The sequence below is a fragment of the Gigantopelta aegis genome, chromosome 4 (genome assembly GCF_016097555.1).
Source record: "Gigantopelta aegis isolate Gae_Host chromosome 4, Gae_host_genome, whole genome shotgun sequence".
NCBI lineage: Eukaryota > Metazoa > Mollusca > Gastropoda > Neomphalida > Peltospiridae > Gigantopelta > Gigantopelta aegis.
In genome coordinates, this window is record NC_054702.1 from 48,427,309 (window position 1) to 48,499,397 (window position 72,089).

General features: G+C 35.7%; 1 protein-coding gene and 1 long non-coding RNA gene across 2 annotated transcripts in view; one reads left to right on the top strand and one right to left on the bottom strand.

Moving 5' to 3' along the window:
• LOC121370647 overlaps positions 1-1,306 on the bottom strand; it is a 21,114-nt gene extending 19,808 nt beyond the window's left edge. The window contains exons 1-2 of the long non-coding RNA XR_005957710.1: positions 1,230-1,306; positions 406-492 (exon numbers count right to left, since the gene is read on the bottom strand). This is a non-coding gene — a long non-coding RNA (uncharacterized LOC121370647). The remainder of the gene's footprint in view (positions 1-405; positions 493-1,229) is intronic.
• A 1,135-nt stretch (positions 1,307-2,441) lies between these two features.
• Positions 2,442-48,465, top strand: LOC121370648 (tRNA (guanine(37)-N1)-methyltransferase-like). The gene is made up of 4 exons (XM_041496026.1): positions 2,442-3,329; positions 6,426-6,614; positions 41,862-42,491; positions 47,006-48,465. Exons 1-4 carry the CDS (start codon positions 2,561-2,563, stop codon positions 47,035-47,037), a joined length of 1,620 nt encoding a protein of 539 aa, XP_041351960.1. The 5' UTR covers positions 2,442-2,560; the 3' UTR covers positions 47,038-48,465.
• Positions 48,466-72,089: the final 23,624 nt, after the last annotated feature.

Consider the following 72,089-nt stretch of genomic DNA (forward strand, 5'->3'; position numbering starts at 1 on the left):
TTTGGCATTGTAAAATCAGAATTTTAGCCGAAGTTAGAGAAATGTATTTTAAAAACTGGGAAGGTTGACAGATTTTTTTATATATTCTAATTATACACTTAGTGTGAAACATAGAAATCTATAGCAGTGGTTTCCATAGACTTTAGTATTGATGGAAACATGGGTCACTTTTGATATGCTCAGTATTGTAAAATTGAAATTTTAGCCCAAGTTAAAACAACTTATTTAAAATACTGGGAAGGTTGACAGGGATTTGTTAATATATTCTAGTTATTCACTTACTGTGATAGTTACAAACCAATAGCAGTGGTCACCATCAACGTTATTATAAATGGAAACATCTGGGTCACTTTTCGAATGTTCGGTTTTGTAAAATCAGAATTTTAGTGATATTTGAAATATTACCAGTAGAGGTACAACACTATCGTCACAGTTTCTTTAAGTTGTGGCCATTCTTCGGGAAAGTTCTGTGGTCCGTTATAATCTGGAAATCTGAAATTACAAGTGATTATTCTTAATTTTAACTCAATAAACATATTTATTAAAGGGACATACCCTAGTCTCAACCCGGGAACATAAACACTAAGTTCAGTTAATCTACAAACCTGTAACACATTTGGATGAAGTTACAATTGAGTGAAACATGAGTCTGTGACTTTGAAATGGTGAAATACCCTCTGAAAAAGCACTAAAACTCGACTCCGTAACTGTTACTTCTCAGACGTACGTGTGTTTTTAAAAATATGACAAATGCATTTTGTGATATTAAAAACACCAGAATGACCAAAGACACTTCGAATGTACGGAAACTGATCATCTAAACCATAAAATCTAAGTAAAGTATGATTTCAGTTATCAAAAACGGCTACAATAGTCAAAAATATACCCAAGTGTTTAAAAACTAGGGTATGTCCCTTTAATAAAGTTATGTACCAAAAATAAATTTTTGTGCTTTGTAATAATAAAACTTGGGACGAATTTTTTTATTACATAATAATAATTAAGTAAATCCAGGAGTAAAGTTTCTTTAAAAATAGAAAGAATACTGCTGTCACAGATTGTATTAATTATTGATTTCTCGTTTCTTAGAAATATTTAGACATTATTTTTGTTCAAAGAATTGCTTTTAAAATAATAAATTAAAGAATAATTGGCATGATAATAACACTAAATTAAATTATAATAGGTCTGATTATGAAGTACAATGTAATAAATTATGGATATGTAACCCAAATGATGGATGGTCTCCTTTTTTCATTACTGCACATCGTCTGGTCCTCTGGTGAAAGGCCCGGCTACAATCTGAAAAAAAAAAAAAAAATTCCTCGTCGCAGTGGGTCTGAACATTTTGAAAAACTAAAAAAAAAAAGGACATATGATTACAACAAAAAATAAACAAATATGTCTACATGTTAAAATAAAAAAGCAAAACAATGTATATATATAAAAGATAATATAATATATCAAAATATTATGAAAATTTGTAATTAATATGAGCAAATGAACAAGTGAGAGCTTTGAGAATCAATTTGAATCCGTTCGGTAGCAAAGTCTACGAAGGAAAGGGTACTACGGTAGTCTATGCGGCGAAATTCATTACGATACTGGGTAGAAAATAACAGACTCAACCAATCGAATCGCTGATCGGCAGTCAATGCGGATGACTGCAAAAAGTTAGTGACTGCTGGCTGCTAATTATCTTAGTGGCTGGTTAAACATTCACATGAATGTGTTAGTTTTTAACGTAGAGACTGTAATGCTACTAATTTAATGCACCTAAGATTGCAAGACAAAACTGTAATGCATCTACTATGTGTAATACTATATTAATAATAAAAAAATTAATTGTCATTAGTACTCTGCTAGAAGATACAGGAAGTACTGAAAAGAATATACCAATCGATATATGTGAACACCAACAAAGACTATTTTGTCTGCATGAAATGACTGCTAACTTTGTTCAACACTTGGGGGCTTGCCAAAGGTCTCACTACACAGATCACTTCCGGGTGAGACGGTCCACTATAGTTCCTAATTGTGACAAATGTTATGGTTCACATATTCACTTCTAGGAAATGGTGAAGAATTAAAACAATATGTATGTTTAATGGTAAGCCTTCTGGCTGTATTTTGCCCATGTTATTTTGTAATATTGGGCATCGACCTTTTGGGACATGGGTATATAGCACAAGTGACAGCCGTAGTGAATCGGTTAATGAACCACCTGTTCGGACCGGTACTACAGCCAGATGCGGTCATATAGCAAAAAACTGAGACGGAAATGTTCTCAATTTTGGAGTGAAAATAAATGCTAATATAATGTATGTTCGCAATGGTGTATGTTGTTAGTGCCAACGAGAACCCGTTTTATGGGCAATCTTCGCTTGAAGTTGGGCAGTTTAACATGGGTTTCAATGGCAGATGACATCTGTGGAATCTTTATAAAGGGAAATAACTCTCGTTAGTCTAGTGTTCTTTCCTACTCTTTGTGGAAAAATATCATCATTAGTCTATTACGGAAGTGGATTGTTTTAACGTGTTAATTATTTGTTATTTTGTAATGATCCTTCGTTTGATTTTTCAACAGCCTGTTTTAGGAATAGGATTATATACATTAAATGGTGTAAAACGTTTCTTTCAGAACAAATGTCATGTAAATGTAGAGTTCGGCAGATGTCCCCCAAATCAGTTTAGAATTGCGCCACTGAAGAGGCTGGTGAAATGTAGAATCGACATCGATGGTGGCAAAGCTGAAATTAATTTAAGAGCATTTTTTAATTTGGTCAGGTTTTTCAGTAGATATATACAATTACTACCACATTTAGTGAAATCAGTTATGTCGGGGAAGTGCGAGACGGCAGATGTGTGCCCACCAGAAGCTGTTAGGGGAATGACGAAGTTGGATCAGAATGCCTTCGGAAAGACTGTTCTCATACCAGCACTAAGAATTCCAGTAAAATCTATAAAAGATATCTCAAGGCATATGAAATCTTATTTTTTAAAAATGCCTAAAGTTAAGCCAGTTGCAGTACTGTCCGAATGTGATCCAGATAAAGCTTCCAGCCGGCTGCTTCTCTTGAGTCCAGCAAAGTGTTCTTGTATTGGTGACCTTCCAGAACAAGTCAAAAGCATGTTGATCAAGCATGGTGTGGAGATGGAGAAATTAGCATATTTTACACTTGATCTGAAATATGAGAACTGGAGCATCCCTGATGTATTAAGGGCTGTTTTGCCAGACGATGCAGAAAATGTATCCGGTTTCAGTGTAATTGGTCACATTGCTCACCTAAATCTGAAGCCACAGGTTGAAGACTACAAGTTCTTGATCGGTAGGTCCCATTCACATATATATATATATATATAATATATATATATATATATATATATATATATATATATATATATATATATATATAATATATATATATATATATATATAATATATTATTATATATATATATATATATATATTATATATATATATATAATATATATATATATATATATATAAGGTCTGGCCAAAAGTACTTGTCCGCATGGACGAGTAAAATTTACAATTTAGTCGTCCGCCGAGCAACTGAAATTTCTGAACACAAACTGCCTCTTTACCCTTTTTGTAATTCCGTAGTTTGCAGCAAGCATTGTCCACCAAAACTTAGCCAAGGCCGCGAAGCAGTTAACAGACTTCAATTGGTTGTGCAAGTAAGAAAATTATAACTGACCCCCACCACCCTCTCTCTTTTGTTCTTTCTCCATCCTCTATGTACAGTGTGTGCATGTCAGGCCCCTGTATTTCACTTAAACAATAGTTTTCGGTACTGTGTCGCAGGGTTCGACAAATCCGCTAGACCGACGCCCGTGGCTAGTGCTTTTTAAGTTCGGGCTAGTGAGAAATGCAAAACCACTAGCCCGCAGGGCTAGTTGTTTCCACCCCCCTCCTTATTGCTCGATTGTGTTTTTTTCTTTCTTTTTCTCCCGGCTGAAATTTCGTTTAATAAATTTAATTGTGACGTTTGTCATCGAATAATATCAACAACACAATCAGTATATAATAATAATCCACTTGAACTATGTCTGCAAACTGCAGTAACATGCTATCTCTACATCGCCACAGTTACAGCATGCATTGTTTACTTTTCTCTTTCAAGTTTCTGGCACAGGAAATAAGTCTAATGACATGCATGTTTTGATTGGTTGGACACATCATGTGGTAGTTCATCTCGCACATATGTTTTAGGCTAAGAACTTGGAAATCACCAATCGCGACGACAGGTTAATCTCAATCAAGTAAACCCCAGTCATGCTTTGAATTTCAGTGTTTGTTTTATTTACCTATTGTTTTCTAATTTAACACTTTGCTGACATGTGGTTATCAGCAATCAGGAAAACAATTTACTATAATGGTAACTACACATGCAATGACTCTGCTTGGCCTATTACGTGTAGCGGTCTGGATAATGCGTCACAGCTACCGATACAAGATGATACCTTTTTTGTTCATCAATTAACAACAGATTAGATGTCGCCGTTATATTCGTTTGATATCGGTCTGACACAGGATAATGCCCTGTATTTGAGCAATTGGCATCACCGTTCCTGGCAACATAACTATTGTCCGAACCAAATTGTTAACAACTACGAAAAATTACTCTCCTACCTTTAATTGCCGTTAGGTTTCCTCCAAAGTCTGTCCAGATAGAAATCTTGAAAAAACCATTACATAGACACAGATTCCACATACCAGATGATAACTATGTCACCTATATCGACTTCACTGAGAGCGCATAGGGAAAAAAGCATGTAATTTCGTATCAGCTGCTATTTTGACTTTTTATGGAATATTCTTGAAGAGGGCTGAAAGGATAGGTCTTAATCTAACAACGTCATAACATGTTATGATATAAAAGCAAACGCGATGACGTCATATTATTATTATTAATTTTTTTTAAATGATACCACTAGATATCATTGATTTCATATTAATTGTGTCACATACTTTGGAGGCTTTCACCCCTCTTGAAGAGCATTCCATAAAAAAGCAACATGGCAGACGGCAGAAAACTGCATGTATTTTTCCCTATGCAATCTCAGCAAAGACGATATCGGCGACATCGTTGCAGTCTTGAGTGGGGAATCTGTATATTTGTAGTGGTTTTTTTGCGATTTGTGTCTGGACAAACTTTGGAGGAAATCTAACGGCAATTAAAGGTAGGAGAGTAATTTTTCGTAGTTCTTAACAATTTGGTTCGGACAATAGTAGGGCCCTAAATGTATAACCCACTACCGAATACACTGAACCATATATTACCGTGTGTCACACTGTCGTACCCTCATTTAAGTTTAATGATTATGATCGTGGGTTTAGAAGTTACAACATGATTTAAGCGTTTGTTTTATTTTACTGTTATACTCGTAAATGTGTAATATTACAAAAATTATATAAAAATCCAGTTATATTTGATCAGGAATTTGGGCTAGTGGTTTTCACAAACCCACTAGCCCTGTGGCTAGTGACTTTTCAAAATATCTGTCATACTCTGCGTGTCGATAAAATCACGAAACCGAACTTTCATTTCACATGATTATTATATCATATAGTTTGCAAACGTTAGCGAAATATTTGCTGGCTGAACTTGGGCAGTATTTGAAGTAGGCCCACATCTTTGAATAAACGCCCCTCCTGTTTGAAGACTTAAGAAATTAGGCCTTTATTTGTAAAGCATGATATTTCATTTCAGTTCCGTGAAGTAAATTGCCAAAAATGTTGAAGGATCGAGAAAAAGCTCTTTAGAACATTACGATATGGCATGTGACTAAAATGGCTAAGTAGACTCTTTGTAAAGTTAGTTTTCGCTTTATCTATGTGAGCTTGCGCAACACATGTGTGACATAAAACAAGGTCAGGGAATTCCCACCGCACAGTCGTTTTTTCCACCAGTTTAGTAGCGATTCGTATTACAAACTTAGCATTTGTTTCCCAACTAAATTGATGTATTAAATGTACATGCAATTAACATTTAATTGACTAAATGTTAAAGAACAGTGAGTATGCACTCGTGTAGGAAAATTTGTAACAGGATCTAAGCAGTCCCTGACTGAGTCTGTGTGTCGGACTCTCATCGAGGGCACCAAACACCAGAATTTCTAAGGAAAACATAGGGTATACTCCCCCCTAAAAATGTTGACGTTGCTTCCCAAAATTACGTCTTTACACTTGTTATTAAACGTGTGCTTCATATGATTATTATTAACTTGGTTATGTTGAATCATATGGCTAATAAATGTGGATATGTATTTAAAAGTCACACAGAATGCCTATCAAAAGTGATTAATAGTGAGGAATTTGGTTACGTATACAGAGTACATGTTTGAATATAGCATGTTATCCTGGACATGCAGTCAGTGTAGTGACAAATGTTTTGCAGGTGAGGTGATACTAGACAAGACTCCAGGTATTCGTACAGTTGTCAACAAACTGAACATCATCGACAACACCTTCCGCAACTTCCAGATGGAGCTGCTAGCAGGGGAAGACAACTACATAACACAGGCCAGAGAAAATGGATGTGTATTCAAATTTGATTTCTCCAAAGTGTATTGGAATCCCAGACTTGGTAATTAAAAACATCTAATATAGAGTTTAAGATGGTCCTAAAATGTCTTTGCTAAACAGAATGAATCAAACTAAAAGCTTGATTTGAATTATGTTAATTTTTAGGTCACTTGAGTTTAATAAGTGACCTATTACAATATGGTTTTTACCTTCATCGTCAGTTGTGCATACATTTTTAACATTTTCGTCTGCTTCTCCAACACTACTTGACCAATTTCAACAAAATTTTGTGGTAAGCTTTATTGGCACATGGAAAATCAAATTTGTGAATTTGGTCATTCTTAAAATCCTATGGGCCAATTTTAAACAAATCTTGTTCTCTGCTTCCAGAAATGCTATAACCAAATAGTCTTCATATATGGTTTGTTTAATTTGTTTATGTCATTAAAGGCCACATACATGTACCTCTCCTTTTGACAGACCTGGTTTTTAAACACTACAATGTATTTTTCACTATTAGAACCATTTTTGATCATTGAATTCAACTTAAGTTAGACATTACTTGCATTTTATTGTTTAGATTATCTGTTTCCAAATATCCAGAGTGTTTCTAGTCATCCTGGTGTTTTTGGATTAATTAGCCAAACTTAGTATCCATTTTCATGGGTTAACACTAGGGTCTGTGACTTTAATATTGTTGTGTATGTGCATTTGCATGTATGTTTGCGTGTTGGGAATTGATGAGAATTATTAAGACTATATTTTATATATATATATATATACTGAACAAAATAAGAAACTTCCGCTAACTTTGCTTGAACATACCTTGATGAAAACAAACCGGGGGAATAATTGTTATATATGCGTTTAAAGAGTGTTTCATGATGCATCGTTTGGTGCAAAAATCATGGCCATAGGTTAACAGAAACTGGGAGAAATTTTGACCAAGTTTGGTAGGGGTTAAAAAAAACCCCACCCACTTTAATTGACCACTGCAGTGCATCGCAGGCGCATAGAATTGACTAAAGTGTTGATTTCTGCCTGTGGAATATTGTTCCATTCCTGAATGAGTGCTTGGCGAAGTTCGTTGACGTTACCGGGTGGGTTGGGACGACGCCTCAATCGTCTGTCCAGATTATCCCAGACATGCTCGATGGGGTTAAGATCAGGACTTTTAGCGGGCCAGTCATCAATGAAATCAATGTTATTTGTCCTAAGAAAATTTACAGTGTCTCTAGTTGTATGAGAGGTGGCATTATCATGCTGAAAAATCGAGATGTTGGCGTTGTTATGGAACAGAGGAATGACGTGATGAGCGAGAATGTCATCGCGGTCACGTTGAGCATTTAAATTGCCATCAATGACGACTAGTGGTGAACAATAACCATGGGCAATGGCTGCAGACCATGACACAACCCCCACCCCCAAAACGATCTCGTTCAAGAACACAGCAGTCAGCATAGCGTTCATTTCTCCTACGGTAGACGCGCACCCTGCCATCACCACGTAAAGAAAATCTGGATTCATCCGAAAAAAGAACGGTATTCCAGCGTCACCGTATCCAACGAGTGTGTACACGTGCCCAATTAAGACAATTTAGACGATGACGTTGTGTTAAAACGCACCCGACGTAAGGACGTCGTGCATGTAAACCGTTCTTCTGCAGACGATTACGAACAGTTTGCCCACTGATTCGGTTATTATGAAGCCCAGGTGTGTTAGCAGCAGTAGCAGTGGCAGTTTGGAATCGATTGCGCAAATGCGTGTTCATGATATAGCAGTCTTGACCACGCATTGTAACACGCGGACGTCCACGACGTGGCAAGTTGTTGGTGCTTCCTGTCGTTCGAAATCTTACACGAAGATTTCGTATCGCTCGACTAGAACTCTCAACATGCCTTGCAGCGTCTTCTGTCGACATGCCAGCATGAAGCATGCCAATCGCCCGTTCGTATAAATTACTAAAAATGCTACAATGTAAAAAACGTTATTTTTTTTTACAAATTTTTAAGTGTTTTCATTCACTTGACAACAATGTCAGTAAGACAAGTAAAACAAATTGACTGAATACTACATGTCGAACCATGCATGCATGTGCAAATTGAATTTCATATTGTCGACGATTAACAGTGCAAAAATAATTGATAAAATTCATGAATCCTGATAATACAGCTCACGACTAATACTACCTATATAATTTCATTACACAATGAATTCTTTAACACAACAAATACTATATGTACAAATCGGAAGTTTCTTTTTTTGTTCAGTGTATATATATGCATCTATCTGGAATAGACCCTAAATGTTTCACTGATTTTTATCTTTCATACCTGTTTAGTATCTGTTTTATATTCTTTACAATGTTATGACCTGACAAGTATAGTCCATGAGCCAGACCTGGAATTTTTAGGTTTAACTACCAAATCGAGGGACTATGATTTTTAGTTATACGCCTGATGTCTAAACTGTATGAAAATATGTGATGGCCATTTCAGAAGTGTGAGAAGCCCAGCTAAATATGAAAATAGCAGTAATTTTGTTTATACGTTTCCATTTATCAGACATTAGCCTCTTCAAAAATGACTGTGGTTAGCCAAAATCAGTTGATTGAATATTCTACAGGGTTGAAAATTAACATGAATACCATGGTAGCCAGCAGGGCCAGTTGGAAGAAAAATCTTACTGACCCTTCTCAAATTCAACTAGCCCTCCAATTTAACAGCACAGCGAAAATCAAAACTAGAATTTTCTTTGTTGAATAATAACCATGTATTATAATTGCCATGTATAGAGTCAGTTTGCATCAAAAGGAAAATGATGAATTGGCATGCAACTTCATAATGAATAAAGTTCAAATTCATATTTTAAAAAAACATTAAGTTTTAAACCCATACCAACCCAAATAACATTTTTTGAAAAAGAAATCCATTATATATAGAATATTAAACGAGCTTGCCTGTCGTATCATTTTTATGAAATGAGTTTACAGTTTTGGTATCTGACGAGCGTTGCATTGTCTCTGAAGTAATCTAGAATGCAGTACAAAGAGACTAAAGCCGTAAAAGATAGAAATGCCAGTGTTTTGGTATCTGACGAGCGTTGCATTGTCTCTGAAGTAATCTAGAATGCAGTACAAAGAGACTAAAGCCGTAAAAGATAGAAATGCCCGTGTTTTGGTATCTTATGAGTGTTGCATTGTCTCTGAAGTAATCTAGAATGCAGTACAAAGAGACTAAAGCCGTAAAAGATAGAAATGCCCGTGTTTTGGTATCTTATGAGTGTTGCATTGTCTCTGAAGTAATCTAGAATGCAGTACAAAGAGACTAAAGCCGTAAAAGGTTGAAATGCCCGTGTTTTGGTAAATTAGTCTGGGAGTAGCATGCAGTCCTCTTTATGGCGATGCAAGATGGATGAACTTTTCAGTAAAGGATTTTTTCAGGAGTGGCTGTCCTCCTATAGACAAGGCGCTACAGGCCTTGACCCTAACGTTTTTCAGCGGTAGCCAACCAGGCTACCAGGTTATAAAATCTGGTAGCCCCCAGTAAACGTGGGTATAGCCCCCATAATTTTAAGACATGTACTTTATAAAACATGAGAGAAAGTATTAAAATCATTTATTTTTTTTTATTTAAACATATTTTAGGGTTTTTTTAAATCATGAGAAATATACCGTGAAATACACACCTGTACATTGCAGAGTAACTGCATGTGTAAAACAAATATATGAAGAGTTCAGGCGCAAATGCTATATAAACCATTTTCTTTCTAGTTTTTAGTTAAAGCCATTATTGTATGTCAGTAAGGGCTAATCGTAGGCCCACTGATTGGCTGCAAAACGAGATTGATCCTTATGAAATTGTATTGGGTAAATCCCGTTTTTTTTTTTATCAAAACACAATATATGCCGATTAAAAAAATCACTTTTACTGAAAATGAAAAATGGATATGTTGCGTTTTGCGCCTAAACTCTTCATATAGTAGTCTGGTGGACTACCAGGTTTAGACATCTGGTAGCCTGAGCAAACATTTGGTAGCCAAAACACCCTGGGCTAGCACTAAGGTCAAGCTCTGCACTAAATAAAGATTGATAGAATCATCCACTATTTTTTTCAAATACCTATTCGACTATGCATTGTGCAGAGATATTTGCACTAAACTTCAAAAAAGGTTATTTCACAAGTTATGGGTTTACAATTTAATAAATTAATATGTTTTAATATGAATTTTATATTGATATGCCAATTAATTAACTTTTGGAATAATTCTTGTAGTAATGGAATTTTCATTGTTTGTGTGAGTTAAAACTACCAGATAAATTTTGATTTTGTCCCAGACTAAAATACTAGTAAGCTAATTAAATATGATTAATTTGTACCATAACATTTAATAATGTCAAAAAGGTCTGTTAGATAATTATGACGTGTCCATTCCAATAAGCTGACATTTAAAAAAAACAAACAAAAAAAACAATTCAAGTGTCTGCAATACGTTTTGAGCTATTTTTGTTTACAGCCCCACACAAAAATCGTAGAAGCTGAGACTGAGTTTGGTTAGTCTGGCGTTATCAAAATATAGAACATGTTTTATATCGTCTGTAGTTCGCGCAAGCAGAGGCGCTTTTGTCACATTGGTAATTCGATTCCGTTTCAGTGCATTTCATTTTTAGCTGGTACCATACTCCCCAGATCCTAAAATAGATGGTCGTCCAACGGACTACTTTTGTAAAATTCTTAGTCGCCTGTAGCCAATAAAGGTTGCCACGGACGACTGGGCGACTGCTAATTTTCAACCCTGATTCTAGGTATATTTTATAGCATTGTTGACAACTTGTTATATACAGCTTTTTTTTTACAACAAAGGGCACCATTCACTTCCACATGGGTCCAAAAATAAGTAAACAGTAACCTTTTTAAAACTCTGTGGTAAAATCATAAATTTTAACAAAATCATTCAGCTTTGAATATAACTATCAAAGGTTTGAAACAAAACAAATAACATTTCCAACATTTAAAAAATACAGTTTTTAAATGTTTGAGATGATTTAATAGTTTCCATTTTATCAGCTACAAATCTACTATTCATGGCCAGATGTGACATCTGGTAGCGTCCATAACCGGTACCGGTATCAAGCTTGCTACTTGTATTATGTTTCAGTGTAACTTAATTCGTTTACTATATATAACTTGTTAATTAAAAGTACATTTTTGAAAAGATTTGGTAAAAAAAGTTTTTTTTTCTCCTCAGATTTCACCGTAACTCTAAAAACAAATGTAATAAAATGGTAATTTGCAAAAATATATCATATTCACAGAGATAGTATCTAACACTCGCTCCCTCGCCCCAGGTGAGTAAAAATCCCTTCGGGCGAGTACAATTTAAATGGCGCTAGTCCCCTGGGCGAGTAATACTGGGCAGTTGTGACCCAGATTCATGATGCTGACAGTCAAACTATTTTGCCAATGAAAGTTGTTATACATACAACCTGTAGATGTGTTTCATCAAAATAAACTGCCATTAGAGCTTGGTGGTATTGAAATCTGAGGTCCGGTATCAATATCAGTATTTTTGGGGTGATTTACCTTGGTATCGGTACGGTATTCGGTCTTGACACGATACCGATATTGAGCGCTATTTTCGGTATACTCGGCTTTAAATGCATGCCTGTGTTATGGCTCACCTGCTAATTTCATCTAAATACAATTAAATTCCATACACAAGGCTCTCGTCTGATTTATATCAACCCATTTTGTGTTTGTCAGATACTAGTATATTATTAGTGCTTTCCGGGAAATATTTTCAATACTGAAATTTGGTATTTTGAAATTTGCTTGGTACGGTAAATCGGTATTGACATAATACCGATACCGAATGGTATATATGGTATACCGCCAAGCTCTAATTGCCATGACAGATTAACAAAGTCAAAAGTATCGTATACTCAATAAAACCCATAAAATGATAATATCACAGTGCACTAGGGGTGAAATGTGCGATTTCATAAAGGACCACTCATAATGAAGGTGAATAAATTTGACCACAAAGAACATGTTTCAGTAGCGTGTATGTCCACCATGTGCAAGTATGCAAGCATGGACCCGACGTCGGACAGAGTTTGTTAAGCGCCTAATGACGACATCAGGTACTGTACCAACTGATCCCTGTTCATTGGAGGGTTAGGATGACGTCGAATTCGCTGGCCAAGATGATCCCACAAATGTTCTATCGGTGACAGGTCAGGTGAACGAGCTGGCCATGGCAAAACATTGACGTTGTTTGCGGTGAAGAACTGTTGCACCACACGAGCTGTGTGAGGTCTGGCATTGTCCTGTTGAAACGAGTCTAGGATGGTGTTGCAAGAACGGTAACAGGACGGGACGTAAAATCTGGTTGATGTGCGTTAAGATTTCAGTCAATGACAATAAGGTCTGTCCGCTGTTGGCACAGATACCACCCCAAACCATCACAGTTCCACCACCAAACAGTTTCAGTCTCCTGAACACAGCACGGAGCTGTTCTCTCTCCTGCACGTCGGTATATCTGATTCCTGCCATCAGCTATGAATAACTGGAACCTGCTCTCATCAGAAAAGAGTACACGTTGCCAGTGCTGATGTTGCCAACGTTGAAACTAACGTGCCCAACATAAACGTCGAAGTCAATGTTGCCTCGTCAGTGTCATCCCTCTGAATGGTCGATAGGCCCTGATACCATGCTGTCGTAGTCGACGACGTACAGTGTGACGACTGATGACATGTCCAAGGCCAGTCACTGCAGATGACGTCACAGTGAGGAATCTGTTACGTAAGTGTAAGATGCGGAGATGGCGGTCCTTGTTGGCTGTTGTGACGCGGGGTCTTCCACTTCGTGGTCTGTCTGCAGTCCTGTCAGTCACCCTGTAACGCTGTATTAACCTGGTGATCGTCAATTTTGTGCAATTCAGGATTCTTGCCACATGGGCATAACTCGCACCCACCTGCACCATACCAATAGCTCTCTCTCTTTCTTCAGCAGTTAGCCTTGCCATGTTCTCTGGAGTTTTACTGTTGATTGAGGCATATTCTAAGCAATGGCACCCTTTTTTATACCCTTATGTGCACAAGTATCATGTTTCTCGTGCAGTATAAATTTGATGAATAAACTCATTTTGCACGTGCGGCATCGCCCAAATGCAGCAATGTGCGACTATTCGTCATTGACTGCATTATAACGAACAATACTGGAACCTATCTAACCTTCCATGAACGTGTATTGTGTTTATTTATAATAAAAATAATTGGTATACTTTCTTTTGATAGTCAGTTTATGTAGGGCAGAAGGTGGATTCAGAAAGTAGAGTTAAAGCCCTTGGCTTTTCTTTTAAAAGCAATTCGCTTATCCACTTCATTTCAGATTGCATGTAATTTTGTGACTCAGGTGACTGCAACAAATTGTAGAATTGTTTTTTACAGTCGACATAGTTTCAGCTTGAAAAAAGTTAAGTGTTTTTGATTAGGATTCAAAGAAGACCAAATAAATTGTTCAAGCACATTCCCTTCAGAACACTGGTTTTCAACTTTAACTCTCAGCTGAAGGCCTGGAAATAATTGTTTGGCAGTGCTTGTCGAAATGACCTATCATAAATGAAAATGTACCCATCACCAAATGTTAAAATAATGTTACTGTTGTCCTTTATTAGTCATGTACTGTTACAATATACATGTACGTACAAGTTTACATGATGCAGTGAATCTCTAAACAGTAGCCTAAACCACTGGCCCAAATAGTTTTTAGGGGTTTAATTGAGCTAAAAGTCTTTGTTGTATTCTGTTCACTATTAAATATGGAAAAAGTAATTTATAAGCACTTGGCTTGGTAGGTGGGGTGTGTTTTCATCATCAAACAAGTTGATGGATAGGCCAAAACAATCATTTAAAGGATGCGTTGGTCGTTGAGCCATTTGCAACACATAGGGCTTCCTCTGTTAATAGACATGGGAAAATCTTTTCCACGGAAAACACGAAGGCGTTCTAGTAACAGCACATGCATGATATGGTAAAAAACACACAAAAAACACCGACCTCCCTTTAAATATTCATTTTAAAACATACTACATTGCACTGCTTCAACACAGAAATACTTACTCTTAATATTAATTAAGTTTGTGATTACCAAAGCTTGGCAAATGACACATTTGTACCATGCAACGTCTATGACTAGATGCATGTTTAGGCCCATAAGAACGATATCTGGAGTTGGGGATGGACACAACCTCTATGGTTGGGAGACGAGCCATATTTTTATTTTTATTTATATAGAACAAGCCATATTTTTATTTTTATTTATATCGAACAGGCCAGTTAATTTCAGTCTTGTTCTGATAACAAATCAACAATAAACCACGTGATCGAGCTTATCCCGCCTTTTCACGGAGTTGTTGATCGATCATAATTTTGTTTTGTAATACACATTTTTTTAATAACTATTTCATAAAATTCACTGCAGAGATATATGTAAATATAACTTAAATAATAAATGATAACTAATGTTTTCAATCTTAGATTAACCCGTCTAATAGGTTTTTGTTTTATCACGTTACCGATGATGTAATCAGTAATTCACAAAAATCAAAGGAAAACTGACTTTCACATTTGTGGTAAACAGACAACTACTTTGTTTTAAACTTAAACAACAAAACAATAAACTTTTTTTTCTTTCTTTTTTAACTACAAACGGTATCAAATATAATTTGTCGATCAAATAATTTTTTTATGTCAGCCGAGACGTTCCGAGTGGGGAATTTGGAACACAACACAACTCCAAGGTATTCCGAATATTCACGAGCTAAGACTATTATGTTATCGAGACCATGTTTATTTAACTCTCAAACCACAATATTTGTATAACAGTTTGCGATGAGACACCGCCTATTTCTGTGTTTTTTTAAAGTACAATTATTGCTAAAAATTATGATACTGCTTTGTAAAAAAAAAAAATTACTTGTCCACTGGATAACCACTAAGGTAACTTGTGCTTGTCCGAGTAAATTTTTACTTGTCGGGACAAACGGACAAGTGCTTATTTTGAACACTGTTCTATCTTCAATGCAGTGGTAAAGCGCTTGCTTGATGCACGGTCGATTTGGGATCGATTCCCAGCCAGTGTACCGTGCAACCCTTGCAATTGCTCGCAGCAATGCCGTGGAGATTGCCACAGAGTTTTTCATTCTCTGCAGCATTTTGTTTGCCATGGACTATATTGGATTTTTTTTTTAAGATGCATTTTTTCCAAATTGTTAAAAATAAAATATACTTTGTGAACTGAAAACAGATTAAAAACAATAACTGCACCGTTATTACTAAATATCTGAATCATTAAACGAATATCAACTAGGTCATTGAACTCTTGTTTACTGTTCATAGTACGTGCATTTAAGGGACCACTGGATTGCAGGGGAGTGACAGCTTATACATTGTTAACCGTGGCTGTGGTGCATTACAGGTGTTTAATTTTTAGTAAAATGTTTTAATGCACTCCTACAAGTCGCTTGATGTGTCATGTTCAGCCTGATGATGAGATATTTGTAAATATACATACATATATTTAGAGAGATTGTTCCAATAGTTTAATAAAAATGTCTGTGTCATTTATATTTGCAAAATATGCTACCCTTTTCACGTGCAGAATGGCCTAATCCAAAAAAACGAAACAAACTTGACCGATTTACTTCGGCTTGAAAGGGAGGCATTTGGTCTTGGTGACAGATTTCCTAACAGATTTTAATTCTATATCACATTAAATATATTTTGACAATTTGATGTAATATAATTAAAATATAAAGATTGAACTGGCACGTAACTGCAGACTGACTACCCTGTATATGATAAATTGTCGTCCCCTTACAACCCCATTGTTCTTGAATGTGCACGAGTCATTTGTGTGTTAACTGTTATGTCACTATTAATCAACGAATACTGCCACTGGTGTAAATAAATGTTACAACATATTGGCAAACAACACTAATAACAAACTAATCATTCAAATTTACTTACAGTCCAGAGTTGCAAAATTGTTAACAGAAAAATTGCCATGGAAAATGCTGTGGGCACTATTTATTTGCCGTGGACATTTTCTTAATTACATGAGTTACCACGACTAATACATCAAAGGCCATGGTATGTGCTATCCTGTCTATGGGATGGTGCATATAAAAGATCCTTTGATGCTAATTGAAAAAGAGTAGCCCATGAAGTGGCGACAGCAGGTTTCCTCCCTCAATATCTGTGTGGTCCTTAACCATATGTCAGACACCATATAACTGTAAATAAAATGTGATGAGTGTGTCATTAAATAAACCATTTCTTTCTTTCCTATCTTCAGTGTTATGTCTCATTGTGAACTTAATTGGTTATGCAAGTTAAAAATTAGCTAAACACTCAACACAATTCAGATATATTTTCAGCATGAGGAATGTCCTGCTAGTCATAATTTTGTTATTTTCAGGGGTGAATATTAGATGAAATAACAATGACCAATTCATCAAAATTTATAATAATGCTTTTTGAAAGGTTATGGACACTACATTTACAGACACTACAAATCCACGTTCAGTGTGTATTATTTTCAAATCCTTGAGCTACTTCTCATTTCTATTACTTTGTAGAGTTTTTCGGTACATCTGACTTTTAAACCTCAGTTTGATGTAGAATTCTTTTGATCATGTCAAAAATTATTAGATGGTTACGGACACTACAGATTGTTTGTGACAAACCTACACATATAAGTTGCCTTAATTTTGTGAAAGTTTTATAACATTAAAAAAATATTACACTTTTTATTCCTAAATCATAAATACTAATTATTTGTGAGAAAATTCAGTGCAACATGATTTAATTTCACTTAATTTTTAAAGACTTAACAGGGTTTCTGCCAGAGGGTAAAACAGATAAAATGCTATCCCCCAAAAATATTATTTGGGTATGGCACCATGCCTAAATTGTTTGCAGATTTAATGTTTTTTTAGTTGTCTTTTTGACAAAATTAATGGTTCTTTATCATTACTGTATGATTAATGTTGACTTTAAATTATTATAAAACTATTCTTTCATATGTGCAGCAGGATGACCCTTTCAGGAAGGAATATATACAAAGCAAAGTTATATATTATATATATATATAACTATATCACTCTGTTGCATTGGATTGATCACTTTGTCTCCTCTAGCGCCATACCCAAAAATTTCTTTTTGGCAGAATCTCTGCTTATAATGTCCATATAGCATGAGATATAGACTGTCTTTGAAAAATGCACAACAAAGTAGTACATTTATATAAATTGCAATAACTTTTGAACCTGATGACCAAGTTTGATAAAATAACTCACATTTTAAAGAGAATTGAATTGTCTGCAAACCACTGTCATTTTAACATAAAACATTTTTACAATATGATGATTTGAGTGAAAATTAAAATGAAAATCAATAATGACAAAAAGTACCCTAATTTGATCCACTTTCTATTAAAATGAGAGCTGAAATACTCTAGTTAGCTATGACACATATGCATCAACACAAACCAAACAGTCGAGTGTTTGGCCACAATATGTTATCATACTGAATCACAGACCTCTAAAATTTCACTTCTGACCTCAATCGTCTTTCAGACCGGCCTCGGTGGCATCGTGGCAGGCCATCGGTCTACAGGCTGGTAGGTACTGGGTTCGGATCCCAGTCGAGGCATGGGATTTTTAATCCAGATACCGACTCCAAACCCTGAGTGAGTGCTCTGCAAGGCTCAGTGGGTAGGTGTAAACCACTTGCACCAACCAGTGATCCATAACTGGTTCAACAAAGGCTATGGTTTGTGCTATCCTGTCTGTGGGAAGCGCAAATAAAAGATCCCTTGCTGCCTGTCGTAAAAAGAGTAGCCTATGTGGCGACAGCGGGTTTCCTCTAAAACACAGTGTCAGAATGACCATATGTTTGACGTCCAATAGCCGATGATAAGATAAAAAATCAATGTGCTCTAGCGGCGTCGTTAAATAAAACAAACTTTACTTTATATCAAGAAAGACGATAGAAAACCGAAACAAAGCTTGCTTTTACCTGTTATGTAACAGCGGTATTTTTCTTTTTAACTCAAAGAAAATGTTTTTGATTATTCATCGTCTTTCAAGATCTTTGGTGGTCATAAAACCTATTGTAATACTGAAGTATCCATTGTAATGTTTGTCAAATCAATTCACTGTTATCATATAACCATTCCCCACAACTAATATACCTTACAATTTTGGCAATTGTAAATTCTTATTAGAGTTCCCCAACTTTTTTTGAAGAGTATATAATAGTGAATTATTTAAGTTATTATTATTTTTATTTTTTTGCTTGTACTGTAAGTAAAAAAATAAAAAAAATAAAAAAGAGCGCAAAGTAGTTTGCTTACATTGTAGGTCTGGAACTGCAGATGATTTTATTCCGATAAAAACTTACAGAAATTAGTGATGTTGAATCGTTTTAATATGATGGAAATTGGGCGCCATTTTATAATTCTTGAAGTTAACACATGTTTACCTTTTTCAATTTTGATGACTGGGACAAAACATACTTAAAATGTTTATTCTCTTGGTGGAATTGAGTGCTGTGATTGGCCAAAATACTTTATGGGCCATTGGGATTACAAACAATGTGCAGAAACATTTATACATGTACCATGGCTAGCAAATTGGGAAACGGTGCACCGAACCTTGGGCCTAAAACTCTGATTTTCGGTAACATCAAATAATTGTCCCATCCCTACATGTAGTTCAGACATCAGGCTAACTGAAAACCATAGTGGCTTTTAGTCCCATTTTTGGTAGACAAATTATGCCTGGCTCATGGACTACTAGGAAGAACACCAACTTAAACACAATTGATTTAACACCAATGTACCTAACAGTTAGTCCTTGCAATTTTTTTTAATACACTTCCATATCCACTTTGAAAACAATATACACATATTAACACATACATGTACATGTACGGAAAATGAAAACGCATCACTTTTCCCGCTACTTTGTTTTCATTATTTTAGGTGAATAAGTTCAATTTGACCCTATTTCAGCTTTTGGAAGAGATTTATAAGCACCTGTTTCTTATTTTAGTCTCAGTAGGAACAAATATCACAGGGAATCTTTAATGCCTTAAAGGCATACTGTCACAGATTTAAGGACCTCATTTCTCAAAAAATTTATAATAAATGATAATTACATTAATGTTTGGAAACCAAATCTAGCTATCGCATCACCATAACTGAACCATGATGGACTAAAATCATGGTCAACCTTTAGGCGATATTAGCTTTTGAATTGTGGACCATTGCCATAATTCAATTATTTTTACAAAATATCACTAGTAAGTGATGTTTGAATAAAGTACATTTAGGGAAAAATCTAATTTATATTTGTTTAGGTAATACTTTGTTAGCCCATTTAATAGGTCAGTGGTCTGTGACAGTATGCCTTTAAATAACATTTATTTACACAATCCAATCTGCTAATAATGTCCTTTCCCTGCATGCCCACAGTAAAATATAATTTCCCAGTACTCCATTATCACAAATTTCACTTTTACTGTTTTAGTCCTCATCAGAGAAGCTATCTGTATCACTATCTGCAGCATATTCCTGTTCTCTTGCTTCATCATCAGATTCCTCCATTTCTGTTACATCTCTTGCCAGTACATCAATTTGTGTTTGTAGTAAGATCATTTCATCTTGACACCAGAGTGGTTCTCCATTTTCTTTCCATCCATATCCTTCCCAGGGTTTGGGGATCTCATATATGGCAATATTTGCCATTTTCCATATTCTTGTCTGATAATTTGATCGAGCAGGAGATTTCAGTAACTTGAGAGGTTTAATCTTTCCAATACCCTTGAAAGAGCTGACTTGGTAACTACATTGTCCACAACTCTTCAAATGTATTTGTAAGTTTTGGTGACAACATCTGCACAATTGCTGCCCCATCAAGAATGATATTGATCCATGATAAGCACAGCTGTCTGTCCAGGGTTGAGATGTAGGATTGCTTTCCTTACCAAACTCACTATGTTTGATTAATGCTATACTGTGTGCATTTTCCATGAGGAGAGGCAACAGTCCTATAATGGATGTTGGAACATCAGTGCGTTGATGAAGAGATACATGGAATGCAGCCCATGATAAGCAGTCCTTGTCATTCACTGCCTCTGTCTAAAGAGGCTAGAACATGTTTCAACCATGCATATTGCCTTTCATGGTTTTGAACATCGGGAGAGATGTCTGGTCGATGATGATGGTCTGGTGATGGAGGCACACACAAATCTTTATTTGGCACAGGAAGGTACAGGAAGAACATTTGTGTAATCAAATGGCAACAAAGGAATATGGCGACTTTCATTTTTTTTTTGGTCCCCAACGAGGGGTCTCTGTTGCTCTTCTCCCTCATCTTCAGTTACTCTGTGCTGAATAAGAAAAATGCTGCTTCCATGGACACAATCCAGTGCAGTAGTAGCTGAGCATACTAGGGGTGCTTTGTTTGACGAATCCTGGCACAATGCACATAGATTCCGGTCAATAATTAATTCATGATTATTTCTACATTAAAATGGTACATCTGGGTTGTCTTATCGCTTGTATTCCTGAGACATGGCCAACTACAATTTATGGAACTATGACACAGACAAAATTTAAATAAATGTTTTTGGTCCAGATGGGTTTCATACATTTTGCAATGTTGTCTATTCCATCACTAGTAATTATCACTCTTTAAAAGGAAAGAACCATTCATAGTTCAAAGAAATTTATTACAATGAACTAGTTTTCAACAATTCAACTGAATAAGAACAATAAGAACAGTAAACCAAGTAAAAACTGTAAAATTCACTGAGTAGTGCATGTTTTGCTACGGTGCCTGATGACGTCATATTTAGGCATGATATCACAAAATTGATATTTGCAATGTATAACCAACGGTATCCCAATTTTTTCATAAAAGCATTGATTGGATTTTTATATTGATCACTGAATCTATTAGATGTTATTGTATTCGTGTTTCTGTCACCTAACACAACTGCTACAGTCAATAGTATGTACATGTATCTCTGTGGAAGAGGAAACCTTTCTACTAAGAAGCACAACATTACTCTGCTTGCCAGTCTCACTACTACAAACTATATTTTATTAAATTAAGAAAACAGTTTTAATTGATGTTTAACTTTGAAAACTCCTTCTAGACTTTTGATTGGATCCTTTTGAAACTTTGTACAGGAATTTTCAGTGGCAATCTTTAGAATCTAGTAGAGAAGTATTTCAACATTTAAAATTTCATTTAATTAAAAAAGAAATGTATAAAGTATATCTCCACCTAGCTAGAGTGTTTATTAGATCATTTTTAAAATTTTAGCATTTTAATTGAAATTTAAAAAATCCAATTTCTTGATGAATAGCTCCATATTTAACCTCTTCTCAGAACATTCTACATTTTAAAATCTGAATTCAGGTGTTTGTTTTTTTTCTTCCAAAAGATAAAAATGTAAATAGTTTTCATAAGTAGACTCAGAATTTGATTGTCTCAATGGTAAAAACATTATCTTTATTTAAGTATGTTATAATATTTTCATTTTGTTAAAGGTCATTTCAGCTCAGTGATTTTGGCAGGTGAGATGTATGTTTGTGATGGCAATGACATCAACCTTTACATTTAACTACTTTTCATTTTCACATTTAACTATGTTACAAACTGCAAGTCACAAATTGATTACACGTCAGATTTAGAATTTTTGTGCCCTGTTACTGATATTGTGTGATTTAAAAATTCCATTTAGTAAGTTCAATAATATCATTACTATCACAATACTATCACAGTAGTACATGTACTTCAGCTATCAATTCCTTATGAAACAAGCCAGGTTTGGAGATTAAAAAAAAAAGTTATATATTTTTAAAATACATTTTTAAGGCAAAAGAATATATACAGAGTGTGAGTTTAAAAACAAATATGGAATTCAGCCACTGGTTTTGTTGAAAATATTGACAGATCGACAGTTTCCAGGCTCACAAAGACAGTTCAGTGGCAGATAGACAGTTTCCAGGCTCACGAAGACAGTTCAGTGGCAGATAGACAGTTTCCAGGCTCACGAAGACAGTTCAGTGGCAGATAGACAGTTTCCAGGCTCACGAAGACAGTTCAGTGGCAGCTAGACAGTTTCCAGGCTCACGAAGACAGTTCAGTGGCAGCTAGACAGTTTCCAGGCTCACGAAGACAGTTCAGTGGCAGATAGACAGTTTCCAGGCTCACGAAGACAGTTCAGTGGCAGATCGACATTTAACGAAGACAGTTCAGTGGCAGATCGTGCAGTTTCCAGGCTCACGAAGACAGTTCAGTGGCAGATAGACAGTTTCCAGGCTCACGAAGACAGTTCAGTGGCAGCTATACAGTTTCCAGGCTCACGAAGACAGTTCAGTGGCAGATCGACAGTTTCCAGGCTCACGAAGACAGTTCGGTGGCAGATGGACAGTTTCCATGCTCACGAAGACAGTTCAGTGGCAGATAGACAGTTTCCAGGCTCACAAAGACAGTTCAGTGGCAGCTGTACTGAATCAGTTTATCACTCTTTATTTTAGAACTTATTTTCTTTTTATGAACAGATTTTACATACACAGGCACTAGAATAGTTACATGTATATGAAGCATCATTATCAATGGTTTTTTGCAAACTGCATGTATGGAAGTACATGACCAAATTTACTCATTCTGATGGGTAATTCCGTTAGAAAAAAATCAAAGCAATTCTGTTGCTGACTTTACTACTGCTCAGAATTATTTGTTAATGCAAATTTTCTGATTTCACTCTTACTATTAAAGTTTGATATATACAAATGAAAGGTCCCAATAAAATAACCTGTGATGACCACATTTGACATTTTGTTATCTTACTCTAACCCATATTTAATATTTTCTAAAACATAGCAGATCATCTTGCACAGCTTACATGGTAGACTACAGGAAAGAGCACTGGTGGAATCATTGTTTACAACTGTTAATGATTGCATGAATGGGTAATTATTTGTTTTAATGGATTATCAACAGCAATATTACAATTCTGTAATTATTACCAGGAATGAAACTCATTGTAAAGGTCGGTGAAAAAAAATCACATTAGTGAAAGACTCAATAATATATACAACTTAAAATGATAAAAAAAATAATTCTACAATTGAAAAAGAAACCCATTACGAACACACTATAGAAGCAGTTATGGAGCAGTGGTAAACCAAAACTACATCCAAAAACAATAACAGGGTACAATTCACGTTTCAAATATTTAATGTGATGTGTGTTTGCCAATCTCTTGAAAAGCAGCACTCGAATTCTGTAATTGCTTTTTTGAGGCTTATTCTGAATAAGTTATTTATTATTGACTTACTGTTAATTGGTTTGTTCCTCTTTCTTCTTGTTAGATAATTATTTCCCCTGATTTCAGTGAGAAATGAGTGTTGATGGGGCTGATGATGTTGTGAATGGATTAAGATTGCATTTCATATTTGGTTACTGAACATCCCGAGTGAAGAAGTGGATACACACTAGAAGAGAGTGTTTTGATAAATACACTAGCTATGAGTTGAATGAAGATAACATGTTAAACTCCCAAGATATTTCATGTTGATACAGCTTAACATGGACTTCCTCATCCCACAGGTCTCTTACTTCATTGTGTCTCATCAACTCGCCCTATGACCTTGTTTGGGAGGTCGGGTCATGTAGACACCATCTGTTGGAGAGTGTGTGCTGGGTAAGGTGATTGGTGGAAATATTTGGTTACAGTGACAATAGCCAGCAAAATGAGTGTCAATGTTGGTGTTTGTCCAAGAAAATTAACAGGACGAAAATGGTGTTTCAAAGCTTAAATGTGCACGTGCTGTCAATGTGAATTAGCCAGTCTTTTGTGGAGTTTTGCACGTTTATCAAATAGGATGATGTTAAAAGAAACATGACATTGAACACATTCTGAAAAACAAAGCAAAAAAGAAAATTTTGAAAGAATTAATGTATAGTACAATGGATTTTATGAAGTATTTTACATTGGTTTCATCATTCCCTTCTTTCTAAAAAAGCTCCCACTTTTATTAAGTTGAATAATGGAAAAGGTAGTTAATAGTAATACAGAACAGTGACAGTTTATACAAAACCAGTTTATTATGACGTCTGAAGATGGTTAAATATTTACTTTGTTTTAAAACATACAAAATATGTTAAAAAATTATACACTGTATACCACTGAGGAACTACTCCACATCCACTATGTGCTGAAAACAATGGACAAATGGCCTAACATTTGTTTACCACAGCCCATGGTTTTGTGACCTGGTTATGACTAATACTATAAAGAAACCTCTCTAAATCGGACACCCAAGGGATGATGTCAAAAGGCAGGTATATATATATATATATAGGTTTTTATTGAGGCAGAGGGTGGTACTGATGGTCCAGTGGGTTGACTGTATTTGCAATAGGACTGAAAACAGTCAAAAAATAGATAGATTTTAACAGGTGTATTTTGTTTGTTTGTTTGTTTGTTTTTGTCCCAAATCACAAACATGGAAATGTCAGGGATCGGAGCTGTAAATCACTGCTGTACATATAATAAATTTTAGAACACATATTCTGTCTCTCTTACACACACACACACACACACACACACACACACACACACACACACACATACAAAAAAGGCGCCCAAGTAAATGGGTACAAGAGTAGCAAATATACATACATGTATTTGATTTGATCTGGGAAGTTTTAAAGAGAAGAGAGAGAATAAGAAAGGGGAGAAAGAAGTAGAAGTTACACGCCAGGTATATGTTTCTTTCTTTCTTGTTTTCTGCAAACAAGCCATAACAACAAAAAGTTACGCTGGCATCATATATTTCGGTTACTCATTATCATTAAATAGTACAGTATTGAATTTGTGATCTAGATGCTCATTGAGCTTGCTATTATGGTTAGAGGTAGCTATGTACCATTGCCAAATAGCATCCAACAGGTTCAAAGTTCACTTAACTTTTAATATCACAGTTAACACTACCAGTCCTGCTATTGATGATAAATGTGGCAGTGTTGTCATTACATGTTGTTTTATCTGGTTAGTAAATTCCTGTAATTTAATTTCAATTAGTATTAATGTACCATCTACTATAATTGTACTTAAAATGTTGTTTTATCTGGTTAGTAAATTCCTGTAATTTAATTTCAATTAGTATTAATGTACCATCTACTATAATTGTACTTAAAATGTTGTTTTATCTGGTTAGTAAATTCCTGTAATTTAATTTCAATTAGTATTAATGTACCATCTACTATAATTGTACTTAAAATGTTGTTTTATCTGGTTAGTAAATTCCTGTAATTTAATTTCAATTAGTATTAATGTACCATCTACTATAATTGTACTTAAAATGTTGTTTTATCTGGTTAGTAAATTCCTGTAATTTAATTTCAATTAGTATTAATGTACCATCTACTATAATTGTACTTAAAATGTTGTTTTATCTGGTTAGTAAATTCCTGTAATTTAATTTCAATTAGTATTAATGTACCATCTACTATAATTGTACTTAAAATGTTGTTTTATCTGGTTAGTAAATTCCTGTAATTTAATTTCAATTAGTATTAATGTACCATCTACTATAATTGTACTTAAAATGTTGTTTTATCTGGTTAGTAAATTCCTGTAATTTAATTTCAATTAGTATTAATGTACCATCTACTATAATTGTACTTAAAATGTTGTTTTATCTGGTTAGTAAATTCCTGTAATTTAATTTCAATTAGTATTAATGTACCATCTACTATAATTGTACTTAAAATGTTGTTTTATCTGGTTAGTAAATTCCTGTAATTTAATTTCAATTAGTATTAATGTACCATCTACTATAATTGTACTTAAAATGTTGTTTTATCTGGTTAGTAAATTCCTGTAATTTAATTTCAATTAGTATTAATGTACCATCTACTATAATTGTACTTAAAATGTTGTTTTATCTGGTTAGTAAATTCCTGTAATTTAATTTCAATTAGTATTAATGTACCATCTACTATAATTGTACTTAAAATGTTGTTTTATCTGGTTAGTAAATTCCTGTAATTTAATTTCAATTAGTATTAATGTACCATCTACTATAATTGTACTTAAAATGTGTATAGGGTCCTACTAAAAATAGGATTATAATTTTATGTGGAGGTAGGGTAGTGAAAGATGTTTCCCGTTATGCAAGTTAACCCCCAATTTTATGTGGAGGTAGGGTAGTGAAAGATGTTTCCCGTTATGCAAGTTAACCCCCAATTTTATGTGGAGGTAGGGTAGTGAAAGATGTTTCCCGTTATGCAAGTTAACCCCCAATTTTATGTGGAGGTAGGGTAGTGAAAGATGTTTCCCGTTATGCAAGTTAACCCCCAATTTTATGTGGAGGTAGGGTAGTGAAAGATGTTTCCCGTTATGCAAGTTAACCCCCAATTTTATGTGGAGGTAGGGTAGTGAAAGATGTTTCCCGTTATGCAAGTTAACCCCCAATTTTATGTGGAGGTAGGGTAGTGAAAGATGTTTCCCGTTATGCAAGTTAACCCCCAATTTTTGTCTGATTTACTTTAAGGATAAGGTGTAATATATCCATGGTGTATACATGTATGTTGATTAAAAAGCTACTTGTAGCAGTTTTAACCACATGTTACTGTCATCTATCTGATTTGGTGATATACTTGGGACATTTACTTTTATACAAAATTCCTATTTTCTTCCTATTTTGTGGGCAAAATTCCTATTTTAACCCTATTTTCAGGCAACAGAAATTCCTATTTTCCTATTTTTTTTACTCACCGCCTCACTTGACGGCCTGATACATATATACATACATACATACATCAGGGTTGAAAATTAGGCGACCTTTATTGGCTAAGGGCGACTAAGAATCTTACAACGGTAGTCTGTTGGGCGACCATCGATTTTAGTGTCTGGCAAGTATGGTACTAGTTAAAAAAAGAAACACTGATACTGAATCGAATGCGATAAAATACACTGCGTCTATGTTGGCACGAACTACAGATCTGGCAGAAGAAGACCTAGAACAGGTTCTATATTTTGACAGCGCCAACATAATGAATAAAGATACAATTCATATAAAAACATTAATTTATTCAGTTTTAAACCCATACCGTCTCAAATAACATTTTATTAGGGGTAAAAGTGTAGTGTAAATTAAAACAAAAATTCTTTACAAATTACCATCAAACTGCATAGGTTAACTCTTTTTTTGTGATACAAGTCTTACGGTAATTGATGGAACATCCAAGGTAATCTGAATGACACAACCGTATCTCTGGACAAAGCAGAGTTGAATGGACATTTGGCAAAATTGTAGATGATTCCATGGATCTCTATCTAGGAGAACAGCTACTCCTGAGGAAATCATTTGCTGGGAATTTCACCTCTCTTGTATCACCACACAGTTTATTCCATCCCTCTTGCATTGCCACAAAGAGGACTGCCACTCACAAACTAGTTTACTAAAACACACGCAGTTCAACATTTAGTCTATTTCTACTGCATTATCTTTTACACTGTATTGCAACTGTTTATTATGTTTAACTTAATGGTACTTTGTAAAGAAACATGTTTATATATACTGGATTTCTTTTTAAAAATTTTAATTTGAGTTGATATGGGTTTAAAATGTAAAAACATGTTTTTATATCAATTTTTACTTTATTCGTTATGAAGTTAAACGTCAGTTCATCGATTTTCCTTAATGCAAACGGTGATTGTTGAACAAAAAAAACACACTATAATTTTAATTTTACCTGTGCAGTTAATTTGCAATGTGATAATTGGAGGGCTAGTTGAATTTGAGAAGGGCCAGTATGATTTTTTTTCAACTGGCCCTGCTGTCGACCTTGGTTTTCATGTTAATTTTCAACCCTGATACATACATACATACATATATATATATATGGATGCCTCAATAGCTCAGAGCGCATCATGGTTAGTCTTGCAATTTGCGGGCGATTCGGTGCCACAGGTTCGAGTCCCAGCAACGGCATGGGACAATTTGTGAGGCCAGAAAGGATGTAATTATTCCCTGCGCCAGTGTGTTAATATCAATGTATGTAACAGTCAACCTCGACATATATACAATATATAGATATTCATACATCAATACATCAATACATACATACATACATACATACATACACAAATTCCAACAAACTAATCCCAATAGCATGCTAATAATTAAGGGAAGGTACCAAGTTTAATTCAAAATGTCCCATGTATACACTACAATAAATGGCACGCATATTTTATTTTAGTGGTGTGAAACATAATTTATGTTATGCTATTATTAACTGAATAAATAATTTAAAAATATATATATTTTAAGACAATGTTTAAGAGTAGGACAACATGGCTAATTAATTTGTAGTGGGTGATTGAATCTATAGTCCTATTCCATCAATCTACTAATGGTATACAGTTACAAAATTAGTTCCGGCGAAAATGTCCAAAGGTGCCGAGTTGTAACAGTTAAATAGTTGGTACGGGATTCCCTGCCCAGCACAACCCAGAGAGATAACAGTCAAACCTCTGTTGAGCAGCCATTGGTCCTAAATGGCCACCTTATTATTGTACTCCCAAATCATCTAATATAGAACAAATTGACCTGTATGATGCAGCCACTTGTCTTAAAAGGCCACAATTTTTACTTGGGTGGCCGACTAATACAGGTTTGACTATACATAATTCTAGGTCTAAATTATGGCTGTGATACTTGGTATAGGCAAGGGTGGGAAAGAAAGTTTGTTTTATTTAACAACATCACTAGAGCACATTGATTTATTAATTATCGGCTATTGGATGTCAAACATTTGGTCATTATGACACATAGTCAGAGGAAATCTGCTACATTTTTCCATTAGTAGCAAGTGATATCCATAGACAGGACAGTACATACCATGACCTTTGGTATACCAGTTGTGTGGCACTGACTGGGATGTCAAAAAGCCCAGTGAAAAAAATGCGTGCGTATAAATTTTGCGTCGTTCGCGTCCAACCTTATGTTGCGAAATTAATACACACGCACTATTTTCGAGTTTGAAGTGTGCTTAAAGTGATGTCTCGATTTTCTAGTAAACCATAAAGGAAAACACAAACAAAATACAGTCGGTTTACAATTCCACCGCACTTTTGTATAGCCAACACATGTTCTGTAATTTTCGCGTCATATTTCCCAAGTAACAGAGGTCAACCGCGTTTATTATTGGTCAGTTCCACAATCTCATCGGGGGTTTTCAGTTCCTTCAATTTTTTAAGATACTTTGTTTTCCATGCCTATACCGTACTTCATTCAGTTTCTTTTTTAATTTTAACACAGATGTGAAATGTTAGCTGCTTTCGTATTTCCGTTTTTTTGCGGCATATCTTACGATCTTTGCTCGTTGTTCATTACTAAAAATATCATATTCTGAATGCTTCCGTTTTCAGGTACTAGTATCATCCATAAATTTCACAATTTCACTGTTGGCTGATTCCATTGCAAGTGCTTCGTCTGTTGTTCCCGCCTTATTCGGATCCGGTAGCATGTGGCCTTCCAATTTTAGGATCACTGTTCATTTTCTGCAGATAGCGATACATGTTGCAACAACAAATTTCCAAGCGCATTTGATAAACATTTTGTATTTATTTAATGTATATCAGTACTCTCGTTTCAGAAATGAAACTCAAAATCATGCAAAAAATAACATGTTTATTGAACAAGCTAACATACACTGCGACTAATTTGTTTTGTTTTGAAATATTTTATTGAGAATAAAATTCACAAAAAGATTCACTCAACAGGCACAGCCTATACACGAGCTCTCCTTGATGGCGACTAATCGTTAATTGTTTTATGTAACTTCAATCGATGGCGACTAATCGTTTATTGTTTTATGTACCAAAGGGTGTTAACAGTTAACAACTGAAGCGACTAATCGTTTATTGTGTTATCTACCAAAGGGTGTTAACAGTTAACAACTGAAGCTGTGAGTTGTGATTCTAATACAGGTGAGGTGGGTAGGGCCTAATCCCCTCTATAGACTCTGTACCAGGCACAATTGCTTGATGTAGGATAACAGAATATTGATTTACAGACAGTAACTTTATAACAATTACAGTGAGCTGTCTTTATTCACTTTTTTTGTTGAGCTGTCAACGGTCGTTTGCGAAATTTACACGTCGCGAACATGCGCTAAGGTATACATTCGCGAAAAAAACATGTTGCAATATTAATACGGTTTACAGTATGTAGATATAGATATAGATAGATAGATATATAGATACATATACATATACATATATATATATACATATATACATATATATAAACGGGTAAAATAAATAGCATTTGGCATCCATATTGGTAAATGACAACATCTTGAAACAAAATCATATCCATATCACTGCTAGCTGAATAACATTATAAAGGCTTACATCTTAACATAGTATTAACACCAATTGCTGATGAATATTTTTTGTAGAAGTCGAGAAAATCAAATAAAATTGTTGATTTGTGCACTTAAGCCACTCTACCCCACTGTTATAAAGTAGGCCATCACGTATTTTTGCTGCCATAATTCAACTTTACATCAGAGCTACGAATGTTCCAGAGGCATCCCCCTAGCAGTGTGAATGACAAACCAACTGTGTCGTGGGTGTTGTGCTCAACCATTTTCTAGGCCTCAGTGTGTGGCCTCAGTGTGTGAAAAATAGAACAAAATGTAAAATGTAAAATTTAATGTAAAAACTTAACAATTGAGCTACATGACAAAGTACATGTAGTTAATTAAAAAGTTTTTTTGTTGTTGTTGCATATATTCACATTTACCTCCATTTCTCACACACTATAACAGTTTGGTTTAAGTTGTGGGTTTTTTAAAAATTTATTAAATAAAATCTTCCATTTTATTTTTGTTTCGAACACAATTTTTAAACTTCATTTTTTTAAAAACATATTTTAAGAAACTAAAGTAAATATGAATTTTACATAAATATTTTTTTTCTTTTATAAAATTAATTATAAAATGCATTGAGGTAACATCAGCAGATACTTTGATGAACGCCAACTCACTGGTGATACACATTAATTAATATCATTTGATATATGATACCAGTAAATATACACCTGGAAAAACGTTAGGCATCCTCTCAGCTAATGGATTATAATATTACGATATAAGTAATCATTAGTGTATTGTCAATGATGATTATGACAAGAATGGTGTTCTGTAGAAGAATGTTACCATTCATGTGGACGTTGACAACCAAACTCACTGTGGCAGGCGAGTGCACCATGACTCGCATGCTTTTTTCAAAATGCAGTATGTTCACGCATCACATTTGGGTATTTAACGTGGCTATCTTACACTGTTCAATCATTCACTGTGAACATGATGTGAAAGGATATCTGAAGCGCAAAGATAACAGATAATTGGAATGCATTTGACAGAACTTTGAGGAACCGCTGGAAAACAGCAGAAATGCCCCCTACAGACAGATCCCCATCAGAGAATACGTTTGGCATGGTGTTTAGCATGACCGTCTTGGAATCTGGGGACATGGCAGAGAATCTATTGGTTGGATGAAAGCAGGTTCCTGACAGGGATGGTTGACTGAGAGTCTGGAGGCACAGAAATATGGCCTATAATACACCCAGAAACATCAGACAAACTGTCCCTTACGGGGCAGGTTCAGTAATGGTCTGGGGACATCTCACATGACTAAGCTGAACTTGAACACCATACAAGGCAATCTCACAGGTGATCAGTACATTCTCAGTCCAGATTCATCAGCTCGAGATTCTCCTCTGAACATCAAAAATGCTTCCGCTTCATTTCAGATGTCGACATTCTCAGGCATCCAGTGAGCGCAGGCGTTGCTCGTACCCAAATGTTGATGGATAATGGATTTCACTTAGCCATAACTAAGTCCCAGAATATCTACAATATGTCACACTGTCACTCTTCGATCCTCCATCACAATTCATTTCACAGTCTTTAATGTTTTCCTGGGTTTTTGATGTCCAAGGCCTGCCAGACCTGGGATCACTGTCGACAGATTGACTATGGAATATGAAAGTCCTGGTTATAGTGATGTAACAATACATTGACCTATCGATATGTTGCGATAGTCAGTGCCTCGATAGCAATGTGTAGATAGTTACATCAACTACTGATAACTATCGCAATTGTTTGCTCAACTATCGATAGTTATGATAGTATGCATTGTGAAATATGGCCTACAACCAACACGTTTTTACTACCTAGTGATATTATTACAAATTACTAAGTACAAATACATGCATATATATGTATACGAATACAAACATACATATACGAACATACGCACACACATGCATGCACACTCACACAAACACACAGACAGACACGCATACAGACCGACATACATACTGGAAGACCGATAAATAGTTTTGCGAAATATCTATTCATATTACTGTAATCAAGTGATTAAAGAATTCACAATACTATTGCAGTGCTATTACTATTGCAATACATGTACTATCAGAATAGTATTTTAACTATCGCAATATTATTGCAATTATAGTAAAACTGACCGCAGTAGTCACCCCTAGTCCTGGTACACATTGAGCATTCGATCATGAATCTCTGAACGCATGATTTTTTTTCTAATGTTAAAAAATTTAATGACAGCACAATGCTTCATTTTGATGTTTTCAGTCGACTAGGCTGTAAAGCAGTAAAAATAGGAAACCTAAAAGTTACAGGTTTTACCAGTCGTGACCATGTGCAGCATTCTCTACAATGCCAAGGGACTATTTCATATTGACTGTATGCCTCATATGTCCATGTTAAAGGTCAATATTACACTGATTTGCTTAGGCATTTGCATTAGTCAATCCGTCAAAAATGGTGAAGAAAGCTGTCAACCATCTCTCTGCCAATACTTGAAAATGTACGAGTTCACACAGCATGGGTTGTAAAGGGGCTCAACTGGATTTGAGTTGTCCACCACCCTACCCCGGCTATGTTTCCCCAAGACTATCCGGGTTTGGACAGTCTGATCCATATCTCACCCCCGGAGACATGGTATGATGTTAAAAGGGGCACATCTTGTAAGTCTTAATCATACTGGCAGAGGACATAAGTTACTCTAAATACATACCTGCATTGATTAAAGAATTGATATAATGAGGTTCATCAATTACAGGAGAGTAAACAAACAAACTAACAGCAAAAGTTATTTATTTGTATTGACACCAACAGAGTCACAGTAAACCATTGCCAAATATGATTTTAACTTCAAACCGATCTGCTACAATTTCACTCACTATAATTAGCATCTTGAAATGAAATAATAAATGCACATATTTTGTGATTTCAAAGACAAGCATAAAAAAAAGCTCAATATCTAAACATATTTGCTGATCACTGCAGTAAACAAATGCTATCCTTTTCATAATAGTAAATTGTAACGTTTCATGAAAAAGCTAAAATCTAAGAAATACTATTTTAAGTGAAAAACACCAAGGAAATGATGAATTATAGTTATCATATTTTGTGATAACCTAAAACTTAATAATGAGTGTCTATCTTCAACATAATAATTATTTTACACAGTGTAACATACATTTCAGATCTGCAGTCTTTATATTTGGCCACTAATTAAACTAATGAAAATAGTAGGAAAACATCTTTTGAGGTTTCAGATTATGCTGGTAGATAAACTGAACACAAGCATACAATAATTTTGGGTCACATTTAAACATTAATCGCCTACTTTCTTCTGGACAAAGTTCAATTTTGTCAACCTCTTTCTGTGGAATTTTGAACATTTGCTTTGATTTTCCCAGCTGTACTGGATCATTAATTATACATAAAATAGACTCCAGGCTAATCCAAATGACATCTAGACATGGTGGCCATTGGAACATCTGTTTACTTTGTTTTATAAATGAAATTTCCTCTGACAAGTTGCTAGCATCCTTCTCTGTAGCCCAATGGTAAAGCGTCTGCTTGATGTGTGGTTGGTTTGGGATCGAACCCAGTCGGTGGGCCCATTGGGCTATTTCTCTTTTCAGCCAGTGCCCCGTGACTGGTATATCAAAAGCCATCGTATGTGCTATCTTGTCTGTGGGATGGTGCACAAAAAAGTTCCCTTGCTACTAATGGAAAAATGTAGCGGGTTTTCTCTCTAAGACTATATGTCAAAGTTACCTTTTTTTTTATATATCAAATAGCTGATGATTAATAAATTAATGTGCTCTAGTGGTGTTGTTAAACAAAACAAACTTTAATGCATCCTTCTCAACTTGCAATACCTTACCATTTATTTCCATACATGAAAGCTATGAAAAGATTGGGCCTCAAGTCTCGTATATCGGTATATCCTCTAAGACCATACCAGATTCGATTGCTTTTGGCTCTTGTAGAGCTTCGGCATTCTGTTCTTGTGAAAAAGAGATTTTTGGATGTGTTGTCAGTTCACAAAGACATTCTTGTCGCCAGTCATTTTAATCTGAACCAGAGATACAAGTGTCACAAAAACAGGTGATGTTGAGTACCAATACTTTTGAATCCCCTTTTCCAATGACTGAATGAATATGCATGGTTCTCTTTACAGGTTATATTTTCAGCAATTTTATTTCATCTGAAATTTTGTCACATATTTCTGAAGAAACAAAGAAACATTTCACAGACACTATATTTGAATTGTTTGTCCAGAGAAAAAAAATACTTTGCCATCTGTATGGTGGCTTTTCCATCTCCAACAGCTTCACCAGCTAACCATTTAACCTAACAACCCAGACCGTCACAAGGCCCCTTTCCATGCCCCGCTTCGGAATAATTCCAGCGGGCATGGATACTAAATAGGCTGTGGTGGTTAGCTACACATTTTTTAATAATCTTGTTTCGGTACTGACTGAATCTCAGTTTGAAATGGAAACTGAAAAATTAAATATAAAATGTATGTTACCAAAGGTTTTATAATGAGTTAATAGATCCATGAAATTAATTATATGGTTAAGAACCACGCAGATATTGAGGGAGGAAACCCGCTGTTGCCACTTCATGGGCTACTCTTTTCAATTAGCAGCAAGGGATCTTTTATATGCACTATTCCACAGACATGATAGTACATACCACAGCCTTTGTTACACCAGTTGTGGAGCACTGGCTGGAACGAGAAATAGGCCAGTGGGGCCACCGATGGGGATTGATCCTAAACTGACCGTGCATCAAGCGAGCGCTTTACCACTGGGCTACGTCACACCCTTAGTTATAGGAAACCGATGTAGTATATTTTAAACTAACGAAAAATTGCTTTAACTTAAAAAGAATTACACCTAACATTTGTAACTCGATTGTAGATGTAATAAAATATGATAACCTAAACATTCAAGAGGTTCAACTTAAGGTAAGAACATAAATTAAACAATACAAACTGGTGTCTGATAATCGAAATGTTCGTTACCAACTGTAACATACATTTCAATTATTTTAGTCCATTGTGGCGGAAAAGTAATAAAAACTAGCAAAACACGTAGCACCTAATTGATTACATAAAATATCAAATTATATTTTTAAAGCAGTAACAGTTTTATTATCAGTAATTGTTCTAAATAACATACCAAAAAAGTTTGTTTTGTTTAACGACACCTCTGGAGCACATTGATTAATTAAACATCAGCTAAATTGGATGTCAAACATTTGGTAATTCTGACAAATAGTCTGGAGAAGAAACTCACTACATTTTTCCATAAATTAGTAGCAAGGAATCTTTTATATGCATCATCCCATAGACAGGATAGCACATACCACGGCCTTTGATGTATCAGTGATGGTGCACTGGCTGGAGTAAAAAATAGTCCCAATGGGCCCACCAACAGGGATCGATCCCAGACCGAGGTGCATCAAGCGAGTGCTTTACCACTGGGCTATGTCTCGCCCCTAAATAACATACTAACTGACAGGTTGACTTTTACATTGTGTGTATGTATTCTCATCCACGTGTTTCAGTCTCTGAGATCACACGTTATGAAATGGAACCCCCTTATAAATCACTCTGCAGTAATAATAATCAAGCATTCTTCATGTATTCTCATCCACGTGTTTCAGTTATGAAATGGAACCCCCTTATAAAGCACTCCGCAGTAATAATAATCAAGCATTCTTCAAGTATTCTCATCCACGTGTTTCAGTCTCTGAGACCACACGTTATGAAATGGAACCCCCTTATAAAGCACTCCGCAGTAATAATAATCAAGCATTCTTCAAGTATTCTCATCCACGTGTTTCAGTCTCTGAGATCACACGTTATGAAATGGAACCCCCTTATAAAGCACTCCGCAGTAATAATAATCAAGCATTCTTCATGTATTCTCATCCACGTGTTTCAGTCTCTGAGATCACACGTTATGAAATGGAACCCCCTTATAAATCACTCTGCAGTAATAATAATCAAGCATTCTTCATGTATTCTCATCCACGTGTTTCAGTTATGAAATGGAACCCCCTTATAAAGCACTCCGCAGTAATAATAATCAAGCATTCTTCAAGTATTCTCATCCACGTGTTTCAGTCTCTGAGACCACACGTTATGAAATGGAACCCCCTTATAAAGCACTCCGCAGTAATAATAATCAAGCATTCTTCATGTATTCTCATCCACGTGTTTCAGTCTCTGAGACCACACGTTATGAAATGGAACCCCCTTATAAAGCACTCCGCAGTAATAATAATCAAGCATTCTTCATGTATTCTCATCCACGTGTTTCAGTCTCTGAGACCACACGTTATGAAATGGAACCCCCTTATAAAGCACTCCGCAGTAATAATAATCAATCATTCTTCAAGTATTCTCATCCACGTGTTTCAGTCTCTGAGATCACACGTTATGAAATGGAACCCCCTTATAAATCACTCCGCAGTAATAATAATCAAGCATTCTTCATGTATTCTCATCCACGTGTTTCAGTCTCTGAGATCACACGTTATGAAATGGAACCCCCTTATAAATCACTCCGCAGTAATAATAATCAAGCATTCTTCATGTATTCTCATCCACGTGTTTCAGTTATGAAATGGAACCCCCTTATAAAGCACTCCGCAGTAATAATAATCAAGCATTCTTCAAGTATTCTCATCCACGTGTTTCAGTCTCTGAGATCACACGTTATGAAATGGAACCCCCTTATAAAGCACTCCGCAGTAATAATAATCAAGCATTCTTCAAGTATTCTCATCCACGTGTTTCAGTCTCTGAGATCACACATTATGAAATGGAACCCCCTTATAAAGCACTCCGCAGTAATAATAATCAAGCATTCTTCAAGTATTCTCATCCACGTGTTTCAGTCTCTGAGATCACACGTTATGAAATGGAACCCCCTTATAAATCACTCCGCAATAATAATCAAGCATTCTTCATGTATTCTCATCCACGTGTTTCAGTCTCTGAGATCACACGTTATGAAATGGAACCCCCTTATAAAGCACTCCGCAGTAATAATAATCAAGCATTCTTCATATTTCTTGACAAATGTACATTTCATATAACGTAAATTGCCACAATGAACATGTCATAAACACACAAATCAATATCTATAAACATACTATTTTTAAAGGCATATTTGTTATGCAGTATTTAAGTGGAATATACAACCAACTTATGGAATCATAAGATATACAATGTAACTTCGGGTGACGATAATTATGGTATAAACAGCGGTGACATACATTTCAAGAATTTGTATTCACTTCCCACACTAAATAATTGCATAATCATCATATTAAATTTAATATAACTTTTCTGTGGGCTGGGCTTACCCACCTACCCTTCCTCCTTGCCTCTGGGAACTAAACAATTTCACAGGTAATTTATATATTTCTTTAGACTTCCCCATCTAAAATTGCGTCAAATTAAACTTTTATTAGAAGTAGACTAGGCCTAGGGTTATCTGCTTTTTAGGGACGCAGTCAAAATTATTAATGGTGGCGTATTATTATTAATTATTTTGGCCTTTAATTTCAAAATTTTTAAATTGTTATATTAGTCAGGTTTTTCGTGCCCCGAGTCAGACCACCGACCTTATTGGAGGCCCGGACTCGGGGTAGACGTGTTTGAAACCATAGAGGTATATGAGCACGTTAAAAACATATCTAAGTCTTAAGTCTAAGCATAATCATCAGCATAATAGTGAACTTGATGTTTTTCTGTTTTTCCTTATCAAAGTGATTTTGCAATAGAAATACATAATTTCAAATACACAACAGTATCATAACTCACTCAGAAAATGCGATATTAACAAATATAAAACGAGTAACGTACATTTCACATTTACCTGAGACAACATCTTTTGGCCCTGGGATACTAATTCAGTTCCCTCATTTGATTACAATTTAATAAAATGTCAACAGAATTTTAACAAACTTTGCGATAATAACAAATATTTGAATCCAGTAGTGTTTTTCCATATACCTCAATATGTGAAAAATTGGTAGAGATATGGTTTTCTTTAATGTGGCATCAGCCATCTTGGAAAATGGCCTCCATGTGAAAATAATAAATTTGGTAATTCTGACACTCCGTAAAAATGGGCATTGTGCAGCACTTGATCCATGAGTGTGATAGGTGGAGTCAAGAATTTACTCAGGTGACCATTTAGGTCCATGGGCCTCTTGGTTTTAAATACAAAGAAATAAATATTTATGAGTGCCATTATGAGCAACACCAAATAAGTTTTATGTTCTTGTTTTAGTCAACCCAGTTAATGGCAATTAAGTTAGCTGGGTCCACTGTATAGTCCGAAGGTTCAGTAGTTTGAAAATTCAGTAGTCCAGTCTAAAGGTTCATTGATCCAAAACACTGTACTCCATGAACAAAGGCTAATGTTTTACTACATCTAATATGTGTATGGTATAAAGACAACACTGCCTCAGGGATCATGGGCATATACTGTCACAAAAGCAGTTCTACGAATGTATGACTTATGAATCATGTGTCTGACTCAAAAACAAAACAAAGAATTGTACAGAATATACATATACTTTCATGAAAACGAATGCTTCCATTCTGGACAGAACTCTGATGAAGTCAGAGGTTGTGCCCAGGATAGGTGTGGTTGAACAGTTTTTTTATGGAAGCACACAAAAATGACCCATACACATACTCTAGATGCTTATAATATTATTAAACTATACTTTTCGATCTTCTTATGAACGACTTATATAATAAACAGACCAAGCAACATACATTCAGTAAATTAATTATGAAAGTATTTACCAGTTTATTGTTTGTTACCAGTATGATAGGTTACCTAGTGCAGAAGTCTCATTTGTGGAGTAAAAACACACTGAAAAAGTGGCGCACACTCGAAAATAGGGTAGCTCGCTTCAGTCTTACTTTGATAGGCAGTGTATGTTGGAAGATTATTGGACAGCAGTTACCTGTCCACTTAACTGTTGGATTTCAGTTAATTTAACTAATATACAACTGGCCTATCCAGGTGTTGCATCTATTATACTACTGACCTATCCAGGTGTGCCTTATGTTTTCAAATATCCACTCTTAAAAATGGCATTCTTTTTGTTATATTTATATAATTAGAGATTAATAGCATCACCAAGTGTTTAAATGGTGACCACTGTAGAATGTTCTTGGATAAACAGAAAATACTACATGAATGATCATTACATAACTTTTAGCTTGTGGCTGGGTTGCTTCAGACTACCGTAGGAGCTAACATTGGCATTAACTGGGGAGGGAAGAAGGAAGGAAGGACACATTTTATTTTCGGTTATATGGCATTAACATATGGTTAAGGACCACACAGATATGAGAGAGGAAACCTGCTATCGCCACTTCATGGGCTACTTTTTTTTTATTAGCAGCAAGGGATCTTTTATATGTACCATCCCACAGATAGGATAGTACATACACAGCCTTTGTTAAACCAGTTGTGGAGCACTGGCTGGAGCGAGAAATAGCCCAATGGGTCCACCGACGGGATCCTAGATCGATCGCACATCAGGCGAGCGCTGTACCACTGAGCTATGTCTCTCACAACTGGGGAGGGGGATGGGGGACTATGCTCTTCTCAAGCATACCTCTGTCTTTTTCCTACCACATTAATTATGTTTGTCTGTCGCCCTATTAACATGGGGCCGGGTCGTAGCTCAGTGGTACAGCACTCACCTGATGCATGATCGATCCCTGTCAGTGGGCTATTTTTCATTCCAGCCAGTGCTCCACAACTGGTGTAAAAAAGGCCATGGTATGTAATATCCTGTCTGTGGGATGGTGCATATAAAAAATGCCTTGCTGCTAATTGAAAAGAGTAGTCCATGAAGTGGCGACAGCGGATTTCCTGTCTCAATATATGTGTTGTCCTTAACCATATTTCCAAAGCCATATAACCGTAAATAAAATGTGCATAGTTAAATAAAACATTTCCTTCCTTCCCTATTAACAGTCTCAAAAACAATGTGGTTGACCCTCCATGACATTGTGGTCCCCCACCAATATAAAATCCCGGCTATGCCATTGAGAATGAACATGAGGTGAATACAACTTTGAACAAAATAATGGGTATCTAACTGACACAAGGGCTGGAGGCATGAGTAGAAATCTTTGTCTTACATAACTTATCTTTAAAATACAAGATTAAGAGAAATTAAAACGTATTTTGAACCAAGTTATATACAGCATTCACGTTTTACGTAATACACGTAATACACACTGTTGACTTGTCATCTAACAATAGAAATTAGTGTGTTTAGCCTTAATCTCAGTGGTTGGTTTGGATTGATATTTAATAAGCCAATCAGATGTCTTTAAATTGTTATCCAACATGTATCATATCATTTTGTGATAACATATATTTGTTGCATAAAACTTTTTACACAGAGGTATGTTTAGTTATTACTGTAAATAATTCACATTTGTTTAGTGCACTTGACACTGTTCTTTTGCCATTCTTCATGGTTATACATATAGTTAGGTCTATAAACCTTTGAAATGCTGAACCTTCAGACTATATAGCTGTAACCATTTCACTTCTTTTTTGTAGTTAATTGACTTTTTTTTGTTTTTAACAATTTAATTTAATACATGTATTTGTTTTATCATCATGATCACTTGTTTTAGACTTTCAAAACCAGAACACTATTATTTTTCCTAATATTTAGAATCAGGAATTTTGCAACACCCTATAGAGTATTCTATGTACATTTGTTTTTTGTTTTTTAGGCACTGAACATCAGAGAATAGTGGACTTGGTGAAGAAAAATGATATTGTTTTTGATATATTTGCTGGAGTTGGCCCATTTACCATACCTGCTGCCAAAAAGGGTGCAATAGTGTTTGCCAATGACTTGAATCCTGACTCTTTTGCAGCTATGAAGGAAAATGTTACTCTAAATAAAGTTAAAACACTTCCACAACTGTACAACACCGATGGCCGGGATTTTATCAAAACTGTGCTTAAAGATCAATTCTTAGACTTTCTAAGAGAGTTACAACAGCAAGAGATGGGAGAAAGATTGCCACCAAAGATTCACATTGTGATGAATCTGCCAGGACTTGCTCTCGAGTTTCTTGACACCTTCCGATCTCTGTGTGTGAACTTTCCACTAGACATCAGCAGAGATCTATCTCTTGTGAAACACTACCCAACCATACATTGTTACTGCTTTAGCAAGAGTCCCACTCCTGAGGAGGAAGTTCAAGAAAGAGCACACGGTATTCTGGGCACACAGCTTCCTAGTGGACACCAGATACGATATGTGCGTAATGTGGCTCCCAATAAAGAGATGATGTGCATCTCCTTTACTCTGACACCTGAAATTATATTTGAAGAATCCTTTGAACCCATTAATGGTAAGAATTTTATTTATCTATCACTTAGATTCATGTAATAATAAAAACATTTTTTACTCTACTATTGGAGAGAACACCATGTGAGTTTTGGAATCACAAGGCGATCTTCAACATATGTGTGATACTGATTTAAAGACATCTGATATGTGTGTAAGTACCCTCATTTCCTTTTTTTTTTTTGCTGCCATGGTACTTGGTTTTCTTCAACATGCCATTTCTTTTATATATGTTATAATAACACAAACAGACAAATTAATCAAAATACAGTTTTTTGTCATATATTTATTTATGAGGTGTACACACACGCACACACACACACACCCTTTTGTGACGAATACTGAAGTACAACCCACATATAATATATAGGCCTATATACAGGGCTCACACAACCGGACCTGACCTGACTTTGCCGTGCCTGTCACCGTAAGGCGAAATCTGTGTCGCCTTTTTGAAAATAACCATCACTTGCAATGTACACAATCACGGATGAATGGTGAAGAACTTGAGGAACACCTATTCATAAATAATAATTAAGTGTGAATGGCCTGAGCGTTTGAAGAGACACTGGCACCACAAAATCATGCGACAGGCTCATAGATAGACGGTCAAGCTAATAGTTGAAGTAATTAACTAGTTTTACGTAGACTTTGTCATAATGAATAAATGCAACATAAAAAACCAGATGTTGAAATTATAAAATAGCAGTGGCCTGTCCTACATACCCAACGGCCAGTTAAACAGGATCCTGAAGTCACTAAAGTGTCCGTGTTTAGCGGCCACAGTAAATTCTTGAAACATTTTTTGTTTGTAAACACTAATACTAAGGTGCATCAAATAAGCAATGCTCACACCTTCACAGATACTAGTACCCATTCAGTTTGACAACTCCACAGTGTATTCATTAACAAACTAATGGTGGACCACATTTAATCGCCTCTGGGTAATCTAAGCTTGACCATGGTAGATTAATCTACTAGAACAATACACTGCATGGAGTAGGTATTAAATGAAATGAGAAGACAAACTTGTAAGAGAATGAATTCTAAACGGTTAAATTAGTGCTTTATAATTACATTTCATTATTTCTAAAGAAGGCGACATGTGGAAAGGCCATTTAAAAAAAACCCCAAAACTATAGAGCACAAATCCATCAATTAGTAGTACAGACTAAAATAAACTAAAATACAGATTGTAAAAGTTGCACCTGTATTAAGTTAACTTCTTATTTTTTGGATTAAAAATTCAAGTCTCCCTGTTGTTAAAAACTTCGCCCTCTCTTAAAGTTTGAGAGAGAAGTGACTTCGCTCTATGATTTTGACATTGCGTGAGGTATGTATATATACTGCTCGACTTTTGTTATAGATTGCAGTTTAACAATGTTTTATCCATGGAAAGTACATAAAAAAGATTGTAGTTCATAAAATAAACAACTCACCTGTATTTTACCAAATTATCTACGGTAATGATGTTTGGCTGTCAGCACAAAGCATGAATTGCATATGCAATCTGTGACCATGCATTTGAAAGTTAGCAAAGTTATTCAAGGCACGGTAAACAATTTGAGCAGATTTTATCATCATTTTAATATTGAATATAACCGTATGCCTCCACACAATCAAAGACGATGTTTAACAACAATGACATGAACAGATGTGTTGGATTGCTTGAAAATGGGGCACCTCAAGCTCATGTGGCAGCTCAACTTAACGTATCCCAAAGCATGATATTCAGGTTAAGACTGGCAGAGTAAACCAACATCATGGTGTAGGTCGATCAAAGGTAACAATGCCACATGATGATCGCCACGTTGTTATAGAAGCGTATCGTCGACCTACTTTGAATGCAACTTATTTGCAAAACCACCTCCAGAATGTAGCTGGACTTCGTGTTTCCACACAAACTATCCGTAGACATGGTTCAACGTGCCATTTCCGAACGACCACTGCAACCTCGGACTCTGAATGAGCTGCAGCAGGTGCTTCAGGAGGAATGGGGTCGTATTCCACATCAACGCATTAGCCACCTGATCGGTAGTATGCACAGAAGGTGTCAAAGTGTTGTTGAGTCTCGTGGACATCATATACGGTACTGACATGTCCAAATTAACCCATTGAAATGGAAAGAAATGTTTTATTTAACGACGCACTCAACACATTTTATTTACGGTTATATGGCGTCAGACATATGGTTAAGGACCACACAGATTTTGAGAGGAAACCCGCTGTCGCCACTACATGGGCTACTCTTCCAATTAGCAGCAAGGGATCTTTTATTTGCGCTTCCCACAGGCAGGATAGCACAAACCATGGCCTTTATTGAACCAGTTATGGATCACTGGTCGGTGTAAGTGGTTATCACCTACCCATTGAGCCTTGCGGAGCACTCACTCAGGGTTTGGAGTCGGTATCTGGACCATTGAAATGGACGCAGTGTGGTGTTTTAAACAATGAACATGTCTGTTTCATATTGGCACATTATTTGTTTTCATAATTTCTGCATTCTTAAGTATTCGTCACAAAAGGGTGGGTGGGTGTATATATATATACAGTCACACTTTGTTACAATGACTGTCGTTACTATGACATTTACACCATCTGAGCACAAATTGTTGGAACAAATGTACATCAATGTTGACAGCAAATTAAGAACAAACATGCATCGGACATCTGAAAACACCTCTTTACAATGACATTACATAATTACAGATGCCATAGAACGTTGGCAGTACACACAGCTACTTGGCATTCTTGATCTCATCGCAAGCCGACTGTGTCTCATGATGTATGAGTTATTGATGTGTTGGTTAAATCTGTAGACATTTAAAAATAAGCCTTTAGTCATGTAATTAAAGGAATAATCAAGTCTTGTATTGTTTTAATATATAGCTTCTATTATGGTGATATTATAGGCATAACCAGATACTTAGTAATTGCAATGTTACAGTGAGAACAGTTGGGACAAATTGATATGTTCAATAAACTGCAGTGATAAAGTATAAATATTCATTATTAAAAGACAGAAAATGTGAATGATTATAAAAACTGATTCCACAGTCTTTACCAAAACACCAGCCATTGGTTGTGGCTTGCTGATTTAATACAACAAGTAGATTGATGCACCCCTAAGACAGTGGTTGGCTTAATACTTATTATTTTAGATGGTGCTTCAGATAACTTTAATTACTTGTATATATTTAGTGGACTGGACACCCTCAAAACATAGCAGTTAGTTTCAAAATGACTGTTGCAGATGATGTATATTAAGTGAACAGTTCTTTGTTTTGACAGTTATTTTGGTAGCCATCTTGGATTCAATCAGTGATAAAAAAGAAAGAATTTTAGAAAGTGAATGCAAGAACTTAATTCTTTGCCCTAAAAGAGCCTCTATATTAGAAGTAAAAGTTATTGTTTGTAGTAAAATAGAATGTACGATATGGTGACTTCTTATATAAAGACAATTTCAGTATAACGACAGAGTGACTCAGGACGAACATGGTCCTTGTAACAAAGTGTGACTGTATATATATAACGGTTGGCCCCAAAAAACAATAATTCTACTGAATTTGGAATTGGTGTGGGGTCTTTAATTTTTAAATTTCAAAGGATAGGCAGGTCAGTTAACTGGTCTGCTTTCTTGTCATCCAAGAAATCTGGCAAAGGGACCAGAAATGGGGGTCTAGCCAGATTGGAGAAAGAAAGTAGAGGGGTGAATTAGCTAAATTTACTAAATGCCTTCTCTTTTTTTTCTTTCCTTTTTTCATTAATATGCTAGGGTGTTGTTAAACATTCATTCATTCATTTTTTTTTTTTGTTATAAAAAAATTTATATATCAATAAATACATGTATACGTGCCAAAGCATATGTATTTCAAATTCATCTGGGTTAGCTTTTTTTTTTTGTTATTTACTTTTACAATATATGCAAAATGAATGTACCACAGCCATTGGAAGATGCCAACAGCTGGGGTCAGGTAGGATGGATTGACAGTTAAAATCGAAAACTTAATTTAAAATGTACTGGAATGCTTCCAAGAGTGTCTGTAAATCAAAAGCTAAACAAAAGAGTATATCCCCAGGCTTTTTATGGGGTTTGTGACCTGTTATAATTTTCATGATTGTTTATATAATAATACTGTATATGCACCATATCACGTCCAAAATCTTCTGTGATTGCCTGTCATGACAGTCTTTTTGAGCTGCATTTTTAAGTCATATTTGGGAATGAAATGTTATGCAGAAAAATTTGATAAATAATGCATAATAATATATATATTTAGCCATTTTGTTTAAAGAATTGTGCATGTTGTTCAACCAGCACTTTCAGGGATATTGTATCATGTAATGAGAATAAATCATCCTCGTTAACTTTACAGCCACACACTGTTCTCCAATACCCTTTGATTATACTCACATAATCTACTTCACACCAAAAGTATTATTATCTAATGTGCAGAAACGGGGAATTGATTCCAAATTTCAACTTTAAGTGGATTTTTAAATGTTTTATCGTTGCAGAACCAGAGGTGAAGAAAAGCAGACTGAACTGACATTGTTGCAAGTGGAAGAAATAGTGTGCTTTGATTGTCTCCACACTGAACAATGGTTCAAAATTATGTATTTGTGGGTTCTTTCATTTTTATACTTGTCTTGCCTTCATGCAGTCAAAAGGCGACATATAGGCATTACTTTTTCAGTGGCAATGGCAATGGCAGTTGTTTGCTCAGCATTGAGTGTTCATATTTGACTTCATTTAAACTAAATCCTATACCAGTGCAACAAGGTTTATAGCCACATCTCAGGCATCTTTTAAAATATCTTAAATTAAATTATAAAATTTTAATCATGAATTTTACATCACAATTTTTTTTAATTTTTTTACAGTTTATTAAAAATGTTTTAAATTTAACATATATTATGCAAAGTTCTGTTTATAGTAGGCAAGACATTTAATTCTACAGAATTCTTGTTACTAATGTGGCTACAACAACTAATTAGTTACTGCTGGTGGATGTCTGTACTACAAGTAAAAGTGATGTACAAGCAATAAGTTGCAAAGCTGTGAACATACTTGGTCTGCAAAAATTTTCACTTAGGATGCATTTGGTATGTTCTGATGTCAGAAAACTTTAAAATTTAACACCCCCAAAATGTCTTTTAAAATGCATAACAATGTGTTGTTACCCTTCCAAACCAAAATATATTGACTGCTATCAAAGTGGTATATTCCAGTGAGAAATGACATATTTTAGCTTTCTCTGATGTCATAATGAATATGTGGGTTGACCGGTTTAATAGTTTAAAACAAGATTACTGAGTAATATGTGTAACAGGGGTGCAGAAATGGAAACTATTTAACTAGCCTGTCGGATCCGAAACAAACACAAATTTACTAGTCCGCCAGAATTTCTACTATTCTGCCAGCCTATAGAAAATATACTTTTGTTAGCAATATTTTAATATATATATATATATATATATATATATATATATATATATATATATATATATATATATATATTTAATGAAAAAAACATTAAGACCACTTCGTAAGTTATCAACATCCCATGGCAAACGAACGAAATCAGACCCCAAACCTTGACTGACAAATCAATACATGTTGAAATATTCTGATCCAGACTACATTATACACATTTCTTTCATATAGATTTACAAAATTCAAGTGACATCCAGCAAGTATTTAATAGAAGAATCTATTCAAAACACACCGGCAACAGACTTTGAACATAAACAAATATTTTTTAGGAACTGTTGACAGGCCCTGTTTCCTGGGAATTAGGCTAGTCTAAATCGGAACCATTTTTGTTGGCAAAAACGAAACTGATTTGGCTATAACAGTACCTCAGTGTAATGGCAATAATTTCAGTGGATTGGTGAAATTGATTGCATTCCACTGACTTCTAGCTACCTGTTACTAGACATAAAAATAAAACGAAATAATAAATGATTATTATAGCTGTTGTTTTATTGAAGATATCGTACACAACTTGTAATGATACCGTTTTTGCCATACATGGGTGGGGGGTTTTTTGGGGGTGGGGGGTGGGGGGGTAGTTCCATTTTAGCCATATAGCCATAGATTGTGATGCTGTTTCAGCCACTGCTGGGTTCCGTTTGGTCCAATTGGTTCCATTTTCGTTTGGGGCCATTATGGCATGGTTCCGTTTTCGCTATAACTCGTTTCTGGAATGTTCTGCTTCTGCAGTTCGGAACTCTGCATGAAGTCATCAATGCGGTGCATGTATGACAGCCTTCTGAACCATTTGTTTGAATGGTTTGGAATTCTTGCATGGCTGATGTGGAGACACATTCAATGAAAGATTTTTTTTATTTTATTAAAAACTAAATAAATAAATAAAATTATTTGGCGAGTACTTTCTGCACCACTGTAATAAAACATTAAACTCTATATTGCATTTCCTGTGAAGTTTGTCTCTCATGAAATAATTTAAATCTTGTTTAATGTCCTATAAGGGCGGGACGTTGCAGTCAGTTTGGGATCGATCCTGTTGGTGGGCTCATTAGGCTATTTCCCATTCCAGCCATTGCAGCACGACTGCTATATAAAAGGCTGTAATATGTGCTAACCTGTCTGGGATGTTCCCTTGCTACTAATGGAAAAATGCAGTGGGTTTCCTCTCTAAGACTATATGTGATGTCAAGATTACTAAATGTTTGACATCCAATAGCCAATGACAAAACAAACTATAACTTTTAATATCCTATAAATGGGTCATATTTGCTTTTATTAACTCGGAGGGCACTCATAATAGGAAATATATTCTTCCTATTTTTTTCAGTGAGAAAAAATCTCAAATATGAAACATACCATGTTATTGGCAAATTTAGCATCTATTAACCAGTGAGTGTTACTGAATATGACAACAGACATCATGATTTGGCAGGGATGCAAAACAATATCACAGTCTTCACTAGGAAAGGCATGTAATCACTCTTGCTCTCCTCCACACTTGCCTGGTCCAGGAATGTTTTAAGAGAGCTGTAAATTGACTGCCTTGCAATGAAATGTCAAATACATTTAATTTTAAACTTCGTGTGATTACTCGCCCAGTACCATTTCAGGAGAGTGATCTTCAGCTCACCTTGATTTTGCTCAGAGCGAAGACTAATATCATGTTTAAAGTCTGTATCTATTTTAAAATGTTTTCAGCATATAAAATATTTTTTTATGATTAAAATTACAATTTACTTAAATTTTTTTGCTTAGGATATGAAAATCTCTTGTAGTGTCTTATTTGTGATTTTTGTCTAAAATAATTTTGCACATACAAAGGTCATTTTAAATGTTATGTATCCTTATAATGCTTTATATTTTAAATGTGTTAAAGTAAAATAGTGTTTTAAAAAAGGGGAAAGCAGGAAATGTGTAAAACATATACAACTTTTATATATTATATAAAAAAAATTCAGTAATAAATGAAAAACATTTGTTCTTGAAAATTGTCTATAAAATTGAATACAATAAAAATTTACAGCAATAATTGGAATAGTGTGTAAAGTATCTACTTTGTTTCTATATATCGGGTGATAAACACATGAACAATGTATGAACGGCTTTGCACTAATGGGCTATGTTATTCATAGTGTGTAAATCGATTCTGTGAAAGTAAAAATGTATCATGTCCCTGTTTTGGATGCATCCAGTGGGAGATTCGGAGGATATGCCCAAGACATATGTGCTTGAACCTTCAGTGGATGTGAGCATGTGTCAAATGGTTGATTGATTGATTGATTGTTTGTCACATTCATTTCTTGAATAAATACCAATAGACAGAGACAGACAAATAGGCATGTATGAATTAATGATATTATTGCACTGGTTGATCCCAGGTTTTATGTGCTCTTATTAAATATTTTCCAAGGTTACTGTGGTTAGAAAACACCAGGATGTCTGTATTGGTAAACTTTTATTAACGTCTTTCTTGATAAAATCTGATCTTCTATCTCATTGTTATTGCAGATTCTCTTTTCTTTTTTTCTCCTTGTTTTTTTTTTTTATTAAACAAATCTCAAAATATATCTCATATTTTCCTAATTGTGCACAAGCCATTAATGAATGCTACATTCTCATCATTGGATCACAAGAGTCTGAGAATCTATTACATAGTGTTTGTGGGTGCAACTTGGCTAGATACAAGTTCAAGGACATCCGCATTAGCGAACATGGATGTGTATACATGTGGTATGTGGTGACATTCCGAGCTCTTCGGGTGAGAAAAATGCCTTCTTCCCACATTGGCTTAAGAACTTAGTATCTCTTCCAGAATAATATGTTAGTACACCATTTGGTCTTATTGGTGGTCCACCCTATGCTCTAAGGCATTGAGGTCCTGAGGGCCTGAAGTGGGTAGGACCTAAGGCAGGGTTCGTAGCGGTCTTTAAAGTCCTTGAAAGTCTTTTAATTTGAATTTTTTTTATTTTTAGGTCTTTGAAAGTCTTTGAATTGTAATAAAAAATCTTTAAAAGTCTTTAAATTCTCAAAAATAATAGCCAAAGCAATAATGATATCTTTTACAGCTGCATGCATTTGATACTTTCCCATTACAAGGTTTAATCTGTCATGATGCATGTAAAAAAGCTCATTTTTTTTTGCCATGGACAGCAATATAAATGAACTGATTTGGTATTTTTATCACAGTCTATTGTCTTTGACTGCTGTGTAAAAATCTTTGAAAATGGCAAGTAAAAGTCTTTGAAAGTCTTTAAATTTGTTTGGTCTTTAAGGCTATGAACCCTGTAAGTGTGGTGAGGATGAGAGTGGGGACTAAGCCAGTATTTAAAATCTTCTCTTTCATAAATGTCAAGCCATGACTCGTGGAGAATAAATTTGCGAATTTGGTCATTGTGACTTTCCTCCCTTCGAGAGGGAAAGGCCCAAAAGGGAAAATATTATGCCAATGAAAAACAAATCCTTTTGTCTACTTCCAGAAGTACTATAACCGAAGTGTTTTTAAATATAGAAATCATTAAATAAATAGCTTATGAAAATTGTGAATTTGATTACTGTTGGGTACTGGGTTTGTGGCTAGAGAGGGGTGAAGTTTACTCGAGTTGTATAGAAAAATTGCAACTACAACTACAACCATTTCTAACTAAATTTGGTGGAAAGCTTCCTTGGCCCACTGAGAAACAAAATCATGAATTTGGTCATTCTGACCTCATCCCCCCTGGAAAATAGGTCTTGTGCATTCCACAAAGTGGGATCAACAATTTAATCAGGTGGGCCTCTTTTTTAAATTGAACCCCTTATTGGGAGGGGGCAAAACCTCACTTGCATCCATTCCTGCTTCGGTTCCTGCTTCAGCCATTTTAGATAATGAACAATATATTAAATCTGTTGAGGTTTAGGTTTGTTTTTATTCATACGTAAACAGTTACTGAATAGAAGATATTAAAGGTATACTTAGAGGAATTTGTGAATTCTAAAGTTAATCAATAGTAACTACAATGTTAGAAATAAACATCATGTTAAATTATAAATTTGCCTATGAGGCACATGCGAAGATGTAAGTTCTTTTCGGTTCTGTGTGTGATTATTTTACTACAAGCTTTTATCAGAGCTGTTCATGCATGCCTGTCTAGGGTACAATCTCTGATTTTGCTAGTTATGCTGAACAAGAAATACATGCTGAGTGGTGTTTTGCAACTTCCTCCCCAGCTCAGCAAATTGTCTTTTTAAAATATTTTTCTGGGGGAGCATTTCCTGAACCCCTAGAAATATCACCCTCCACAGTCTAGATCCAATGACCTGAACCCCTAGAAACATCGCCCTACCCAGTCTAGATCCCTTGACCTGAACCCCAAGTGACATTGCCTTCCCCAGTCTAGATCCCCTGACGTGAACCCATAGAAACATCGTCCTCCACAGTCTAGATCCCCTGACCTGAACCCCAAGAAACATAGCCCTCCACAGTGTAGATCCCCTGACCTGAACCCCTAAAAACATCGCCCTCCACAGTGTAGATCGCCTGACCTGAATCCATAGAAACATCACCCTCCCAAGTCTAGATCCCCTGACGTGAACTCATAGAAACCTCGCCCTCCACAGTCTAGATCCCCTGACCTGAACCCCTAGAAACATCACCCTCCACAGTCTAGATCCCCTGACCTGAACCCATAGAAACATCACCCTCCACAGTCTCGATCCCCTGACCTGAACCCATAGAAACATCGCCCTCCACAGTCTAGATCCCCTGACCTGAACCCCTAGAAACATCGCCCTCCACAGTCTAGATCCCCTGACCTGAACCCCTAGAAACATCGCCCTCCTCAGTCGAGATCGCCTGACCTGAACCCCTAGAAACATCGCCCTCCAGAGTCTAGATCCCCTGACCTGGACCCCTAGAAACATCGCCTTCCACAGTCTAGATCCCCTGACCTGAACCCCTAGAAACATAGCCCTCCACACACGCCTGCAAGACTGGGCTGCTTGGTATCTATAGATCGTTGTATTTTCAACACCATCTTCCGAAAATAGTTTTCTAAGGTGAGAGGGAGGCGAATGTTGCACACCTTAGAAACCAGAAGCCGATGGCAGAAACCTATCTTTTAACCAATAAACCCGTTGGCAGATGTCGTGAGAGGCTTTCGGTCCTCAGAAAGCCAGCTTCAGTTTCTTCTTTTACTAATCACGCACACTTTCACCCCAATTTCACAAAACGTGCCTCTCCTTTGGATGGCATCATTGCTAATTCATACAGAAATGTTTCGGACGAAGTCGCTACGTTTGGTTTCAATTACACCCGAAGCGTCCAAAGTCAAGACGGATCATCGAGGGTACAAACAGTTTGCACAGCAAATCCACGGGTTCGTTCAATAAGACTGAGTCTTCAAATATTTTGTTTAGTTTAACAGCTTGTTCAATTCGCGAGGTAGCAAAGGATAGGCAAATGGCTTAAGATGGTAATCTGTGAGGAATAGGGACACAGGTGTGCGGACGGGGTCGTACGAAACGTGCATTGTTAGCGGTAAACCGCAACATTTTTGGCCGTGAAGTTCCTTTGATTGCTATCATGGTTTTGCAAATTAAGGATTAATCTGATTTCAACGACATTGAAACGTTGGCGAAATGTTATGTATCTTTGTAAAGATTTGTTTGAACTTGTGTTTGACAACTCCGTCAATTAATTAACACAGCCTGTTGGCTTGATAGAAGGACCAGGCAGCTGCACCAGTCGATGCTTGTTTTTGTGGGCTTTTTATTTTGTTTTATTTTTGTTGTTGTGTGTTTGGCATTTCAAAATGAGAGAGGAAAAAATAAATAAATAAACTCTCATGTTATATAAAAAAAAAATCGTTTAAGTTTTCCGTAGGGTTGTGTGTGTGTGTGTGTGTGTGTGTGTGTGTGTGTGTGTGTTTTCTCCCCATTTTAGAAAGGAGTCATCGATTGAATTTGATTGCAGATGTTGAATCAGTCAAATTTAAGAAACTAAATTAATTTATTATTAGTTGTAGATGTGATATTAGTAAATGATTAAATGGGAAATTTATAGTTACCACGATTCAATTATGAACTAATGTTTGAGTTTACAAATTGATATTGTGACCACAGATGTTTTAAATGTATACATGGAAAGATACAACATTATACTCCATTCCACACGGTAATTTGGTACCACGCGTTTTTGAGGTTTTATTTTTACCGAAAAGTGTTCAGAATGTGGATAGGCTTAAGAACTTTAAGCAAAACCAAAATGAGACGAAGCACGCACCTAACCTGCACTACCACCTATAAACCAATAAGTCCTGATACTAAACAAAATAACTAACTTTCGTTAACACCCACCACCACATTTACTTCTTTGGTTTATTTTTTGTTTGTATTTTGGTTTTGTGTTTACTATAAATACAATATATATATATATATATATATTGTAAAGCATTTGCAGTGAAATGTCACCAGCTAGAATTACTTTAATAAAAAAGTATGTATTATTTTGGGGAAAAAATATGTAACACCTGACAAGTATCTTTTCACCTTCCCAATAACCTTTTGTGACGCAACCCATAATACACCTTACCCCTATAACGTTACATTTATATAGCCCTACTGCCTGTTTGACTACTAGTCTAGTAGATTATGTAAAAAAAAATTCAAAACATGAAAACAAAACGTGAAATTTTTAATACTGGTACAGTTTGTCATACTTTTATATAAAAGCAGGACACACGCGATCCAACCATACTTCCCCACAGCTAATATACCTTACAATTTTGGCAATTATAAATTCTTATTAGAGTTCTCCTACCTTGTTTAAGAGTATATATATATGTGTAGAAAAGTCTCTGTGAACCTCAGGATGTGCACTTCAAGGGTTTCTGAGATGGAGCCAATTATGTACACATGGGTATTCTGCACTTAACTGAATCACAGTAAGTGCTTCACACAACAGCTTGTTTAACCAATTGTTCATAGTACAAGTAAGCTGTAGGCCTTCCTGAAAACTGTTTCCGGTATTCATTTCAACTTACACGTATGTTCGTGCTAATATCCAATTAAGGTCCAAGCATGCTGTCCTGGGCACACACATCACAGTGGGTTAGTTGTTAATTGTTAGTGTGATGGAAGAGGGCGTAGTGGCTTTACAACCACCCACTGAGTCGCTGGAGCCGGTACCGGACTGCGAACCCTGTAGCTACCAGCCTTATGTTCGATGGCTTAACCAAGATGCCATTGAGGTCGGTTGTTTCCAGTAATGCTTTTTAAATCAAAATTATATTGAAGCAATGTTATGTAATATACAAAATGGACTTCTTGCTTTCTTCAAACTAGTAAAACAATAACTACACTTTGCAGTTTTCACTGCAGACATACACTTAACATTTAGATGCACCCTTCCATATTTCTAACCTACATGTATTTTCATATGCTTAGGTTTACCTGAAAGTGATGGATTAAAATATTGTCAGTCACACTCCTGATCATGCTTCCTTCTCTGACAGACTGTACATTCGACCAGCAGGATTAATGGCTGGTTTAATAGGAGTTAAAATGTCTTTCACATCACAGGCCTCAGTGGTGTCGTGGTTAAGGTAATGCTCGCACAAGGCTTTTGGACTGGTATGCATATTCAACGATATATAATGCACATTATTGCTTAATATCAACAAGTAAAATCTTGTATTTAATTTTTTTAAATGTGACCGCTATTATATATAACGGGGGCAGCCATTTTGTACCATCCCAGAGAATACGCCATCTAGCGAGCCGGTGGTTACGTAATACTTAACGTGTCACGTCAGGAATTATTCTTAGAATTGAAGAAACGTACCTGATTTTTTATGATGCATCGCAATGTTCTGTAATAATATCCATCCCAGCAAGTCAGCAATAAGTATATATTATTTTTCAATACAAAATAAACCACCATTGTCAGTGTCGAAATAACTGTATTATGTTTTGTCCATACATTAACCCACATACTAAAATGAAAATCGGAGTGTTTTCTTAGTTAATTGTTTTTTTTCTTTTCGTGGCCTTTACCTGTGGTTCCTGATTGGCAGTTGTATATTTGGACGGTCACCAGTCAAGGTGTCTGGACACACAAAAAATACGTGAACAGGGTATTGTGGGATAACTGACCACCCCTAAAATAGTAATGGACATTATCAGCCGTCCTGCTTTATTACTGTAAATAATTCTGTAAAAGCCTTCATTACGTAGACTTTCCCATCTAAAATCACAATAAACTGACCAATTACGTAGTCCCAAAGAAAAAATTATCACTTGGGTATCGTGAGTGGTCGTTTTTGCTCCAACGCACCCTATCAATAGGCCTAATAATTAGCATATTTTCATTGGATTTTTTAAGAGAGAAAAATATTATCACCCCATTTCATTCTATATTGAATACGAAGCTAAATAATGATGACACAATGTCCTGTTGTTGAGTGTACGTTTTTATAAATTCGCTGTTTTGGGGGGAGGGGGGTTGGAGGGTAATTTTGTCAGATATGTTTGCACAGCAGTATTATTAAGTAATTATCAATTTAATAATTTAATAAAGATATTTTTTATTCGTATTACTGGTATGATGAAGTAAACTTTCAACAAAAGTTCAACCGGAAGAAATGTACCATGACGTTACGTGTTTTCGATAGGATCAGAGAACGTTATTAACAAAACAAAAAAAAAAACCCCCCCCCCCCCCCCCCCCCCCCCCCCCCCCCCCCCCCCCCCCCCCAAAAAAAAAAAAGCAGAAAAAAAAGCAAAAGATGTTGACAAATATTAGGAAAAGGTGTATTAATAAATAGACCATTTCATGGTTTGTTTTTTCGAATACGATTTTTATGTCAACTCGTGATGTATTAAAACCATACTTTCATTCATTGCTTCGCAATTCGTGAAACTATGGTTTTCACTCATTACTCGTTGACATAAAAATCGTATTCGAAAGACAAAACACATCACGTAATTGTTGAACTGTTCCATATGAGGAGCATTGCCATACTGTATGTTGTTCTTGGAAATTCTACAGTATTAGGTATCACAAGTTTAAAATATGGGCTACTTGCTGTATGTTATGTTAGGTGTCAGACTGAACGATCACGACAGAGTTGGCCAACTCGACGGTTGCGTTGCAATTACCCTCCCAACTTACGACTGGTGCACTCATATTTAATTAACTAACTAATCGGTCATAGAAGTTGAATATGTCGAGAATCAAGTTGTAAGAACACTCACACCAGCAAATGGAAGTCGTGGGATTGGCGAGTTGGCCAACTCCGTCGTGACAGTTGGTAGACTGACCTAGCTTTATGTGGCAAACATTACTCTTTATGTTTTATATCAATATGATACGTTACATATGTATTTATTCAGTGCAATAATACATGAACTTTGTTTTAAAAATATTTTCCAACCGTCATATTACAGTGGACTGTAGCATGGAGCATGGGTGTCAATTGGTGGGGTGATGTCCCCCCACATGCATGCTTTAAACATGTTTATTTTATTAGCGACAAAACGTCATTGCGTTACGTTAAAAGCCTAATATTATCGTTTACATTTTCATAAGACAACCACAAGTATAAGCTGTATACAGCCTATTCTCGTACTAAGTTACCAACCAATGTTACCAACAAAGTGTTCTATAGACTATATCGTCTAGCACGCTTGGTACCAAACCTTTTTAATGACATTACCTTCTATTTACAGGCCTCTTATCCCTGCCACCGGCCTCGGTGGCGTCGTGGTAGGCCATCGGTCTACAGGCTGGTAGGTACTGGGTTCGGATCCCAGTCGAGGCATGGGATTTTTAATCCAGATACCGACTCCAAACCCTGAGTGAGTGCTCCGCAAGGCTCAATGGGTAGGTGTAAACCACTTGCACCGACCAGTGATCCATAACTGGTTCAACAAAGGCCATGGTTTGTGCTATCCTGCCTGTGGGAAGCGCAAATAAAAGATCCCTTGCTTCTAATCGGAAGAGTAGCCCATGTAGTGGCGACAGCGGGTTTCCTCTCAAAATCTGTGTGGTCCTTAACCATATGTCTGACGCCATATAACCGTAAATAAAATGTGTTGAGTGCGTCGTTAAATAAAACATTTCTTCTTCTTATCCCTGCCAAGCAGCTCAGACGAGCACTCTACCTACTCGGTTAGATGTTATCAGTGAATGAATGAATGTTTAACGACACCCCAGCACAAAAATATACATCGGCTATTGGGTGTCACAAATGTTAAGTATACGAAAATAATGTCATCAGTGTAGAACGATGTAGGGACTCGGGAACTACGCATATATATCGAGGAACAATTTTAATTAAAGGTCTTGGGGAGTGATTAACATTAAGTTGTTGGATTCATGCGCCCTCCAACTTCTTTGGGTTTGATCCGTGGTAGTGTCTGGTCTGCATCCACCGCGTTCTCCCGACTGTACCTGCATTAATGACGCTCAGTGGAGTCGGTGGTCTGGGTGGGGTAGATACTGTTCAAAATTAAAAAGTATTATTGATCTTAATTGGGTGGTATAAAATAATATGAAACCCTTGTCTAGTTGTAATATTATTGAAATGAAAGCATTAATTATACCTTTTTAGGTAAATAAATATGTTAACTTTTAAAACGGGTGCAATCTAAAAATTATTCCTTTTTTAAATGTATGATTATTGCTAAATATAAATATTTCTATAATACTCTTTCCGTGTTTTGCTTACAACTAAGACTATTTATAACTTTATAAAATTGAGATAAAACCCCTAATAATTATGTGATGAGTGTTAAAGGAACCTATAGAAAACAATGTCAACAACCTATATACAGAAGATGATGCATAGACAACCACACAGTCAAATATTTATATTTCCCTGAAACAAAATTCTTTTGTTTGAACAAATATGAATATATATAAAGAAATGAATATATTTGTCGAAATTGTATCGCCTACTACTACCTACTGCATTTCTATATAACCCAAATAAGATTTAACTCGGGGAAATATCGTCAGCCACTTAGCATAATTGCCTAACTCATTTTCAGAAGTTTTGAGAAAAATGGAGAAAGAACCTCCCCAAAAATCCAAATTTTGTACAAACAAAAATTAAATCTTTAAAAATTAGTTGAACAAGACTGCCAAGAACAAATTTGATATAATTTGTTCTTGTTCAAATAATCTGTATTATATGCGCGAGATGTGCGTGCATGTTTGTGTGTCAGAACCAGAACGTTTATTGTTCTGTAGTAGACACAGTCTCCCCAACCCCACTTCTAATGGGTCTGCATTTTCTTTGGATGGCCGTTTTATAAAACAATAGGAGCTGGTTAAACAACAATCAGACTCACAACTGAACCCGTGTAACAAAGAATTAATTATTCGTTTTCGAAGGGAAACTGGCGCCACCTTTTCCATTTTCGGTTTTATTTTCAAGTTATTCTTTCAACCCGCTTTCTGGTGTAAATTTTAATTGTTATATTCTGTATCTAATTGGGCAGACTCGTATTTCGTTGCAACACGACATGTGGCCTTTACAAACAGAAATATTCAAACAGAAAATAATTTACTAACATCCCGATCATTAATTGTAAATATGAAGGGCATCACAGTTGAGCACGCGCGCGGCCTCGTGCGGTAATGTTAATTACAGATGTAGTATAATGGCGTGTTATAGATGTGACGTCATAGCAGAAAGACCGCATGATCTAAAGTGGCATTTCACAGCGCAGGTGTTGGTTATGAGTCATATTAGATGCTGACTACAGATTTTCGAAGCTATCATAGCGCTACGATATCGTAAACCCGTCGTCCGCTATAACGTCACAAAGACGCATACCATTTTATATGCATTATTCCATAGACATGATAGCACATACCACAGCGTTTTATATACCAGTCGTGGTGCACTGGCTGGAACGATAAATTGCCCATTGGGGCCCACCGACGGGGGTCGTTTCAGTCAGTGCCCCACAACTGGTGTAACAGACGCTGTGGTATGTACTATCCTGTCTGTGGGATGATGCATATGAAAATATATTGCTCCTACAATCAAAAGAGTAACCCATAGTGTGGGGGCAGCGGGTTTCCTCTCTGATTATCTCTGTTGTTCTCAACCATATCTCGGACGCCATATAACCGTAATTAAAATATGCTAACTGCTTCGTTAAATAAAACATTTCTTCCTTTCTTCCTTGATTACCGTTGTCATTAATATTCAATAAATCCATTCATCAACATTTTTTACTAAATGGAAAATAGCAAATGTCAAACCACTATCGAAAAGGAGACAGGAGCTGTTCTTCAGACCAATATTACTACATTACTATTACTGATAGCTGCGTCGGAAAAATATTTGAAAGAATAGGTTTATAATTTGTTGATATCTAACAATCGTATACGTTTCAGTGTGCTTACCGCCCTAATCACAGCGCAAAGCGCTCGCATGATGCGCGGTCGGTCTAGGATCGATCCCCGTCGATGAGCCCATTAGGCTGTTTGTCGTTCCAGCAAGTGCACCACAACTGGTATATCAAAGGCCGTGGTATGTGCTATCCTGTCTGTGGGATGATGTATATAAAAGATCCCTTGCTACTAATGGAAAAAAATAGCGGGTTTTTTCTCTAACACTGTATGTCAAATTTACAAAATGTTTGACATCCAATAGCCGATGATTAACAAATCAATGTGCTCTAGTGATGTCGTTAAACAAAACAAAACTTTTAATCAAAGCGCTTTATATCAATTAATAGAACTGTACACGAAAATGAAGCAAATCACTCGATTAAAAGGAGTCATTTTTGTGCTGTTTTTATATGTCCAAAGCTTTTGACAGTCTGGCATAAAGGGTTAATTTATAAACTAAAGCGTTACGATATTAAAGGAAGTTTACTTAATTGAATAACAAATTGTATATCAAACAGAATGCAGAGGGTTCTTGTAAATGGTTCAGTACTCAGCTATTGTACACTGATGGCTGGTGTACACCAAGTCTCAACACTCGGTCCATTTCTGTTTTGAGTTTACGTAAATGACATAGCGGGTGAACTTGTTACTTGATTGTATAACTAGATTATTTGCAGAAGACACTAACATCATCATCAGATGACTTACATATCACAGAATCTAATTTTGATAACATTTTACAAAAACTTCACAAATGGTCAGATCAATGGGTTTAACCCTAACAAAATTCACCAAGTATTATTTTCGAATAATAACATTAACGCACCCCGTGTATTTAACTTGTATTTTGGAATCACACCTGTTAATTTGGTATCGCACAGATATCTTAGGTTAACGTTCACAAATAATGCAAATTGAACAAATCATATTCATAATATATGTATTTGTAAATCGCCTTCAACTATGGGGTCTGCAAACATTGATGCAAATATGTACTAATTATAACGTTTATGGGTCATTCTCCTATAATGTGTCATTTTGCATAGTAGTACCTTTGTAAAAATAATGTTTTTGAAATATGATATTTTATGGTCATGTCTTATATATGGGGTCAGGTGAATGTATTTCAAATTCAAGCAGCAGTCATTACATAGGATTTATTATTTTATCCACTTTTGTTCTGGAACATGGTCTGATATTTGGACAACACCGTAACAGATGACTGGTCATCGAAAATTCTTAAATAACTGGTGAATAATCATTTTTGTTTGTTTTGTTTAACAATACCACTAGAGCATATTGATTTATTAATCAACAGCTATTGGATGTCAAACATTTGGTAATTTCGACATATAGTCTTAGAGAGGAAACCCGATACATTTTTGTATTAGTAGAAAGGGATCTTTTTATGCACCATCCCACAGACAGGCCTTTGATATACCAGTCGTCGTGCACTGGATGGAACGAAAAATAGCCCAATGGGCCCACCACCGGGAATCGATCCTTGACCGACCCCTGATGAATAATCAAAAACATTTTCTTTGAGTTAAAAAGAAAAATACCGCTGTTACATAACAGGTAAAAGCAAGCTTTGTTTCGGTTTTCTATCGTCTTTCTTGATATAAAGTAAAGTTTGTTTTATTTAACGACGCCGCTAGAGCACATTGATTTTTTATCTTATACTCGGCTATTGGACGTCAAACATATGGTCATTCTGACACTGTTTTTAGAGGAAACCCGCTGTCGCCACATAGGCTACTCTTTTTACGACAGGCAGCAAGGGATCTTTTATTTGCGCTTCCCACAGGCAGGATAGCACAAACCATGGCCTTTGTTGAACCAGTTATGGATCACTGGTCGGTGCAAGTGGTTTACACCTACCCATTGAGCCTTGCGGAGCACTCACTCAGGGTTTGGAGTCGGTATCTGGATTAAAAATCCCATGCCTCGACTGGGATCCGAACCCAGTACCTACCAGCCTGTAGACCGATGGCCTGCCACGACGCCACCGAGGCCGGTCTCTTTCTTGATATGGTCTCTCGTTTGTGCTGACTGGTGTTGTCTTATGGAATACTTTGTTTCATATTGTCTACTTGAATAATTCCAATTGCCCAAACTGTATGAATTCGTATAATTCATACAATGCATTTTTTTTTTTTTTGTAAACACGCCACAAAGATTTAACACAGAGACAAAGACTCTTCTTTTTTTTTTTTTTTGGGGGGGGGGGGGGGCATTACAAACATGGATGATGATGAGATGAATGGTGAAGCCGCAATATTTCCATTTTGGTATGGGACTATTTGACAGGGCCGTGCTCCACGCTTGCTGTCAATTGAGTTATCTCGGCATCATCTGAACCCAGGGTACACGGAACCTGCAGTGCATGCCGGGTAATCATCCCCCACGTAGGGTCATACACTCGGGAGACACCCATAATCGCACTGATGAAGTGGGTAAAACTCGTGTGTGTGTGTGTGTGTGTGTGTTGTACATAATTAGTATAATTATCGTCCGGTAACCTGATTACGTCAGTAACCTATTTTCGTCATCACCCTTTGAGAGCTCATAACATACTATAGGATCCCAATCGCATGCACATTTTAAACATTTGCGATCGGATATTTAAAACAAAAATATGACTAAACGTTTTGCCCTGTCATGATACAGACAGAAAGTCTTTATTATATGCAGATAAATGCAGAATGCAACACTTGTATGTAACCAACAACGGACAGTTACACAGCTTCTAAAGTAATTATAAAAACCTTTAATGATACACGGATTTGATACATACTGAAATTTAATCTAAGCGACTAGGCAAGAAACTTTTATAGATACATGGATTGAGCGATATCTAGAGCGAGGGGCACAATCTCTAATAACGGGGCAGTATCTAGCGGTAGGTCACAAGCAATATTTTTTGGTTATCTTTATTTATATATTGGTGCATAAAAGCGTAAATTTTCGTCCTCAAGTTGGGGAGTACAGATCCCTCTCCCCGGACTTTTTTTTAACAAACACTACCAAAGTCCCTATATCAGAACTGTAAGGCCATTGAGTTTGTCAGAAACATGCCAAACACATGGCTGCAGGGCATATTCATACAGGTCCTGAGGTTGTTGGGGTATATCACAACAGATGATCCGCGTAGTTCATGAATAAAGAAAGAAAGAAATGTTTTATTTAACGACGCACTCAACACATTTTATTTACGGTTATATGGCGTCAGACATATGGTTAAGAACCACACAGATTTTGAGAGGAAACCCGCTGTCGCCACTACATGAGCTACTCTTTCCGATTAGCAGCAAGGGATCTTTTATTTGCGCTTCCCACAGGCAGGATAGCACAAACAGTTATGGATCATTGGTCGGTGCAAGTGGTTTACACCTACCCATTGAGTCTTGCGGAGCACTCACTCAGGGTTTGGAGTCGGTATCTGGATTAAAAATCCCATGCCTCGACTGGGATCCGAACCCAGTACCTACCAGCCTGTAGACCGATGGCCTAACCACTACGCCACCGAGGCCGGTAGAGTTCATGAATAAGGCTGACACGTTTTGTAGATACAACACGCGTCATCTTGGTATCAGACTCATTGTCTGTGTTGGATTTAATAATATGTGATCTTGATAATCCTGATATAGTCCTACTAAGTTTGGGTCATTCAAATAAAAATATATTTAGTAACTTTAATTGTTATTTCATTCTATTTTAATTCAAATAAATATATTTTTAAATACTTTATCTTAATAATTAATATTTTAAAAATTAATGATCTAAATAAATTAGTTAAATGTATTAGCCAGTTCATTTATCATCGAACTGTTCATTATTAAGTAGCCTTGTAAAAGAAAGGTAGGCCTACCCTCAAACTCATTTGTTTGTCATTTTTAAATAAAAGACCTACGTACATTTTGTTTCTTAGTCTTCTTGTTTTAATTTATATGAATTATGTAATTATTTTATTTACTCCAGCTTCTCTTCTTCTATATTTAAAAACTCGACTGCAAATGTCAAAACTGTGCGCCCAATACCTGGTTGATAACGAAAATGGGTTACATGCGTAAACTAATTACATGACGATAATTATATCTTTACGTCTCTTGTGACATTAGCACATCTCGGAAACTTGGGGACTTTTGATGTTGTTACTAATGATGTTCTGCATATATCCTGAAAAAAATAGCTAAGTACTATTTATTTCCGGGTTAAACCCTAATGTTCCTGGACTATCTTTAGGTTCAATTCAGATGGACGTTTCCAAATAGCACTGTTTTAATATCAAAACCGCTATATAGTACCAAAAAAAAGAGAGAAAAAAAGCGCGAATATAACAATACTTATGTATGGGAACGATCAGCGACTGTTTCCAAATAGTGGGATATGTAGAATAAAACAGAGACAAAATAAATAAGTTTGTCAAAGGTTTGGCTAAATATATTCCAATTTTATGAATATTTATTAGATCAGAACCGCTGGCTTTTCTTCCATTTACAGATAATAAGATATCTTCAACCTCCTTTTCCTGTGCATTGGTACATCTTGATCTGGTTTATCGACTGTATCTTGGTTTGCAAAATAGTTATTCATTATGTTTACAAAATCGTCATCACTCTAATAAAGAACACCATTGTTTTCAATAGGTGGAAATGTTGATTTGGAATTATCTGTTTGCTTTATATAACTGGCCTCTAGTGGTGGAGCAAACCCTCAAATTCGGGTAAAAATGATAGCTATTCGGCAAAATGTGCTAACCTGAGATCTTTTTACCATGTATTTTCATCATTCTACCCTCAAAATTAGTTGTAATCCATGTAAAACATGCGTTGTGATCGTTTGCATCCCTATATAGCTGTTTGGCAGTAATGCTAATATGAAAAAAAAAAAATCCAGAATCGGGCATTTTCATTTAATTCTGGCAAAAGCCAGCCTGCCCCCTACAAAAATGCTGCCAAACGGCTACATGGGGTTGCAAACGAATAATTACGCATTTTACATGGCTTGCAACTAATTTTGTGGATAGATGCATGTGCAGGGCTCGAAACTTGCCAAAAAATATGGTGGCCTAAAAAATAATGGATGTTGGCAAATTATGGAGAGCGAACCACAAACCACGAGCAAGATTTTAATGTGGAATAAATAGATGCAATACAAATATTAACAGTGGCTCATATGCTATAGATCTAAAGTAGATCGCTCAAATAATAGTATTATTTGGACGACTAATGCCATTATTTTTTTAATATTCAAGTCATCCAAACTAGACACTGGCCGTTTCGAGCCCTGATGTGGTAAAAACGCCAGTTAACCACGTTTCGGCCGAATTTGAGTATTCGCTCCAGCACGGGGTGGGTGGGGGTGGGGGGTGGGGGGGGGGGGGCAGCCCCACACAGCCCCATCTTCCCCTGTCTTGTACGCTTGTGTATTCATCTTTGGACATAATTTCTATGCTCTTTGACATCTTTCTGAGCAATTTCGAGAATTCGCAATGCATCCATCAGCACTGTTTTTGATGCAAATGTCGATTACGTTGACATAAACAACACCTGTCGTGCATTTAAGTTTTTCATTACATTTTAAACGCAGGTGTATAACTTAGTGATCTTGACTAACGTGCTTCGAAATTTGGTTACTAAAATATACACTTCTGTTTTGGATAGTTACACGGATAAACACCTTTCGTAATTTCAGCCCATGGTTATTTAGACACTTGGTCAAAATCATAACGGCATAATGTTACGGTGCTAACCGTCACGATGTTGACAACATTTAACAAAACCCCAAATTTTCATCTCATTATTGTTGATTAGCTATGTGGAACTGCCAAGATATCTTCGAAGCATGCATTTATGATGATTTCTGAATGAATCATATACATTTAAAGGGACATTCCCGAGTTTGCTGCATTGTAAGATGTTTCCGATTAATAAAATATTTCTACGATTAAACTTACATATTAAATATATTTTCTTGCTTAGAATATCATTGTCTGTATATTCAATGCGTTTCTGGTCGTCTTAATATTTGTAAGAAGCCCAAACTGGAATTTTTCATCAAATAATTTCGTACGTACGAAAAAAAAAAAAATGTTTAGGAAATAAAATGAAAATTAACCTAGTACAAATATTAGAACGATCAGAAACACGTTCATTATAAGTCCACTAATATTCTAAACAAGATAATATATTTGATATGTAAGTTTAATCGTAGAAATATTTTATTAGTAGATAACATCTTAAAAATTGCAGCAAACTCAGGAATGTCCCTTTAACATAACAATGTATTAATTATGCCCGTTACGGTGTTGATAAAGAATAAACATACGCAGTGACCCATTATTTTTTTGCTTGATCATTTGTAGAAAACAGAAATTGATGGCACTTTTCGTTAATATCATTTGAAAAGATTGTGGTTTTCTCTATTTTAAAGGAATCGTGTAACATGTCTTGGTTTAACGTTATATATCATAGGCTGCGTTTGCTGACCGGCATTACGGTGTTTGACGGTGTTATTTGCAAAATAAGTAACAGAGAGGGATAATCTTATATAATAAACCATATTTGTAATTTCAGCCTGAGAAAACAGGTTTTCCATCTTCAAGTCTTTATTAATCGACTGATTGTTATAAAATACTGAATGAAATAAATTTTGGGTTATTTTGATTTATATTCATCGCCTTGATTTGTAACATGGCAATTTCCGGTTTTTCACCCTATTAAATCAAACATTTGATAATAATTTCAGGTGCATTTGTGCTATAAAAATTTCTGAGAGTTTTTTAAATTAATATTTAATTATGTAAATGATGTTTATCTCAGGTGGGGTTTTTTGTGTGTTTTTTTGTGTTTGTTTGTTTGTTTGTTTTTACTTTATCAATTTTAGGAGTGGGTAACGCAATATGACACACATTTTGGGAGAATGACTCTTAGACGTCCAGTACTAGAATATGCTTCTGAAAGTTGGGACGGATGCCACATCCCCTGATCTGGTTCCTTTAGGGAAACGTGTGATGAACTTTGACGATGCTAGTACCTTGGACTTTAGCTCCGAGTTCAGCCACCACACGTTTCGCTAATGTTCAAGTGGTCATTCGATTTTCTGTGCAGCGTAAAATCTATCTAGCGGACGTTAGTGACAAGCGGTTGACTGAACTTACCCCAGGTGTATGGTAAACAGTGCATGACTTGGTGGCAGTTCTGGTGCCTGAATGAAATCAACTCCCTCAGACATTCCCCCAGAATTGTGTTAAGTATACGAGGAGTCGCTGCTACATTGTCAACAAACGTGTTCTGGGACATTAAACAATGTCAGAACAAGAATAATCATACAAAAACCCCAACATTATGGGTGTTTTGTAGATCCTCATATAATGTTCTACTGTAGACCTTGTTGACCTAAATGTTTTGACAGAATCCGAATATACTTATTTTCTTCAATACATTTACTTAATATACGTATATGTGTTCAGACAGAATAGTTCTTTGTGTACATGGATATGCCAGTCGAATGGAATTCGCACAGCTAGTTTTATTTTTGCGCACACTTGATGAAACGGGACAAAAAGCAAACAAATTGTTTACACAGTTGTTTACATAAATAATTCTGATTCGCACAAATTCCTCGCAAATGTGTCCACCATCACACCAAGATGCTATAAGAAAATTAAAAGCATCTCCGACATTTTGATACCGTCTTTATGTATGGGTGTGGAATTAATTGGGGTCGGCGGATTAATCCTCGAGGCGTGCCGTGTAACCGACGGTTTCTTCTCGCCGTTATTGAGCGACACTCGATACACCCCCGGCACATTGTGCGATAGGCGTGCAGCAGATAAACGTGTTTGTCCAATGAATAAAGGTAAATGTTTCTGTGAAATGGTTAGTGTTTTATCCACGTAACTGGTCTATGATCGTCACACCACTTCTGACAGAATCTGTCAAAACAGCGATGAGCCCTATTGTAATTATTGTAATATTGTAATTAATTTTGTTCCCGTTTCAGGAGAGATTACACATTTTACCCCGGTCTAGCTACCCCTTTCAGTTGTAGTCTCCAAAACTCATAATTATAACTTAGAACACCAGCAAACATGCAATACCACTCTAAATACTAAGCTCAAACAGATGAAAAACAACAACAACAATAATAATAATAATAGATTTTTTAATTTCAGATCAGTGATCCATAGAAAATATTTAAACATCATGTACAAAATTGATTACATAACATACAATAGCTTGTGCCAGCGACTTACACATACAGATTTGACGTACACAATTGTACACCGCAGGTGGGCAAGTAGGTCGTTTGAGGTTGTTTCGAATCTGCTCTTCAGCAAACATACTGTTGAGCGAAGTAAAGCGCTAAAGTTTTTTACTCGATGACTGACAAACATCTAGCTGGCACTGTATGCTCGTCGTTGTTCGGTCATCCATCGGTATACATTATTACAACATATGTTAAGATCCTTCATAGTATACGAAATGCCTAAACATCCAGTATTTCCTTCGAAAAATAAAGCTTCTTGCGAAAAACAAATCGGGAAGTAGAGAAATATATAAAGTACTGAATAATGCTACTGTAGTTCCTACATCACAATTGAAATATTCTCGTGAAGGATGCTGTTTTCCTACTTCAAAATGGGCAAAGTATTATAGTCTGCCATTTATGATTTTGAAAGATCCAACTCTACTATGGTTTCAGTACCAAATTTTACATAGGATTATATAAAGTATATTGCTTCCAGTACTTGTATCTTTTGTAATCAGCAACCAGAAACATTGCAACACTTGTTTTATGATTGCCCTAAAGTCAGTGAACTTTGAAAAACTATAGAACAATGGTTACAGCAAAAAAGACGAATGTATTCAGCTTGATAATTTTGTGAATTGGCTTATTGTCAATGTAAATCATTATATATATAGAACAAAACTTCAAAAGAATATACTTCATATAACTGGAATTAAAAATGTAATTACAGATAAATTACAAATAGAGAAATACATACTGTATAAAAACTGTTCACATAAAGAGTTTGATATAAACCTTGGCAAAAATGTCTAGAAAATTAAACTTAGCCTTAATAGTTAAAAATAACTCCATTATAACACACATACTGCTTTTTTGTTTTCTAACCTAAAACCCAATAACGTTTGTTTTCTATATTTGGAAATATGGATTTTTCTTTTCTTCTTTTCTCTCTGTCTATCTGTTTAAATTCTCTTTTATTATATATTTATTCTGTCATTAATTTTGTGCTCCAAATTTGATTGTTTTAATTAACTAGAAATTCTATTGAATGCATTTTATATTTATGTATCTATTGTAAGATAATGATTTCAGGGCCCCAACCCTGACATTATCAATATATAAATATCTATATAAATATATTTAAAAAAAAAAGAGATCCTTCATAGTATCCTTTGTAAATTCGCCCATAATACACTCGCGTACAAATTACTACAATAACTCACAAACAATTGTGTTTTAATAGATTCTGAGCATTTTGCAAATCGCCGCAACAACATGTTTGCACGTACACAAGGGGCTCTATACTGTCGTTTACTGTCTTTATCGTCTTTCATGTTTTTGCATATAATATGACCTAGATATTTATGGTTGTCAACAAATTTCAATACATCACCACACAAATATATCGAAGGCACATTGATCAACTTCAAAGTTTCTGGCTCAGTACACAAAAACAAAACTAATCGAAAGCCATTAAATTTTAACTTGCACTCAATAACAGGACTGTGTCGTCATTATTTAGCTTCGTATTCAATTCGTTTTAGATATTTTATGATAATTGCACTTCATATCCATTTTTTATAGTTACAATTGTTTAAATTAAAAAAAATCTTCTTTCTTTCAACATATTTTCATACTTATGTCCAATTAAGTTTCAAGGACGCTTGTTAGTGGTTAGTGAGAGAAATATAGAATACTATACGAGTTTTCGCTAGATATCATTTTTACGAAACTCGTGAACTTCCCAAGGTATCTGACCGAACGAAAGTGAGGTCAGATACCTTGGGAAGTTCACGAGTTTCGTAAAAATGATGTCTAGCGAAAACGATTGTGGTATTTTATTTATTACCTACCAAATTGTTACCTACCAAATTGAATATTTGTCATAAAAAATAGAAATTCCTGCATTTCGAATATGTAAACATTTTACACTGTGGCGGAATGATATCACAAGACTGTGCACTACGGTATGTCCCAAAGGTCGCCGCTTAACAAAATATTTTGTTCTACTTCCGGTTTTTTTTTAAATCCATATTTCGTCCCTAAACCAGTTCGCTACCTGTCTGGTCGTCCCAGTTTTACATATATACATGTATATTTTTTATTACAGAAAAAAATGAATGAAATATATAATAAAAGTTGTGGAATGTTGACAACGTAATTTTTCATGAATGAAAAAAAAAGTCCCGGTAGACTTACTCTCCAACCAATGAAAAGAAGTACATCCGGTACGACCCTCGTGGTGCGTACCGTATTTGTACGACACCGCTATACGTTCACCAGGTGGGTGATAAAAGGGTGTAGTGGTCTTACACGTACCCATGAAGTCGTTAACACTCGCTCTAGGTGGGAGCCGGTACCGGGCTGCGAACCCAGCATCCACAACACCACCGAGGCCGGTGAAGTTTGCAATCATATCACACTCGTCGCGCAAGCGCAAGTTTTATAGTGTACCATTACAGATCAAGTTTGACTTACTTGACGATTTACCTATTTTTGACAGAGATATGACTCTTAAATTCAGGAGATACGGAAATTTGTTTTCCGGACTTTGTTTTTGCAATGCCTCAAGATACTGAGCTGAAATGTTCTGTATAGCTTTATCATATACTATTACAGATCAGGTTTGACGTTCATAACGATTTACCCATTTTTGACAGAGTTATTGCCCTTGAACTTAGGAGATACGAAAATGTGTTTTTCGAACTTTTATTTTATTTTAAATTCCTCAATATATTCAGCTGAAAGTTTGTGCATAGCTTTACAAATCAAGTTTGACTTTAATGACGATTTATCTATTTTTGACAGAGATATAGCCATTGAATTTTGGCGAAACAAAAATTAGTTTTCCAATCTTTGTTTTTGCAATGCATCAATATATTGAACTGAAATGTTGGGTATAGCTTTATAATGTAGGTAGTACTAAACCAAATAACTTCCGGCTGGGTCAAAGTTCGAGGATGCACTCAACTTTTAATAGAGAAGTGAACACCACAAGTCCTGTGATTGGTTATAAATGTGAGTGTGTTGGTTGTAAAAAAATAATAGTTTCATCTGGGTAAACAAAATATGCAATTTTATTTCATCTAGTACCAATGTGTCAAGTAGCCTTGTGCTTGAAACATGTATGGGGTACCTGTAAAAAAAGGTACTCGAATTTTGTGCGGAACTAGGGTAGTCATAGACGCTACCCGTTATCTCAGAAACAAGCAGCTTGACCCCCAATTTTTTCTGATTCACTTTAAGTGTGAGGGGTGGTAGTATTTATATCCGTGGCGTTTATGTTGATTGATACGCTGCAGGTAGGAGTTTTAGCCACATATGTTACTATTGTCGAATATGGGATTTGATTTGGTAGTATACACCCTGTACTATTAATGATCAAGTTGGACTTTTATGGCAATTTACTCATTTGTTTTTACAGAGTTATAGTCCTTGAACTTATGTGATATGAAAATGTGTTCTTC

Excerpts from the sequence above, each read along its gene's own strand:
- LOC121370648 (XM_041496026.1), top strand. The coding sequence starts at position 2,561 with ATGATCCTTCGTTTGATTTTTCAACAGCCTGTTTTAGGAATAGGATTA. Across the intron at positions 6,615-41,861 it reads GTATTGGAATCCCAGACTTG|GCACTGAACATCAGAGAATA; the intron begins GTAATTAAAAAC and ends TTTGTTTTTTAG. Across the intron at positions 42,492-47,005 it reads ATCCTTTGAACCCATTAATG|AACCAGAGGTGAAGAAAAGC; the intron begins GTAAGAATTTTA and ends TTATCGTTGCAG.